The sequence below is a fragment of the Macrotis lagotis genome, chromosome 4 (assembly GCF_037893015.1).
Source record: "Macrotis lagotis isolate mMagLag1 chromosome 4, bilby.v1.9.chrom.fasta, whole genome shotgun sequence".
Taxonomy (NCBI): domain Eukaryota; kingdom Metazoa; phylum Chordata; class Mammalia; order Peramelemorphia; family Peramelidae; genus Macrotis; species Macrotis lagotis.
Window position 1 is genome coordinate 55,909,019 of NC_133661.1, and position 72,089 is coordinate 55,981,107.

Sequence of the window (72,089 nt, forward strand, 5' to 3'; positions counted from 1 at the left end):
ACACCAATACTGTTCTTGGAATTTTTGGCAAAGATATAGATGCCAGTTCTTTCTCCAGTGGATTAAGGCAAACATGCTGTAGGGCAGCTAGGTGGCATAATGGATAGAGCACTGGTCTTGGATTCAGGAGGATGGCAGTTCAAATTTGACCTCAGACACTTGACTCTTACTAGCTGTGTGACCTTGGGCAAGTGGCTTAACCCTGACTACTTCGCATCCAGGACTGTCTCTAGTCGTCCTGTTTCATATCTGGCCACTGGATCCAGATGGCTCTGGAGGAGAAAGTGGGACTGGTGACTTAGTACAGCTCCCCCTCACTCAAATCCAATTCACTTGCTTGTCATGGCATTATTTCCCTGTTATTGTGGTCTTTTTCTAAAATGAAGGACAAACATTATTATTAAGGCAAACGTGTTAATTGACTTGCCCACTGTCCCATAGCTAATAAGTGTCTGGGCAAGATTTGAATCCAGTCTTCCCAACTCCAAGCCCAGTGCTGAATCCACTGAGACACCAAAGTTATATATTGTGCTCTAAAAGTTTTAGATCAATTTCAAGCTTTTAAAACAAAAACCTACATTGAAATCTTTAGGACACATGGGATTTTTCATGTATAAATTTCTAGGCAATGAATAATAGAACTGGTAAATCAATGTTGAGTTGGTATTCATGAAATATTAAAAGACGGGAGGAAAGCCTGTACATTGGAGATGACTTTTATGAAGGATTCATTAATTAAGAATCCATGAGATAAACAGAAGATTCAATCTCTATGGATCCACTATAGTACCAAATTGTATCCATTATACATTGATACAAAGTTTGAAGGTTTTCCAATCCGATCTCCCTTGACTCCAGTTCTGTATTTTATCTTCTGTCTGTATTTTATCTATCTGTCCCTCTGGAGAATACCTTTGGTGAACAAATCTCTGTTTTACACCTTGATCTTTTATTTTGATAATGGGAGAATTATTGAACAAAGTTATATTTGTGTTGTATCTGTGAAGGAATCCTATTATTTTAACATTTTGCATGGAAGCTACCTTGTCAGAGGGAATCTTTTGTAAAATTTTGTTTTTGCTTTTTGGGGGAATATATTTTAAAGTTGTTTGGTTTACTGATTCAAGTGTATTTTTAAAATCAACAAATAAATGTAAAGGAGTCTGCATTCAGTAAAATTCTCAATCATTTGTTGTGGTTGAAAAATGTTTAGAAGGTCATTTCCCTCTTACTCTTTTTCAAAATCAAGAATATCCTTAATGTGTGTATAGATCATTCTCAAAGGTTTTATTGAATAGGTAGTAAATGGGCTGTTAAATTACTAATTTTTTTAGTCACCTTTTCCTAGAGAGGGAGGTAATTGTTGTTCTTTTCTGTTTTGGGGAACCTTCCCCTTTTTAAGGGAACTTGAAAATCATTATGTGTGTGACTTTGAAACTATTTCCTTTCCTTTATATGTCTTTGGTCTGGTCTCTTTTTAACTTAATTTTCCTAAGTGCTTTTTCCACTTTTTAAAAATATGTGACCATGAGTTTAAATGTGATGATTCCACTTTTCAGTGATCAGAATGCTATTGAAACATTGATCAGTCTGTTCCATTTCACACCTATTTGTGTTCTTCTCTAAGTTTCACCTATAACTTCTCCTGAGATGGATTTAGTTGTTTTACTTCAAACTATGTGCAGATTCATTTACTACTGTTACTTTGACCACTTTTACACTAGACAATACTGCTATTAGTCAAATAAAATATATAATCTACAACAATAAAGTCAAAATGTACAAGATTACATATGCTAAAACTCACTAGACTTAGATAATGGTACTAAGATGGAAATGGTAAATGAGCTTGGGGAAACTGCAAAACTGACCTGTGAGATTTCATTTGGTTTAATAATGGAGATTTTATTTTTCTAGATATTTTGTAGATACTCTATATCAGGATGAGAGGTAGGAAGGGAGAGAATAAACATTTATACAGGATCTACTATGTCCCAGGAACTGTGCTACAAATCTGACCCCATTTGATCGTTAAACCTTGTGAGGCAGATATTGTCGTCTATTTTATAGATGAGGAAACTGAGGTGTAAAAAGGTTAAATATATGAGGCCAATATAGGTTCCCCTAGTGAAGAAAACTACTTTCTAAAAAGAGATATCCATGTTCCTTCTTCTTTCCTATTGGTACCTTTTCCAGTCTATGTCTTCTTTAGCTTTCACACTGTTCTTGTAATTTTAAATCTGACCTCCGTTCTTTTTTAGGGAGCAGTCCTGACTCTTCTTCTGAACTTTCTCTATAATGTTCCAGAAATCTTTCCATTCTGGTAGCTCATTTTAGCTCTGGATTTCACATATTGAAAGTTGTGGTTATTTATCCTTTTTTTAGGATTTTTCAAGACAAATGGGGTTAAGTGGCTTGCCCAAGGCCACACAGCTAGGTAATTATTAAATGTCCGAGGCTGTATTTGAACTCAGGTACTCCTGACTCCAGGGCCGGTGCTCTATCCACTTCATCATCTAGCTACCCCTTTATCCTTTATTTTTAAAGAGAACCAACGATCTCATAAGGTGATGTCTTGACTCAAGGGTGAATTGGATTTAAGTGAGGCAGAGTTATACAAAGTTGTCTCACTCTCTCTTCCAAAGGCAATGAATTCCAGAGATGAGACAAAAGTCAAGACAACTTGTAGTGGCTCGGGATGTTGTGAGTGGCCTTGGCACCTAAGTGCTCCTCCAAAATTTCTGTTAGAATAAATCGTTCTCATCTGCCCATTCTGCTAGGGAAGTCTTCACATGCTTGGGATAGATACTCCCTTGCTCCCATAACTCATAGATAGATTTGAGGCCTGTGGTTTGGTCCTTCTGCCAAGATGGTTTACTGGTGTGTGACCATTGTACATTCTACAACTACTTGAAGCCATAGGGAGAGTTGGGTGGTAAGTGGTCACCAAAGGTGGATGAGTAACTCTGAAAAGGACTCAGCAAGCTCTTACATCAGAGTTACCAGTCCTCCTTGAATACCCCTTAAAATCCAAATATTGGAAATACTTTTGTCCTCAGTGGGTTTCTTTCTTTTACTGATGGGTTCTTCCCAGAATCTTCATTTTAAAAAGAATTCCCAGGATTCATTCTTTTCCAAGCTGTACTCTTGATTCTCCTTCCAGACATTATAATACTACTTCTCCCCTCCTCCCACTTCATCTCTTTCTTTTCTGTGTTTAGCTTTCATCATTAGAATGTAAGCTCCTTGAGGACAGGGACTGTTTTTCTTTCTGCTTGTATCTGTACCATATCTAGAATATAGTAGGTGCTTAATTAATGATTATTATCTTGATTCCTCCTCTGGATTTGGAGCCAGCAAGACCTGTGTTCCTATCTTCTTTCAGACTCTCACTGGATGGAAGACCCTAGGCAAGTCACTTTATGTCTCTGGGTCCTAGTTTATTCATCCAATGATTCACTAATGAAGTAATTGGACTCAATGGTTTACAAGTTCCCTTCCAGTTCTAAATTGATGATCCTATGTCTTTTTTGGTCATCTTGATCCCTTATTTTAAAAACTTACAGTGACTCAATATTGCCTATTAGATTAGACCCAAACTCCTTGATTTAATATTCAAAGTCTTCCACTATAGAATAACAGCTTATATAGTATCAATCTAAGTCAATAAATATTTATTGATTTCCCTACTATGAACAGGGCTCTAAGGTAAAGCTGAGTGCAACACAAAGATGTAAATGACTCTGGAATAGCTCTGCCATCTGATACTATATTTTATTCTGTTCCTGGGTACTCTCTAGGCAAACTTTCTGTTTCATTTAGGCCAATCCTATCCCCACCCTATATCCCTTGCTCATGCACAACTCTTGCCTTCCTTCCTATAGAAATTTTTTCTCCTATCTTCTTCACAAATTCAAATTCTATTTATCCTTTATGTCTCACATCTTCCAGGAATTGTCTTCTAACTACTCCAGCCTATACTACCTTATTTAAATTCCTCTTCCTCTTAGAGTTTGTAAAAGATAAAATAAGTAGCATCATTCATGATGTTGGCCCAGCCATAGAATCATGTAACTCAGTCCCACTCTAACATCATTCAGTTGACTGGCCATTGTATGCATTCATTATGATATGATGAAAAAACTTCAATTAAAAAACCCCACCACTGATGCCAGAGGAAGGAGGTCTGAGTTCAAGTCCCTTCTCAGTTGTATGATAATGGATATGTCCCTTAATCTCTTTACACTGTTTTTTTTTTCTGTAAAATAGCAATAATAACACTTACATTGTCTATTTCCCAAAGCCATTGTTAGGTAAGCACTTTAAATACCTTCCAGGGCTATGTAGGTATGGTCCATTGTTACTATTTCTATGGAACTAAGAGCCCCCTATAACACTGTCTCACCTAACAGCAAGGATTTTTAAATTTAATTCATTTATTCATTTACACATTACTAAAATAATCTTGTTGTAAGAGTAGACATTATGCCCCCTCCCCCCACAAAATAGAAAAACCTCACAAAAAATAAAATGAGAGAAAAAGAAAATTAAAATTGTACTTTAACCTGTGTTCAGATACCATCAGCTCTGACCTGGGATGGATCATATTCTTTATCATACATCTATCAGAAAAGTTGCTTCAATATTTTTTCCCACAGTTGCTATTGCTAATTGTATTTTCTTCCATTCATTCCTTCCCACTACCATTTATTCTATTTTCTCTTTCTTTTAGCTTCATCCTACCTTAAAAGTGTGTTGTGGGTCAACCAAGTGGTGCAGCAGGTAGAGTACTGGCTCTGGAGACAGGAGGACCCAAACCCAGATCCTGCCCCAGACACCCAACAATCACCCAGACATGTGGATGTGGGCAGGCCACCCAACCCCACCACCTTGTAAAAAAACAAAAAAAGTGGTGGGCAGCTAGGTGGCATAAGCCCTGGAGTCAGGAGTACCTAAGTTCAAATCCAAACCCAGACACTTAATAATTGCCTAGCTGTGTGGCCTTGGACAAGTCACTTAACCCCATTTCTTTGTAAAAAACAAAAACAAAAAAGTACGTTGTATCTGACTACCCTCTCCCATGATCCCTCTTCTCTATCACTTATATTCCCCCTCCCTTCCCCCGTCCCCCTTATCCCATCCCCTTCTTCTCCCTTTTCCTCTGGGGTAAGATAGATTTATATACACTATTAAATGTGCATGTTGTTTCTTTTCTGAGACAATTCTAATGAGAATGAAGGTTCACTCATTTCCCCTCACCTTCCCCCTTCCACTCCATTGCAAAAGCTTTTTTCTTGTCTCTTTTATGGAAACATCTTAGCCTATTCTACCTCTTATTTCCCTTTCTCCCAGTATATTCCTTTTTCATTCATTGAATCCATTTTTATAATATATTATAACTTCGTATTCAGCTCTCTCCTGTGTTTTTTTATATATGCTCTTTCTAACTATTCTATTAATTGAGATGGTTCATTTGAGTTATCAGTATCTTCCATGCAGGAATACAAACAGTTCAACAACAATAAAGCCCTTATAATTTGTCTTTCCCATCCACCCTCTCTATGCTTCACCTGAGTCCTGTACTTGGAAATCAAACTTTCTGTTCAGCTCTGGTTGTTTCAACAGGAATGTTTGAAATTATTCTATTTCACTGAATATCCATTTTTCCCCTGAAAGAGGATGCTCAGCTTTGCTGGGTAGTTGATTCTCAGTTGTAGTCCAAACTCTTTGCTTTACAGAATATCATATTCCAAGACCTATGAGCACTTATTGTAGATGCTGCTAATTCCTGTGTATTCCTAACTGTAGCACAACGATATTTGAATTGCTTCTTTCTTGTTGCTTGTAATATTTTCTCTTTGCCTTGGGAGTTCTGGAATTTGGCTATAATGGGAGTTATTTTGGGGCAATATCTTTCATGAGGTGATGGATTCCCTCAATTTCTGTATTACCCTCTGCTTCTAGGATATAAGGGCAAGTTTTCTATAGAAATTCTTTAAAAATGAAATCAAGACTCTTTTCCTGGTCATGACTTTCTGGTTTGCCCAATAATTTTTAAATTGTCTCTTCTGGATGTGTTTTCCAGGTCAGTTGTTTTCCAGTGAGATATTACATATTCTTCTAATTTTTCATTCTTTTGGTTTTGTTTTACTGTTTCTTGATTTCTTGAAAAGTCATCAACTTACTTTAACTCCATTCTACATTTGAAGGAGTTGTTTTCTTCAGAAAGCTTTCTTATTTCCTTTTCCATCTAGCCAATTTTGCTTTTTAAGGCATTCTTCACATCATTAACCCTTTGGACTGCTTTTTCCATTTGACCTAGCATGTTATTTTTTTTTAACATGTTATTTTCTTCAGTATTTTTTGTTGAACAAACTGCTGATGTGCTTTTTAAGATTTTTCCCACATCACTCTTATTTCTCTTCCCAATTTTTCTCCTACTTCTCTTGCTTGATTTTCAAAATCTTTTTTTTAGCTCATCAATAGCCCAAGACTAATTCATATTTTTCTTGGAGGCTTTGGATACAGAAACTTGAACTTTTGTCATATTCTGAGTGTGTGGTTTGATCCTTCATGGGACCAAAGTAATTATCTTTGGTCAGGTTCTTTTTTTTTGTTTGTTTACTCATTTACCCAGTCTATGCCCTTGTTTAGGGCTTCCCTAAACCAAGGTGTTTCCCAAGCTTTTGAGTGTTATTGGGACACCCTTCAAGGACCACAGTTCCTTCAAGGTCTTATGAGAGGCTTTGACTGCTCTTCTGGTCTGTGCTCTGGTCTGTGGATGACCACAAGTACTTCCCTCTGCCCTGGAATTGTGAGGAGGGTCTCTGTGGCAATAGGGGACCCAAGACTGCAATCAGGGTCTGAACAGAGCATCAGAGTCCTGCCCCAGGGATAGCAGAGAGACCCCCTTGCCTTCCGTGAACTGAGTTCTCTGGAAGCTGCTGCTGGGCAGCTCTCTGCTAGGTGGCTCCGCAGACCTGCTTCCATTTCCTGGACATGATCACTCTGGCAGAGATTTATTGCTGATCTTCTAAGTTGTGCTTGGTGATCTCTAGGTTTGGAGGTCTGGAAACTACTTCTGCTGTTCCAAGCCTAGGTGCCCCGTGAGCTGTTCCTGGAAGGGTGGAACTCATTTGCTCTTGGTGCAGATGACTTTAGTTGTGTTGCTGTCCCTTCTGACCTCAATGAAATGGAACCTTCTTATGAATTTTCCAAGTTACCCTGGTCTAGAGAATTGATGCACTGAGTCTTTCTGTGGGTTCTGCTTCTCTAAAATTTGGTTTGAGTCATAATAGTAAGATTTTTGGAATATTTTGGAAGAGCTCTGCCATAACCCTAACATTGAGTTTTTGCAAAACTAATATTTCTTATTTGACATGTTTCCTAGTTGCTTCACATGTCTAAGTTTTATCTCACAATGAGATAATTAGTTACTTAAAGTCAAGGACAATGTCTTCCTCTTTGGGATGCCCCACTAGATACTCAGGTGCTAGTTAACAGCACTTATTGACTTGAAATATATTAGATATGGCAGCAAACAGGAACAGGTCCAGAAGTTATCTGCAGATGAACCATTAAACACAATTAGGTTCAACTCCTGGGTGGGAGAAGGAAAACCAGAAGAACTAATCTCACAGTTATTTAACTTTGAAAAGGGGGAGTATGACAAAACATGGATGACACAAAAGGTTTAAATAGATTTTTAAGCACTTTAGTCAAAACAAGCACAATGGTGGGGGGAGGAATAGTTCTTTTTTTTTAATGAATAGTCTATGTAAAGCTTAGACACCATTTAAAAACCCCAAAGAGAACTGTGAGCTGAGAATAGAGCATCAAGTAAAGCTGTATGTTTCTAATAACCTACAATAGCATGAAAGGCATCTTCAAAATGAAAAGATCCCCCAAGTCAGTAGAATAAGATTTAGATAGTTAATAGACTTATATAATGTATTACTAGGGAAAACCTGAGACATTTTGAGATATAGCTCTAGTCTTTAGAAGGAGAGCATTGTGCATTAGCAAAAATCCCTGACTCTGAATCCAGAAGATCTGTATCCAAATCCCTGCTACATAAAATATTTATTATCCAGGTGACTTTTGGCAATTCTTTTTAATAATATCAGTCTCATTTCCTTTACATTTAAATTAAAGGATGAAGATGGTGATAATAATAATAATAATTAGCATTCATAATTTCACATTTATATGGTGCTTTATAATGTTATTTCATTTGATCCTTGCCCTGTGAGGTAGATGTTATTATCTCTATTTTATAGATGAAGAAACTGAGGCTAAGAGAAGTTAAGGGATTTGATTAGGGTCACAAAGCTAGCAAATAAATACCACTACTAGTCTGTAGCCCAAAGTAATCAAGGAAAAAGGTGAAAGGACTTATTTACTTTTTTAAAGTAGTATTTTACTTTTCTTCAATTACATGTAAAGTCAATTTTTAACATTCATTTAAAATTTTTTTGAGTTTCAAATTTTCTCTCTCCCTTTCTAACCTTTCTCCTCCCTGAGACAGCAGGCAATCTGATTTAGGTTATACATGTTCAATCATGCAAAACTTATCACCATAATGATCATGTAAAAGAAGACAGATTCAAAAGAAAAAAATAACAAAAAATACAAAAAAGTAAAAAAAATAGTATGTTTCAATCCACATTCAGACTCCATCAGTTCTTTGACCATAGATAACAATTTTTATCAGGAATCAAAAAGACCTATTTATATAAAAATATATATAGCAGTTTTTTGGTGGTGACAAAAAATGGAAATCAAGGAGATATATATCAATTGGGGAATGGTTAAAGAAATTGTGGCATATGATTGTGATGGAGTACTATTGTGCTAAATTGAATGATGAACAGGATGGTTTCAGAAAAACCTTAGAAGACTTCTATGAACTGATACAAAGTGGAAGTAAGCAGGATCAGGAGAACTTTGTATATAATAGCCATATTGTAGGCATGATCAGCTCTGAAAGATTTATCTACTCTGATCAAGATAGTGATCAAAAACAATTCCAAAGGACTCATGATGGAAAATGCTGTCTATCTCCAGAGGACAAACTGAAGATCTAAGAATGAAGATTGAATCATTCTTTATATATTTTATTTTTCTCTTTTTTTTTGGTCTGTGTTTTATTTTGCCACATGGTTAATATGGAAATATGTTTTGCATAACTTCATGTATAAAATCATTGTCAAATTGCTTACCTTCCTATGGAGAGGGAGGGATGAAAGGGAGAAAGATAATTCAGAACTCAAAAATGTCAAAAATAAGAAACTTTTAAAAAGAATATTAATTTTTTTACATGTGATTGGGAAATATTTAACAAAATAAAAATATATTGAGGTAAAAAAATAAAGCTAGCTAGTATCTGAGGCATTATGTCACCTAGTTACCTTTAGATGATCTCTAAGATCCTATGAAATCTTATGATTCTATGGGCCCTAAAAATCCATTACAGTTATAAACTTTTGGTTCTATGACAATACTAGCACATAGCACATACCTCAGGAGGCTCAGGGAATGAATAATCATCTGGACTATATCTGATCCAAGGTGGTAATTCTAATGACTATAATTTATTTCAAGGACACTGTTCTCTTTAAATGGACGTGGAATGTGCCTGGTTTCCTCTACCCTGGATGTCATGGGAAACAGCCACAAGTAATTTGAATAATGCTATCCCATTGGTCTAAGAAAAATTCTTAGGACTATAGAGAACATTATAGGAGAAAATGAAGTTGATTTTTTTTTTTTGAGATTTAAAGTCTATAGGGGTGGGAAACATGCAGCTCAAGGGTTGGAAAAAAAGGATAAACTGGATTCACTCTGACCCATTGTGATATCAATGGTAATAGTACCATAAGTGACTGATATTATCTAGTTTTTGAGGGTCAGTATTATTGGGAAGGCCTCTAACAATTTTTTTCTCCCCATAAATAAACTTTTTCTTTATTAAGCTTTGTGAACTGTGTGATTGCAAGGGGAGTTGGTGAAACCATGCTGGGTGTTGCCATTTAGTGAAAATTTTCTGGGAGAGAACAATTAGTACAAAATGTGAGAACCTCTGCAACTTATAGTCTTAAAGATTAATGTAGGTCACTGAAAAATTAAATTATTTGCCCTGCTTCAGAAAGCTGTGTAAGAGGAAACTCAAATCCAATCTTTTTTTGACTCTGAGACCAGCTCTCTATCTTCTAACTCACATTCCTTTTCTATTAATTAGAATGTTGTTGCTGTTTTTGAGTCATTTTAGTCATGTCAAACTCTCTGTGACCCCATTAGGGGTTTTCTTTGCAAAAATACTGGAGTGGCTTGCCATTTCCTTCTTCAGCTTATTTTACAGATGAAGAAACTGGAGAAAATAAAGTTAAGTAACTTGCTCAGAGTCACACATCTAGGAAGTGTCTGAGACTGGATATGAACTCTTGAAGATGAGTCTTCCTGATTTCAAGGCCAGTGTTCTATCCACTGTACCACCTAGCTGCCCAACTCCTGAATCTAACTCCTATCACTTTATTGACAGGGAAACTAGAACCTAGGGGTTTTAGTTGACTTGACCAAGGTCACCCAGATAGTATCAGAGGCATGATTTGAACCCAGGTCCTCTGAATACTTTTTCCATTGTACCACACTGAACTCATTTTGAATATTTCTTCTCAGGTGCCATTGGGATATGCAAGTAGTGATATCTTGTAGGCAGAGCTCAGAACAAGAGGATTAAACATGGATTCCAGAGGTATCTGCCACAGAAGTGGCAATGAAGCTGCTATAATGAATGAGATTATCAAAGGAGAGAATATAAAGAGATAAGAAAAGAAAGTCAAGAATACATCCTTAGGGAATACCTACATTGAAAGTTGGGAAGAAGATAAAGGGTTTAAGAAGGAGATAGAGAAGGAAAGAGAGTTTCAACAGGAATACAGTAATTGCGTTGTCTCTTGGACAAAGTAGTTAATAGAAAGTCAAGGTCAACAGTGTCAAAAAGAAGACCACGACATCAGGGAAGTGATGCCATGACAAACACATGAATTGGATTTGAGTGAGAGGGTCTTGTGTTAAGTCACCAGCCTCACTTTCTCCTCCAGAGTCATCTGGGAATAGTGGTCAGATATGAATCAGGATAACTGGAAACAGCCCTGGATGCAAGGCAATCAGATCACACAGCTAGAAAAAGGCAAGTGTCTGAGGCTAGATTTGAATTCTGATCCTCCTGAATTCAAGGCTAGGGCTCTATCCACTGTACCACCTGGGAGGACATTGGGGATCTTAGGGATGCAGTTTTAAGAAAGTGTTGGAAGGAAGCATTGGAAGTCTGTATTGCAAGAAGTGTGGGTTGTATGATATAGAGGTGTCAGATCTAGGCAACCTTTTTTAAAATTAATTTTTATTGATATTTTATATTTTGAACATCATGTTAGTCATTCCAAATATCCATCCTCTTCCCCTCCCAGAGAGCCATCCCATATAAGAAATAGAATTATTTTTAGAGAGGGAGAAAAATCAGACCAATTGATCAACACATTGAAAAACTCCAAAAAAGTTGTGTAGTGTATATTATCTATGGACTCCCCTCTCCCTACTTCCACAAAGGAATACTTGGGAGATGTCTTCTCATATATCTTCATTCAAGTCCTGCTTGATCTTTATCATTTTTTGTTTACTTTTGATTTTTTGTTATGCCATTGTTCTTTCCAATTACATTGGTGAAGTTACTTGTATTCTGGGCTTTGGTTACTTCTCTCTGTATCATGTTCATGTAACTTTTCAGTGCTTCTCTTTATTCATTTCTTATATGCATCATTTTTTACAGCATAATAATATTCCATTGTATTCATTCATCACAATTTATTTAGACATTCCCTAATTGATGGACATCTATTTTGTTTCCAATTCTCAACTTTTTCAAAAAGTACTGCTATAAATATTTTGGAGTATATGAGAACTTTTTTCCTATCAATTGCTTCCTTTGAGTATAAACTTAATAATGGGATCTTTAGTTCAAAGAGTATAGACATTTTAGTTACTTTATTTACATATTTCCAAATTACTTTTGAAAATGGTTAGCTCAGGGGTGGCTAGGTGGTGCAATGGATAGAATACCGGCCTTGGAGTCAGGAGTACCTGGGTTCAAATCCGACCTCAGACACTTAATAATTACCTAGCCGTGTGACCTTGGGCAAGCCACTTAACCCCATTGCTTTGAAAAATCTAAAAAAAAATAGAAAAAAAGAAAGTGGTTAGCTCATTTCATAGTTCTGCCAACAATGTTGCTAATTTTTTGTCATTTTTGTCAATTTGCAGGGAGTAAGGTAAAAACCTCAGGTTTATTTTGATTTGCATTTTTTTTTGTCACAGTGATTTAGAGCATTCTTTCACCTGGTTGTGAATACTTTGCAATCTCTTTTTGAGAATTGTTTGTTTATATTTTTGAACATTTATCTACTGGGAAAATAACTTTAAGTCATATATATATATATATATGAATTGTTTAAATATCTTAATCACTAAATCTTGATAAAAAAGCTTAATATAAAGATCTTTTCCCCATTTGACTACTTCCTTTCTTACCCTAAGTGTATTGTTTGTCAGTGCTGATGATTTTTCATATAATCAGTTATCTATCTTATCTTTTATAACTGCCTCAATCTTTGATTTTGTTATGAATATATCTCTTAGCCATAGCTGTGAGAGTTTTATGATTTATTTCTCTTCTAATTTTTTTTAGGTTTTTGCAAGGCAAACGGGGTTAAGTGGCTTGCCCAAGGCCACACTGATAGGTAATTATTAAGTGTCTGAGACCGGATTTGAACCCAGGTACTCCTGATTCCAGGGCCAGTGCTTTATCTACTATGACACCTAGCTGCCCCCTAATTTTTTAATAACATTATCTTTAATATTAAGACCACACATTCATTTAGAGTAGTGTGGTGTAAGATATTGATCTAAGTCTAACTTCTTTCAGATTTCTTTTCAGTTTTTTGGAGGTTTAGAAGTGTTATTCCTTTTTCATCCCTACTTCTTTTCATTTCCTTTGATATTATAGATTTTTGTTTTTTCCAAATGAATTTTATTATTTTATCAAGTTCCTTAAAATATCATCTTGGTAAATTGAATGATATAACATTTAAAATGTTAATTAATTTTGATAATATTGTAATTTTTATTATATTAGCAAGACCTAACCATGCACACTGAATATTCTTCAAATTATTTAAGTTGTTCTTTTTTTAGGTATACTTTGTAATTGAATCTATTCAAGTCTTCAGTAGTTCAATCTCCAGATTTTATTGAAAATGGGATTTCTCTTTCTATTATTGCTTTTTGTGGGGTTTTTGTTTTATTTTATAGAAACACTATTGGTTTTTGAGGATATATTTTGTAGCCTACAACTTTACTGAAGCTTTGTTTCAATTAGTATCTTTGCTGATTCCCTAGGATATTCCAAGTAAACCATTATATCATTAGTAAACAATGATAGTTTAACTTCTTTGTCTATCTTTGTACTTTTAATTTCTCCCCGCCCTTGGCTTAATGATATTGTAAGCATTTCCATAACTACAACAAATAACAGTGGGGAGAATGGGCATTCTTGCTTTACCCTAGTATTTATTGAAAAAAATTTGAGTGTAACTCCATGGTCTTAGATATATGATTTTTATGATATTTTTAAAAGATTCTTCTATGCATATACTTTGTAGGTTTTAACATTAAAGAGTATTGTATTTTGTCAAAAGCTTTTTCTATATCTATTGGAATAATCATGTGGTTCAGATGTTTCATTTTTTTCATATGATTAATTATGTTGGTTGTTTTCCTAACATTAAACCCTCTTTTCATTTCTAGTATAAATCCCAGTTGATCAGAATGATGGATTTCTCAGATAAATTGATAATAGTCTGTTTAATGGAATTTTATTGAAAATTTTTTGAGTCAATGTTCATAATGATACTTGTCTCATAAAAATTCTGCTAGGTAGGGTGTGTTCTTTCTCAATTTGTGAAATATTGGTACTAATTGTTCTTAAAAATTTGTTAGATTTAGGCAGCTAGGTGGCACAGTGGATAGAGCACTGGTCCTGGTTTCAGGAGGACCTGAGTTCAAATCTGACCTCAGACAATTAGTAATTACCTAGCTGTGTGACCTGGGGCAAGTCACTTAGCCCCATTGCCTTGAAAAAATTTTAAAAAATTGTTAGAGTTAACCTGCAGCTACAAGAGAACCAGGAGTCCCCCTTTCCCCCTTGGTAGTTCCTTTTCATCTAGATCTATTTCCTTTTCTAAAACTGTTATTTTAAAATCTCTATCTAATCTTCTAGCTAGCTAATTTTTCAAGAAATTTAACAGGGGGAAAAGGAGGAGAAAAATGAGATGGCAGTTGGGTGAAATGGAAGAGATAAGAAAAGGTATTTTTTATATGGCAGAGACTTGAGCATGTTTATAGGTAGATGAGATAGTTGATACTGAAGAGTGATAGAAGCTGTACAAGAAGGAGGAGAACAGTTCTGGAGCAAACTCCTAGGAAGGTAAAATAAAATAGGATTAGTAGTGCAAAAGATTAACCTTAGGGATATCCATAGGGACCTGTGATCCCATTGATATACGGTACTCCCAGGTGAGGAAATTTCCTTTACTAAGGCAGGTTATTAGATTCTCTAGACTTTATAGATGTAGAGAATTCCCTACAACACAGAGATAACTTGACTGGTCTTGGGTCACACATAATAAGTGTCAGGGACAAGACATGAACTTGTTTCTTCCTGACTTCCAAACTACCTTTCTAACCATTATTCTAGATCACATTTATGGAGCCTTTGGAAGTAATAGAAATATCTTTTGTGAAAATGGAGAAAGTGATGATATTAAGGTTTAAGAAATAGAAAGATTGAGGCCTCTCATACTGAATGACCTCAATCTTCTTAATAAGGTAATGGGTTAGCTCATTTATTATACACTTGCCACATGAGGTAGGTATTGGTGTGAACAGGAGAAAAGGAAAGATGTGGAACAATTATTTCAGGGAAAGAGTCAAGCAGAGTAGGAAGAATGTTATAGAGAAAATTAAGGACCAGTGGCACTTAGGTAACATGAATTTTAAAGAGCAACATCATAGAAAGCAGAGTGATATGATGGAAAGGGGACTGGATTTGGGACCAGAGGAACTGTATTCAAATCATAGCTCTGCCACTTATTACTCTGTGTGTAATTTGCCTCTTTACTTCTTTGAGTCTTAGTTTCCTCATCTGTAAAATGATCAAGTTAGACTGGAGTGACAAGTAGTGAATTGTTGTACCCTGATTTCCCAGAAACTAACCCAAAGAAACAGTTAAGTAAATTCTCTCCAAGGTTCACAATAAAATTTACAGCCTTGATGTTTTGAAGTATAGATCTACAGATTTCTTCTCTGGATCATAGTCATTGATTTATATCTAGAAGGGACCTAGAGTCCAGCCCTCTCATTTTCCTAGTGAGCAAACCAAGGTCCAGTCACAAAGTAAGTTTTTGAGGCAAGATTTGAACCCTGGTCTTCCCGACTGCAGCCTAGAGCTCTAGCCACTATTACACTGCCTCAGTTTACTCACAGAGAGAGCAGTGCTTCTGGTCTATGCTCTCTAGGTTTCTAGGCTCTATAAATAGAAATTACAAACTTACTGTTGAGTATCATGGGAAAGGACAAGAGATGGAGTATCAAGCAATCAAGTCTGAGCTTGGTCATTGGTTAGCAGTGTGATGTTGACTAAGTTACTTCCCTTCTCTGGGTTTGTTTCCTTCTTTCTAAAATGATGGGGTAGAAGTGAGCCAAGGTGGGAAGTAAGGGAGGGTTGGGAAAGTGACCCAGAAAGGATCTCTCAGATTCCTTCCAGCTTCTTAATTCTATAATTCATCAGAAGATGGAAGAAGCTTCAGGAGAGAGATCCTCCCTATAGGCTAAAAGGTTAAATTGGGGAGAAAGGAGGAAGCAAACAGATATCAAGGATCCAGTTTTTAAAGCCATTTCTGCATTATTCTGCATGGTCTCGGGTAGGAGTTCTGAACCTTTTTGGGGCTGTGGACACCTTGGGCAGTCTCAGAAAAACTAAGGACCCTTTTGAGACAAATGATTTTAAATGAATAAAAAAAACCAAATAAGTTGGAATAAAATTAGGCAAACATTTTTTAAAATCAGGTTTTTGGACCCTAGGTTAAGAACCCCTAATAGAGGGATTTCTAAACTGAATCTCTGATAACCTGGACATGACAGGTCCTGTGACCTTGGGAAAAATTATATCCTTTCTACATTTCAGTTTATTTATCTATAAAATACTCCATTTGCCTGATGAAGGCCTTGAAGATAAATGAGATAAGTTAAGTTATTGAAAAGCAGCACTAGCATATAATAAGAGATGGTGTGATTATCCATCTATTCTACAACAGAGATATGCATGAATCTGTGGGCAAAAAAAAAAATCAAAAGCATGAGTTCAATTAGCAAGAAATTTCCTTCTACTAGCCTGGGAAATTAGCTTGAACCCTCCCTACCCCCTAAAAGCTTGCTGTAGGTAAAGCAGGGTGTGTGTGAGGCCTTTCTCTCACAAGTTGTCTGCTCCTAATAGTCCCATCCTCTTTGTAGGCCTCTCTGGGCCTCCCTCATTTGATATTGCAGGACATTGTCACTTGAAATTAATTGCAACTAATTAAAAATGATCCGGTTAGGACAATTGCACAATGGCACTCTGGAGACTGCTTCATTCCCAAAGGTTTGCCTGAGTTTGCTGCTGCTATGGCCCAAGTCTCAGGGAAGGGGCCATACATCATCATGTCATTTTACATTGTTATTTCTCTGAAAGCAGCAATTTGAAAGAGTCTCCGATGAACCTTGAGCAACTTTGTGCTAAAAAGAAAAATGTTACTGTCCAAGATCTGTAAAATATAACATATAGATTCAAAGAAGTGTCTTGACATGAATAGGAACATTGAGCTGGTGGCATTATTTGCATATAATATATAATGCTGTAGGAAAAGGGCTAACAAAGCAGGGGATGACTTTGGGAGCCCCCATTCCCAGCCCCTTTGTTCAAACTGGGTCACCTACCCTCCTGCCTTATTATTTTATCACAGATATCCCCCTTCCCCACCACCTTGTTTTTCCTTCCAAGCTTCTTACTTTTTAAAGCAATGTATTGTGTTTTAACCCCAGTAACATTGGACTTCCAAACTCCTCCAGCTCCAACTTCCTGAAAAACTAGAGAGCCCTTCTTGCTTCTTAACTCTGATTTCATAAACATTGCTAATCCCCAAACAAGCTTTCGACCTGCCAGCTCCTAGGTCACTCCCAGGAGCCCAAGGCTTTAATGGAACATAGTCCACTTCTTGGACTTGGCTGAGGGCCAGACATTTAGGGAATTATGGAAATGAACCCTGCTAAATAGACCAGTGGCTCCAATGACTCACTGCTCAAGACCAGGAGTTTGGGGTGGGGGAAAGGGAAAAGGCTCAAATGAGTTTTGGTCCCAAGTCTCTAGGCAACAAATCTACAGGCTAAGGCCAAAGTACTCACTCCCTCCCAGCTCTAGCCCTCCACAACCCTCCCCTCCATCTTCCAAGGCCTTCCTCTCAGTAGCTGAGAACCTGCAGGGAGGAGAGGACCAACAGGTAAATAGGGAGAGAAAAGCTCATCTTTTCCAGTCATGTAGTTCTCCTGAAGAAGAATTTTCAGGTCAATCAACAGATCTCTTTAAACTAAAGGCATTTAGTTTAATGCAGCCCCACCTTCCATCACCAATTTTATTTTGTCCCAAGGACCATCTCTTCAATACACTTCACCAATGTAAACTTTGACAATTTATAGGCATCTTCTATTTGAAGATCTGGAGAGGGAGGAATCATAGTGTTAAGAGGCAGGAAAACTTGGATTTATTTTTTTCTCTCCCCTTTACTTTATCGCTCAAAGGAGTCTATATTGTTTGGGGGAAGGGGTATTTTGTTTACTCTTAAACAAGAATATTTTATTAAAGTATAAAAAAATATTATTTGTAAAAAAATGTACATACCCTTTGATCTAGCATACCACTCCTCAGTCTATACCCTGAAGAGATGATAAAAAAGGGTAAAAATATCACTTGTACAAAAATATTCATAGCAGCCCTGTTCCAAAGAATTGGAAATCAAGTAAATGTCCTTCAATTGGGGAATGGCTTAGCAAACTGTGGAACACTATTGCTCTATTAGAAGCCAGGAGGGACAGGAATTCAGGGAAGCCTGGAGGGATTTGCATGAACTGATGCTGAGATGAACAGAACTAGAAAAACACTGTACACCCGAACAGCAACATGGGGGTGATGTTCAACCTTGATGGACTCGCTCATTCCATCAGTGCAGCAATCAGGGACAATTTGGGGGTGTCTACAATGGAGAATACCATCTGTATTCAGAGAAAGAACTGCGGAGTTTGAACAAAGACCAAGGACTATTACCTTAAATTTAGGAAAAAAAAACCCCCTGATATCTTACTTTCTGGTCTTGCTGTCTCTTATACTTTATGTTTCTTCCTTAAGGATATGATTTCTCTCTCATCACACTCAATTTGGATCAATGTTTACCATGGAAACAATGTAAACACTGACAAACTGCCTTCTGTGGGGGTGGGGGTGAGGGAGGGAAGTAAGATTAGGGGAAAAATTGTAAAACTCAAAATAAATAAAATCTTTAATAAAAAAAACAACTAGGTACCATTTGAAATGTTTCTATTGACTGGGTGGAGCAGGAGAAGAGATGGGAGAAGTCTTCATGGAGGAGAGGGCTTTTGAGCTTGACCTTAAAGGATGAATTTTCAAGAGACTAGAGCATGTCAGAAAGGGATTTGCAAGAGTGTAAGAAAAAACTAAAAAGGAAGGATGATGCCAGATTGCAGAGGAATTTGAAGAATAGTCTCTGGAGTCTGAATATCCCTTGGCAGGAAATAGTTTGAAAGAATTTCATCAGAAGCATGACACAATCAGAACTTTGCTTAAGAAATGGTAGCCATGTGAATAGAGAAGGGGCATTCAGTGAATTTCAAAAGTCTTCTTTTCCAGCTTTTTGAGAGGCAAATGGGGAACAGTGGAAAGAGCGTTGGTTTTTGAGTGAGAGGATATGAGTTAATTTTGATCTATGTGACCTTGGGCAAATGACTTCATCCTTGTGGCCTCAGTTCCTTCATTTATCAAATAAGGGAGGACTAGATGACCTCTAAAGTCCTAGTTTAATATCTATTATTTTATGGTACTGGAATAAGCTTTCTACAATATTCCCCGTGAGTGATCATCCAGTCTCTGCTGAATGACTTCTTGTGACAGGGGAACCCTTTACTACCTCAGAAAGCAGGCCCTTTTCACTTTTGGAGAGCTCTATTGTTTCAAAGTGTTCCCTTACATCAAACCTAAGTCTGCCTCCATGTTACTACTACCCCCTTGATTTTCTGGTGACTAGCAGAACAAATTTTCTAAAGACAGCAATTACATAACCAGTAAGTGTTTTGTCTTCACTCAAACACTTCAAGATTATTCAGAAGAGACAAACACTCTCTGTGAGGTAGGATTAGTTAGGGGATACTTGATGGAGGAAAATGTTGCAGGGTATGTTTCCCTTCCCTACTATCTGCACTTCCCATTCCCTAGTCTTCTGTCATTTCCCCTACCAGTTATTTGTTCATTAAAAAATAGTCTACACTTATGATGTATGAAATAAGGATTGATGGTTATTGGCCCCTACTTAATTCTCATTTCTGATGCCCAATGTTGAAGAGTTCATTTCTCATCTTTATAAAAAAATTATGACCATGATGGAGAAATGAATTGTCTTGTTCTGAGGTGACAAGTAAGAAATCTTACACATTAACCAGAAAGCCTCAGAGGGAATATGAGGAAGCTAAATTCTGGTCTTTCCTGACAACTACTCATCTAGAGCTTCCAATGACTAAGATAGAATTATATCTATGTCCTCTGATAACTAAAGCTTGGTGGTCCTCTTTATTTTGCATACCTCTTCTTTTGGTCCTATTCTTACCTTGTCTTTCTTCTATATTAGTCTTTTGGCCTTCCCTTGTAGGAATTAAAATACACTTAATAAAACTCCAAAGTTTTATTGATTATTAGTCTGTATTATTTTTATGAAAATGTTCTAAGCCCTAAGGAAACTAGAATTGTGCCCAGATCTCTTTTTGCAATCATCTGCTGGCAATATTGTCATTCTCCTTCTTACTTGAGGAATTATCAAAATGGTCCCTTTTTCTAGATTAATAATGATAATAATTTATATAATGTTTTAAGATCTATAAAGCACCTGAAATATATTATCTCATTTTGTCCTTACAATCCTATGAGGTAGATGTTACTATTAACCTTATTTTACAGATGCAGAAACTGAGGCTGAAAAGGTAATTTTTTTCCTTCCAGAGTCACACAGCTAGTAAATGACTAATATAAAGATTTGAACTCAAGTCACCCTACCTCCAAGTCCAGCATTCTATTCACATTGCCATTTTAGCTGCCTATCATCATTTATGCTTTGCCAAGCCCTAGGATAAAGATTAACCTCACCATTCTCTTTCTTTTTTTCCTATTTCTATACTTCTGAACTCTTTAAGAGAAAACGATGTTGCTGACTTGTTGCACTAAAAATTTGTTATCTAATATCAATGGACAGTACTCACTACTGCTTGGAAACACTTTTAGTTAGTTCCTGATTTTCTCTTGATTGAACTCCATAAAGTGGCTCCCCCAGACTTTGTGTAAAACTGCCTATATCACCACTTCCTTCTCATTACCCCAAAGAGGACTTGAATCCTACTTTACTGAAAAAAGAGGTCCATTCATCATTGTCTTTCTTTTCCCATAATATATATGCCTCAAAACTAATTTTTATCACTCCCTGTTCTCTCCTCATTTGCTTGAATTTCTGAAAGAAATGGCCTTTCTCCTTGCCAAGCCAACCTTTCTATTTATTCATACTCTCCAAGAGCTTTGATTATCTCTCTGTATGTTTCTGTATGTTGCTCTTTCCTCTCTCTCTCTCTCTCTCTCTCTCTCTCTCTCTCTCTCTCTCTCTCTCTCTCTCTCTCTCTCTCTCTCTCTCTCTGTTTCATTTCTTTCTCCTCTCTGTCTCTGTCTTTCTCTTTCTCTTTCTCTTTCTCTCCCCCTATACCTCATATAACTCCCCTCTTACTCATTCTTCTCCATTCCTACTTCTCAGAAAACCAGAGGAAGTGTGGAACAGAAAGTGACTCAACATGGTAGGGAGAGAGATTCTTTAGATGGAAAGTCTTAATGTCAAAGACATGAAAAGGATATTGAGGTGAAATAGTGGCAGACTGCTCTTGTTGGGGCTTGCTGCATTCATTTTTCCCTGGTTCCTGTTGAGTTGGTCACAATGAGAAGTTAGAGGTCTTTGCCTTCAGACAAAATACTGAATGCAAAAGGAATTCTAATTCTAATTCTAATTTCCAACCAGATCCCAAGTACAAGCCCTATGCTTCAAGATTCCCTGATTCCTGACTCTTCATTTAATGACTAAGCCTCTGGTGTATGAGCTGATGTATGAACTGAATACTTATGCTACAAGGTCTCTACTCCTTTCTACTTGTAGGAGGAGCAGCTTCGGATACTAAGCAATCTGAACTGTGCATTTCCTGGAATTCCTGGAATACAACCTACGTACCATCTCGGGCTTACTGGGCCTGAGAGAGGCTATGGACATGGAGCTGCATAATAGATGGTTGATTATGGATTATTTATTACTTACCAGGAGTGTTTCAGTACATTCCAATGCTGAGGTCTGGATATATATATTTTTTTTAGTAACTGTCTCTCATGCCTAGAACTCTCCCTCCAAATCACTGTCTTCTGGCTTCCCTGACTTCCTTTAAGTCTCAGGTAGCATCTCACTGTCTGCAAGAAATCTTTCCCAGTCCACCTTAATCTTAGTGCCTTGTTTCTGAGATTATTCCCAATTTTTCATACATATATATATATATATATATATATACACATATATCTTGTTTATACATATTTATTTGCATCTTTGAGAGCAGGAAGTATTATTATTATTATTATTATTATTATTATTATTATTATTATTACATTGCCTTTCTTTGTAGTCCCAATGCCTAGCCCAATCCCTGGCTTATAGTAGATGCTTAGAAAATTCTAGTTGACCAACTGACTTAATTGATTTTTTTTATCAAGGGTAAAATGTTGCATACACAGTACGTACGCTTCTTTTTTTTCCATACTTCAGGGTGGTAATTCCATTATGCCAAGATAAAAATGACAATAACTCAGTGAAGTATAGTCAGTTCAAGGAAAAAGGAGAGTTAAATAGGACAGGGTATGATTAGATCAAATGTGTATGGGTATGATAGATCAGAGTATGATTAGTTAAATCTACCATAATCCACACCCCTTAGATAGAACTCCCAATTTGGCCTCTTAGAGAGAGAGAGAGAGACAGAGAAGGGATTTAGAAGATCATTCAGTTTCTGAGACCTATAGAGAGCTTGGCATTTCTCCTATTTCCAATTAGTGGGGGTAGAGCACCATAAATGAGCACTGAACTACTAAATCCTGATTTTTCCTGTCAAATAGACTCAAGTGAGTGGCTAGCAGTTCCACCTAGTGGTTTAAACAAAGGCATCTCAGATCCAACATGTCAGATACAGAATTCATTATCATCTTCCCTAACCCTGTCCTATACCAAACTCTCCCTCTTCATGGGGAGGGTTCCACTCATTCAAGTTTATAACCTTGGGATCATCCTTGACTATTTCCTCTCCTTTTTAATCATCTATATCCAACTAGTTGTCAAGTCTTGACAAATCTACCTCCATGACATCTCTTGCATCTCTCTCCTTTCTGCTCCCAAAGCACCACCCTTATTCAGGATCTCATTGTCTCTCACTCAGACTATTTCAATAGTCTCATTTATTTCTTTGCTTCCACTTCCTCCCTTGTCCCATTCATCTTCCATATAGTTGTCATAAGAATCTTTTATTTTGCACAGGTCTTGACTATCATTCTCCTGCTCAACAGTCCTCAATGGTTCCCTATTGCCTCTAGATGAAAAGAAAGACTCCTCAGTTTGATTTTTAATTTGGCATTCACAAAATGACTTTAGTCTACCTTTCCAGACTTAGTTCTCCTTTGGGCACTCAACATTTCAGTCAAACTGGCTTACTCATGATTCCTAGAACTGCACAGTCCATTTTTCACACTTTTTTTCTCCTTTGCCTAGAATATTCTCACTCTTCACCTCTGTATCTTAGAGTCCTTGACAAGTCTCAGCTCTTCCATTACCTTACCAGAAGGAAACTTGTCTTAACTGCCTAGTTATTAATGTTCTCTCCCTCTTCAAATTAGCTTGGATTTCCATGGATAGAGCACTGTCCTTGGAATAAGAAATGGAGTTACATTCCTACTTTATATACTTACTAAATGTGTGAACATTGGAAAAGTTACCTTGTGCCTTAGTTTCCTTATCTGTAAAATGGGGATGAGAGTAATAGCTAGTTTACAGAGTAGTACCTATTTTACAGAGTTATAAAGTTCAAATGAAATAACATATAAAACACTTTGCAAATGTTAATGTATTAAACTGATATTAGCCATGAAGCTTAAGCTTTGTATTCCAACTGAAATATAAACAATTTGTGGGCAGGCATCACTCTTATCATGTATCATTTTTAGGGCAATGAGGTGTATAGAGGGTGGACCTGGAGTAAGGAAGACTCTTCTCCCTGAGTTCAGCTCCAGTCTCAAACACTTACTAGCTGTGTGACCCTGGGCAAGTCACTTAATCCTATTTGTCTCAGTTTCCTTATTTATAAAAGGAGAAGGAAATGAAAAATCACTACAGCATCTGATGAGAAATCTCACATCCAAAAGGAATCACAAGAGTCTGACAAAACTGAAAATTAACAGCAAAATCATTCCCCCTCCCATTTTTATCTTTGATTCACGAAAGTATAGCATCCTGCCTCATGCAAAGTAGGTGCTTAATAATTATTCTTTGACTATGACCCTCCCCCACTGGCTCTTGGCTCTCTGCTCTCTGTGTTGGGCTCACCCACGATCCCCAAAGACAGACCTTAAGGTAGGTGTTCGTCTCCTAGCTTCACTTTCTGGGTTTTGTCAATTGTATTTTTTTTTAAAGGTTTGTTTCATGTTATAAATGAGGGAAGATCAGGAGACCTTAGCACAGGGCCCGTCTTCTCTCCACCATCTTGGCCAGAAGTCTCAACTTGTTTCTCAAACAGATGAAAACCTAGAGGCAGGTAGGTGGGGAAGTGGTTAGAGAACTGAACCTGGAGTAGATCTGAGTCTAAACACCTATTCAGATACCGCTGTGTGATGTTGGATAAGTCATTTAACCTCTGTTGGCCTCGAGTTCTTCATTTGTAAAATGGAACTAGGAATAGTACATACCTCATGGGACTGTAGTGAAAGTAAAATTTTATATTTGTATACATATAGTGCTTTGTAATATGGGAAATGCTTTGTAGTTTATCATGATTTGATCTCCTTCCCCTTAAGGTGGTTGGTTATTTTGCTGTACACTACAGGACCTTCCTATGAAAAAGTTAGCCCCCACCCTTTTCAATTGAGTAACATCATATTAATTGAGCAGTAAATATGACCCCTTCCTATAGGTACATGAGCACAGTAGGAGACTCACTCCAGATACAACTAGTAGACAAGAAAAGTTTATAGCTCTCTTTCAGCAAAGACTGCAGGCATAAATATATAGACATTATTCTGAGAATTTGTATATTGATTTGCATAAAATATCATGTCATGTTCAAAAAGCTCTAACTTCATAGCAGTAAAAATAAAATAGGCCAAAGTTGTTATTGTGGTTGACAGCAATTGGATGTTTGAGTATTAGTGGAAGAAATGAGTAGCAAGAGGGAAAAACTCCCCCAGGCGGATCCCAACTAATCAGGATTCCTTATTGGAACACAGAGATCTATTTGAGGACAGGCTCTTCTGGCATCTCTACCCTAGATCAACTGGACAGTTGGTGAGAAAAGAAATACTCCAAATATGATACGTCAACTGGAAACCAACCACAGGGATTAACCTCCAAGTCAAGGTCAAGGGAAGGAGGCAACTTTAAATCTAAAATTTAGGACCCATAGATTGAGGTTCTTCTTTGCTGATGTTTGCCCTTCTGACCCTAAGATGTTGCACATCCTCTACTTGTCTTGTGACCTATATGTTTTTGACATTGGTTTGGCAAGCTAACTTTGATGTTGGGTGTTATATCTGTGACTTCACTGCTTGAGTTTCTCCCTGATCTTTCCAACCTCAACCTAGTCACTTGATCCCAAATTCCAACAATTCCATTGACTTTGTTGCGGTGTTCTTGACCTCATCCCATCCTACCCCCAGCTCCTAAACATACTTGCCTACAAAAGGTCTTAGATCCCCCCCCATCCAACCCCCCCCATGGAACCAAAAGCTTGACACCTTAATACCCAATAGAGAGAAACACTAGAAAGTGAAGGGCTTTTAATAAGTATCATGGAAAACCCAAGACACAAAATCTTTAGAGATCCTTAAAGCTCAGCAGGTTCTGAGTATTTGACCTTGGTGCCTCCTAAACCCTGAAGTTAATTTACTCCCTGCAACATTTCATTAGTTTGTCTAATCGATAGACGTAATTTTACAAAAAATGGACCTGGACTGGGTAGTTTTTCAGGTTCCTGTTGCATCTATCAAAAAAATCCACCACTGCAATAAATCACTTTGGGGTGTGGGGAAGGAGGGTGGAGGCAGAATAAATGGAGCATGTTTTCAGTGAGCTGGAGCTGTCCCTAGGATCTTCACTGTGCCCATTCAGGTTAGAGAGAGGCTGCCCAGCTTATCCCAAGGAGAGATAGAGCAAAGGATCCTGCCCTTGCCAGTTTCTATTGAGCATCAATTCATTCTCTCTCTCTCTCCAATCCCCACAACTCTAGTCCTTTTCAAATTTGTGCCTGGGAGCTAGGTGATGGAGAATAGGGACACATTCAGACTTCCAACCTTTTTGCTTGTTGACCACTCCCTCCTGGGATGGGGGAATAACCCTGCCTCACATTGTGCCCCCCCCCAGCCTCAGGAAAGAGGTGAGAAGTCCCATCCACTGGGTCTTTAGGGAGAAAGGGTGGCAGAGATGTTTGCATAGCCTTGATAAATGTAACCCCACTTAATCACAGGAATCTATCTCTGCCCCAGTAGTGGGAGGGGGGCACTGCCTTAGATCTCCAGAGGCTGTAGATAATTTCGGCACCCACTCAGTCAGAGACTGGCAATGCCGTCTGCTGCCTCTGCCATCCATTGCCATCACTCAGCAGCCTTTGAAAATGTGCCTGTCAATATAATTCACTGCCTGTTCAAAGAAAGTGACATTTTGAATAGTGGACACTTTTCCAGAAGCATTCATCCCTGGTCAGCCTTGGATAAATAAATATATTTGCTGTTTGAAGTCAGCAGGGAGGACACAATGGCCCAGTCCTGCCCCCCCCAAATGCACACACACTGTCTGGATTTATAAGGGGGTGGGGTGAGAGTGGGGGGGAGTCAAAAAAATCAGTAATCAGGCTCATGAACAAACACACCTGAGAAGATGGGGAGCAGCAAACTGGAGGTGTTGGTGAGAAACGATAGTTGGTAATAGAAGAGGGTGGCCACCTCACTCTTATCGCCCCCACTCCAAAACCCCCACTCCACCAAGAATTCACCTCTTCTCCTTCCCAAAATTTCACCGTTTTCTAGGGTTTTAACCCTCAGCTACCCCCCCAACAAACCTGAGTCCAGCTGTTTAAACATCATCCCACCCCCTTTTCCCCACCTGTCCTCACCATCAAACCTTGGCTTCTTTGAACTCCACAGACCTTGAACCCTAACTAAGCTTTTCAACCTCAAAGCTTCCTCCTCATCTGCCCCGCCCCCAGCCTTGGCCAGGGCTCTTAATTACCCCCCAGCAGCCCCCTAAACAAAGTATTTATAAGGCTTACTGCGTTTATCTTCCCGCTCCTATTAATAAAGACTGGGAATGTGGTGGAAGAAATATGGGAGGGTGACAGGGTTTTTAATGGCGTCTCACCTTAAATGCATTTTAAAATATGTAAATCAATAAAAAAATTATTTGTAATAGCCGTCTAAGAGTGCTGGTTAGGCCGGCGCCGAGTGAAATGCATGCTCCAAGGCCTATTACCATACATCCTGGGAGCTGTAGTTAGGATTAATCTGTCAAAAGGGATGGTTTAGTGTTGATGAATATGACATGTGACCATTAACGGTGTTGATTTTATCTCCCGAGATTAGCATGATTTACTCCGGATGGATAATAATGTCATTTGCTTGATGCCGTGGATCTGTTTACGAGCTGATTAAATTGTAAGGCCTCGCCTCATTTCATGCTATTTGGTTTACGGCTTCATTACCGCAATCACAAAAGCTGGGGAAATGTCCCACATTCCGTGGGGCGATCAATCACCGGCTTCCCCCCCCTTTCTGCCCCCCACCCCCGCCCCAACCCAGTCCATTGCAGCTAAGGATTTTTTTTTGGGGGGGGGAAGCTGAACTGCGCCCTAGTCTGCCCCTTCCCCACCCCCAATGCCTTCCCGGAGCCTCCCCCTCCCCACTATCTGGGGGATCCCCCTGGCCTACTCGGGGAGAAGGGATCTACCCGGTCCTCTAATTGAGATTAAGGAAGTCCTCGAGTAATTAGCTGTAACAAATTACCTTATTATTGAGACAGAGAAGTAAACGGAGGGGTTTTTTTGGTTTGTTGTTGCAAGGGATGCTTCCTATAAATCTGCAGGGGAATGACAGTCCACCAACCAGAAAGGAAACTTGTCAGCAAACTATATTTTCTGCCTGTTACTTTTCACATTGGAATCAGAATGAATGGTGGCTGTCTCTCTTCAAGGACCACAGATTTAGAACTAAATTTGGAGGTCAAGAGAGAATGGAAGCCTCTTTAAGGGAGGCAATTTCACTTTTGCCCTTTTATTCCCAGCTCCCTAGCACCCAGGAGACATCTAATAAATGCATGTGGATTGAGCTTAGTTCTGTCATTCTTAACTTTCTAAGTGTTCTGAACCCCTCTGACTGACTGGGGAAGCTTAAGGACCCTTTCCCAGAATGCTGTTCTTTAATGCAGAAAATAAAAGACATAATTTTAAAAGAAGCCAAGTATATGGAAATAAAGTGATCAAAGTCTTTTTTTAAAAAAGAACCCCTGATCTAGTCCAATCCTCTCATTTTACAGATGAGGAAACTGAGGTTCAAAGGGGGTAAAAGAACTTGTTCAAGATGTGATAGGACCAAGAGAACACACAAGAGAACAACAATCAAGAGAAGATGACTGTGTGGCCTTGGGCAAGCCACTTAACTCCATTGCCTTGTAAAAATCTAAAAAAATTTAAAAAATGAAAAAAAAATAAGAGAAGATGAGTGGAGCTATTTGAAGATGATGCTAATATCAAACAGTCCTTGGGAGATTTGTTCTAACTAGGATAGGCTTGTTCCAAGAGGAAGAAGACATCAGTCTTCTCCCTCCATATTTCAGAATGGTAGGAGGACAACTCAAAAGATTTATGGTAACCCATGAAGAGAACAGATCCCAAGTCAGCTTCCATTATGATAACTCTTTCCTAAGACCCACCTTGAAGGCCTCTCTGACAGTATCCTGAATGGTGTCCATTATGGAAGGGAGATAGAACAAAAGATAGAACAGAAAACACACTTTGCTTTTAAGCTACACACACACACACACACACACACACACACACACACACAAATACAGAGCATATTTATAAAGCAAGCTTGTGGTATACTGGTAAGAATGTTAGACTTGGAAGTAGAGTCTCTAGATTCAGATAGTACAATACTACTTATTACCTTTGTCATAGGTAATTCAGTTCCCCTTCCTGGTCCTCGGTTTCCTTTTTTTGTGAAATGGGGGCATTGAACTAATTAACCCCTAAGACCTTTTCTAGCTCTAATTCTGTTTTTAGGAATTACTGTTTACTTCATCTTTGAGTCCTTATAATCTGAAGGCGCACAACAGAAGATAGTTTAAGGAAACCAAGTTTAAGGACATTTATGGAGTGGGAAATTTACATGCTGCTTTTGGTGTCATAACTTAAGCCTCAAATCATATGTTAAAAACTAGATCATCAAGTCTAATTGCATTATTTTACCAATGAGGAAACTGAGGCTAGGGAGCTTAAGTGACTTGCTTATATAGTTAGTAAGCACTGGTGCAAGGATTTGAATTCAAGTCTCCTGACTTATATTCCACAATACCTTTTTTCCAGGGGCTTTATGATCTTGAATAATTGAGTCAAAGCTGATGAATGGTTTATGCAATGATTTTGTCAAAGATGAACTGAATCCGAAGTCACTATGACTTTTAATCAGGTTGAAGAATGGAAAAAGCCTTTCTCAGGCCAAGGAGTTTCAATTTTGAGCAGATGGACTGAGTGTTAACAAGATCTGAGTTCAGGTTCTGATTCAGGTATTTGGAAATTGGGAAACATTAAATAAGTGTCTTGTCAACTCATCAAATGAGATGATGTATGTAAAGTCTTTTGCAGTCTTTAAAGCCAATATGTTTACTATTTTCCCTTTCTCCTCCTTAGGAGGTAAGCTACATGAAGACAGGGATTGTTTTGATCTTTCTTTCCCCAGCACACATTAACATTTAATAAATGCTAGTTGATTGCCAGTCACAACTAACAAAAATTGTAACATTAAAGTGGGAGAATGAATCCCCCAGGACCTCAGCCTACTTCTTTTTTTTAAGTTTTTGCAAGGCAGTGGGGTTAAGTGGCTTGCCCAAGGCCACACAGCTAGGTAATTATTAAGTGTCTGAGGTCGAATTTGAACTCAGGTTCTCCTGACTCCAGGACCAGTGCTCTATCCACTGCACCACCTAGCTGCCCCCTCAGCCTACTTTTTAAAGCAGAGATGGAGACATTGCTGCCCACAACACTCCCTGAGACCAAAGCCAGATGAAAACATAAATGGAAAAGATCAAACAAAATAAATTTTAAAACATAATAGAACAGAGATAATGCTAATATGTGTTTTTTTTTTAGTTACTAAGTTACTTAGCCCATTCTTTAAAGCAGAGGTGGAGGCATTGCTGCCCACAATACTCCATAATGAGGCCAGAACCAAATTAAAAACATAAACAAGAAAATATTTAACAAAATAAATTTTAAGATACAATGAAACATGGATAATTCTAATATGTGATTTTCTAAATCACTAAGTTATTCAGACCATTGGTTAAAGCAGAGGTGAAGGCACTGCTGGCCACAACAGTCCCTAATGAGGCCAGAACTAGATTAAAACATGAATAGAAAAGATTTAACAAAATAAATTTTAAAATACAATAGAGCAGAGAGAATGCTAATATGTGGTTTTCTAAGTTAAATCCTTATGTACAGTTTAGTCGCCACCAATTTCTATTTCAGTTGGATACCACTGCTTTAAGATACATATTAAATGCTACCCCTTTCTAGAAGCTTCTCTAAATGCCCTGGAACTGGAATGGCACTGAATTTTGTATACCCTTATCATGTGCATTATAGCTATCTGTGTTGATGGCTTCTCCCTCTACTAAACTGGAGAAACTTTCTTGGAGGTCAAGATTATATATGACTTAAACTTTATCTCTCCCCTACACCTAGCACCAAACTCTGCAGACTGGGCACAGTCATTTACTAGCTGTTGCATTATATTTTTGATATTCATTTATACAAAAGGTTGTCTAAGTGTAAGCCTCAGAATTGTTTGTTGGAGGGCGTCATTGTTTAGAGACTTCAATTAGTTCTTGGATTTCTAGGCCCCTGACATGCTAAAGCATCTTCCACCCTGTATGCTCCACCTCTAAAAGAGAAAATCATAGGCTGGTAGTCAAACTCCTTGAGAAAAGGAATGTTTCACTTTTTAACTTTATATCTCTAGTGTTTAGAATGGCATCTTGTAAATACAGACACTTAATAAATGCATGTTAATTGATTAGCTGGTGGACTTAATGGATAGTGTTCTAGATTTAGATTCTGGAAGACATGGTGGAGTGGGTTTCAGGAATTCATGACTTGTGTATCCCTTTGCACAATCAGAGAACCTCTCTGAACCTCTGTTTTCTCATGTGTAAAATGGAGACCATGATACCTATATTGTCTACATTGAAGGGTTGTTTTCTGAGACTTCAATGACATAATGTGTGGCAAGTACTGCTCTTTTAAAAGTTCTCTATAAATATTGACCATTATTTTTAAAAGAGACAGAAGTTTAAACCAATATCTGCTGCTAACATTTCAGCAAACATTGCATATTTTAAGTCATAGGACTTTTTATTTAGATTTTTTTCCTCTCCTTATTGCAATGCCCCCTCCTCCAAGTTCAGTTTCACACACACACACACACACACACACACACACACACACACACAAATGAAATAGAAATAATTAATTGAGTTGAGGAAAAAAATACTCATTAGTCCAAGTAGTTCTCAGAGGCAGTGAGATATAATGGAAAAAGAACAGGACTTCAAGCCAGAAGACCAAGAATGTTGGTTCTGCAAGAAGAGGACGTGGGTTCAAATTTTACTTTTAACATTTATTACCAGTATGATCTTGAACATGTCACTTTAAAGAAGAGATAGTTACAACATTCCCTAATGAAACCAGAACTAGATTAAAACAAATGGAAAAGGTCAAAATAAATTTTGGAATACAATGAAACATAGATAGTGTCTCTATTTGTAAAATGAGAAGTTTGGACCAGACGATCCTTGAGACTCCTTTCAACTCTAGAGCTCTCACCCCATGGGATTTGATATCTTATTCTGCCGTTTATTTGGTTTTGTGCAAACTTAGGCACACTTCAATCTTTCAGGGTCTTAGTTTCCTCATTTATAAAATAACTGAAAAAAAAAATTGAAGAGAAGAGATGATCCCTAGGGTCTCAGTTCTGTTCTGTGATCCAAAGCAGGTACAGGAGTGCTTTAGGTAAGGGTTGGATTTAATGTCCTCTAGGGTCCCTTTTCTAGAATTTTCTATGTTCCCCTTTCTCTTTGAGACCCTGACCAAAGACTGGACCTGGCATAGATAACCTGAGATTAGGATGATTTGAGATTTGGACTAAGGGGCCAGATTTCTTTCCCTACAACCCTGGTAGCCACCCAAGGACATCCTATGATCTTTTTCTTAAAATGTCCTATTTCTCTTACTTCTCATCCAAGGGAAGGTGGTTTTATTTCTTTTCTTATGTGGCATAAACCAAATTTTCCCTCTCTCTGTAAACTCTGCAATAAAAGCTTCCCTTTATAGAGTGAAGGTTGTATTTACTCAGTCCCACTCTCACCTGCCTCACTCAGTACCCAGGTACACTTCTACACACACACACACACACACACAATGTCCCCAAATAGAAACATGAATACAAATCCTGGCGATATCTCTTCTAGGAAGGGTAAATAAATAGGATGTGAACTATGGCTTTAGTGATTAGTGACTACCTCTCTATCCAGAGTCTTCTCAATCAGCCTGGTTTGAAAGTCCCTCTTAGGAGGATCTGAATTCAAATCCAGCCTCAGACACTTAATAATTACCTAGCTGTGTGACCTTGGGCAAATCACTTAACCCCACCTTGGACTCACCTAGGGTACTCCCCCTGATTTTCTGTTCTCCGTCTGAATCCTTTGGGGAAACCAAGGCCACTGTGACTCTTCCATTCCTTGAACCTGCTTGCCCCTCCATTCCTTTGGGACAGAGAATCTGGGCTCACCTGAACTCACTGCAGCTGCTGCCAAAGTAGCTTGCCCCTTCCTCAGTCTTTTAGCCAGACAGTCACTGGGCAAATCACTGCATCAGCTTGTCATCTGGTGATTTCATTTGCTGGTCATTTAGTAATTCAGTTATGTGGTCACTTAGTCATTCACTCACTTACACGGTCATTTCATCCATCACACCATCAGTCATCAAGACACTGCATATGCATCCATTTGGCATCTGGTCATTCAGTAATTCAGTCCCTTGGTCCCTTTTATCAGTAATGTGGCCATTCAATAAATCACTTGCTCCCTTTGTCACTCAGTCATTTAATTAATTAATTCAACAATTATTTATTGAATACCTACTGGGTAAAAGACAGAATGCTGAGCACTATGGGGGACAAAAAAATCTTACGAGACACAGTCCTCTGCCCTCAGTCACTCAGTTACTAGTTGGGTCAGGAAATTATCAATTCTATACCAAATAATGGGGTGAGGAGATCTTTATTGAGTATTTGGGGTACAGATTAAAGATCTAATAGGTTTCCTGATCTTGGGGTACTTATAGAAAATTGGAGAAGAAGAAGATAGGCTCATCTGAAATTGATAGAAACAATGAAATAAATGGAAACTGAAAAAAACCCCAATTACCACATTATAAAGGTTGGAGAGGGTAAGTAATGTGGGTAAGTTGGAGAAGGGGTCCATTGTCCTCAGAAAATTTCCAGTGGGAGCTGTGTTTTAAATGATGCTGCCTTGGTTGGCTCTAGTGGCCAAAAGCTCATGGCAGGATTGATCTTTGAAGGTTTTACAATGTGCTTCATTAGACTCAGGTAAGAATAGGTGAATACATAGATCATATACAGACAAAGAGTCCTACCTGGTGAATGACATCATTCAATTCAACTCAGGCATTTTAAAGTGCCTACTGTGTTTTATCCATTACAAGGGCCAAGAGGGGACAGCATAGCACAGTGGCAGGGATGATAGGTCCAGAAATGAATAATCTTGTTTCAAATTCTGACTTTGCCACTTAAAATCTCTGCAATCATGGGCAGGTCTTTTGATCAATCTAGGCCTTGGGTTCTAAGCTGATAAACAAAGAGGTTGGCTGGACAGTTGTTCTCCACAGTTATAAATGATTGTTTGTGGTCTTCATGCCCTTGGCCAAGTCTAGTCTACAAGCAATTATTAAAGACCTGGTATGAGCCTATAGTATAGCCTATGTAGTGGATCAAAACCTCCAGTTTTGCACATATCTCCAAGAGACATAGGCAGTCAGTTATAATTGATTCTTCAGCTGAACAGCCAGAGTCATTCCTAGATTAGTTTTGTTGGTGGGTTCCCATCTCATGACATAGTCACAGTGAGTTCTCCCAAGCTTGGCTTAAGGGGATGCTGGGACTTTGGGAAACTCTGCTTTCCCTTTTAAATAGGCATGACCTATATTACTAATTGAGCTACTTTCCATCCTGGTGACTAATTTTTCATATAAGCTAGTGCTTCCTCCTGTCCCTGCCTCCATTACAAACCTCTTTAAAACCATGATATTTCTCATGATATGAGAAATTTTTTAATAGATATGCACAATAAACATGTATTATTTGGCAGATAGTCATAGGCAATAATCTTGAAAACATAGTACATATGCAATTACTTATCACATATTATTCACAACAGAACATAGAGACAGACATAGAGTTCAGAGAAAGTTTCAGTCCAAGATCTATGAACCCAAGAATATACAACATAAAGCAATAGAGAATATAGCAATATTGAATAATAGATCAAACATATAGGTCACATGCAATATATAATGTAGGGGTTACATGCCATAAACACAAGATATCTCATCTGAGGGTTGCATTTGGTAGATCAAATACAGAGGTCATACACTGGATATAAATAATTTCATGGATTATAGTTTCTATATAGTCCATTGGAAGCAGGAATTTTTTTTTGGTCTTTGTAACACCAGGGTTTTGCACACAGCAGGTGATTAATACATGTTTAATGTCTGATTGATATTATATTCTAAATATACATCAATGGAGCTCATTTAATTACATGAATAACCCCCTCTCCCATTACATCCCTGAGCATCATAAATCAGGTTAATCAATGATCAAAGGGTCTTGATACTTCTGGTCAAACCTGTATCAAAAGACTCATCATCCTGCAGTCTAACCCTGAACTCATGGATGGCCCAATCTGATTCTTAGCATCCTTAGCATCTCTGGCCTATAGCCTTGATCCTGAGCTTATGAAGACTAGCTGTTGTTGTCTCTGGCCCTCGATTAGGTACTCTTTTTTTTTCTTTTTTTAGATTTTTGCAAGGCAAATAGGGCTAAGTGGCTTGCCCAAGGCCACACAGCTAGGTAATTATTAAGTGTCCCAGACCGGATTTGAACCCAGGTACTCCTGACTCCAAGGCTGGTGCTTTATCCACTATGCCACCTAGCTGCCCCTAATTAGGTACTCTTAACTATTTCCGTTCCATAGGAATACCTATAGCTAGAACGTATTCAAGAAAGGGGCAACCTCAATTCAGCCTTCACTTCTCCCTGTTCATGTAGATCCCTAACTGCACCTCCTTCCCCCAAGAAAACTGAACAGTCTGTCTTGACTTCCCTGACCTTTGGGAGAGTACCAACCTTCAAGAATTTCTTCATCCAAATGATAACCTGGACCCTTTCTATATGAACCATCATCTAGGTCCCTTAGTCTATATCTACACAGTGGGGCAGAGCAGCCCTTTCAGAGCTTGCTTGGTTGACTCCCCATCACTTATCCTCTGCATCATTATAGAGTCCAGTGAACTCCCCTAGAAGCAGCAAGAGTTTGCCATCTTTGGAGGCCCCTACATAATTTCTGGGGCTACTTTATGGATTGACTGATCACTATATCTTTCCACTACTTGATCTCAATACAACTCTCCACCAGTCCATTAACTATCCTTGTGTTTTTCCTGACCCTGAGGTTTCTAAGTAAGATTCTACCCCCAGCTGGTGATTCTAAAACCAGTATCATTCTATCTATTATAGTTCTCTGAGCGTTTCCAAGCTGAGGTCAGAATTCCAAGCTACTCAACAATCTTCCTTTAACTACTCTCTTAGCCAAGAAACTTTCCTTTTAGGAGTCTCCATACTTCCTCCATTCACCAAGATTCCCCAACTCATATGAACAGGTGAATATAGCTTTCTCCCCAACAACAACATGAATAGGGGTAAATCTAATCATGTCACTATGGTAACATTATATGAGTCATGCCATATGTGGCTATTAGTCAGCAGGGACATTTGTTTTAAATATTTTTTTAAATCTTAGGAATCCCTTGAGACTGGTCTCTCTTTATAGTATTTAATATACTTTGGCACAATGAGTTCTGCCTGGGACTTGGACCCAACCCAAATAATTGAAGATGGCCAAAAGACTGGGTGACCTTTTCTCAGGAGTAAGAAGGAGAAACCTGCTCCTTTTTCCTTTTCTTGAGGACAGAGAAAAACCTGAAGTTCTGTAAACTTTGTTACTCAGATAAAGTGGGATTGAGGAAGAAAACCAGAATTCTTACTTGGAGAGACAGAGATACACAGACACAATGAGAGAGACACAATGAGATAGACACAGTGGGACACAGTGAGAGAGACAGAGACAGAGAGACTTAGAGAGATCGAGAAAATAGAGACAGACACACACAGAGAAATAGAGACAAAGATACAGAGACAGAGACAGAGAAACAGAGGCACACAGAGACATATAAAGAGACACAAATACAGAGAGAGAGAGAGAGAGAGAGAGAGACACAGAGGGACAGAGACAGAGAGAGAGAGACAGAGAGAGAGAGAGAGAGAGAGACAGAGAGAGAGAGAGAGACAGAGAGAGAGAGAGAGAGACAGAGAGACAGAGAGACAGAGAGTGTGAGGGGTGGAAATGAAGCAGGTGAACTGCTCTTTGAGAACAACAGACCTGTGGTCTGGGGAAGCAGTGTTAGTGGATTACCTGAGAAGAAAAAGGGGGTATGTGCTTTCCAGGGAAATATTAGGCTGGTTTCATCCCTGGTGGATTCAGTTTGCCGACTGAGAAGTAGGCTCAGGTAAAGTCCCAGAAATCAGAAAGTTTCCTGCTCTATTTCCCATGGTACACTGAACTGTAAGAAGGCAGCTAAGAGAGCTACATTTTGTCTTCATTTCCCTCTCCTTGAGGGTGGGGGCTCTCAGAGGCTAGGCTGCATTTGGTACCTTTCCTGAGGCTGAGGGGGTCAGTCTTTTTATAAAGACAGAATAATAGGGGTGATGATGAAGCCATTCAGACACAGCCCTGAAAGCCTTCCGATAGAGCAATTATTCAGAGACTCCATCTCATTACCCAGAAGACCTCTTTGAGAGCCTGGCAGGGATGGGGAGAGGTCCTATTTAAGGCAAAGGGGCAAAGACCTCTTTTGCCATTCTTGGTATGACAGAGTTCACAGTCTCTCCTATATTATGTCAAGCTAGATGCACATAGGAGGTTGGACTCCATCTTCACATAAGGAAGGACCTGAATAAGACCAAAATATTTCAGCTTACTCTATCTGATTTTGTCAGTCTCAGCAACATAGGTGTCCTGGTCTTTAACATAGGAAGTCCTGACTTCCTGTGACAAGGTGTCCTAGCCCTCTAACACAGGAAGCACTCCCTTTTTGCTGCTGTGGTTGACTTGTTGTGGTTGATTGTTCATGGAAGAAAGGTATAATGATAGTTAATCAAAAGTAGATAAACCAAAACCAATTTTTATTTCTCTTTGAAATATGTTGTATTTGGGGAAGATGAATGGACAGAGCATCTGATGAATCTTTTAAATGATATGCTTTTTCCCCCAATGCTGAATCCAAAGTATGTACTTCCCATTTATACCAAATATGAACACATAGGCAGGTATAGTCCATGTGTGTCCAAATTCTTTCTTGATCCCTTTACTACATCATGGGTAAAAAATGATCAATGACACTTAGGAGGCCATATTCTCAGGGCAGCTAGGTGGCACAGTGGATAGAGCACCAGCCCTGCAGTCAGGAGTACTTGAGTTCAAATCCGGCCTCAGACACTTAATAATTACCTAGCTGTGTGGCCTTGGGCAAGCCACTTAACTCCATTGCCTTGCAAAAAAAAAAACCCCAAACAAACAACCTAGAAGCCCATATTCTCCTACTCTCACTGGAATTAAAATCACCCAGGTGATCCAGTTTCTTTCCCTGCTGCGGTTCAATGTATATGTAGAATGACTTTGGAGATATTATTGATTTAGAAAAATGATCCTTTTGCTTCACAACTAGAAGGAAGGAAGGGAAAGAAGAAGGTTCAAGGAAGGAAGGAAGGAAAGAAAGGTTAAATGATTTGTCAAGGGTTACATGGCTAGTAAGTGTCTGAGAAAATTTGAACTCAGGTCTTCCTGAGTTTCTTTCCCAATAGTGAGGATGTATTCACCCTAAGCATACCCTATTGTGATCTTTCTTGGTTCCAATAGGCATGGATATAATCTAGTACCATGGACCAGAGTAATCTTAATCCTCCATTGATCAACCCAGTGATTTTAGATTCATTTGCATAATACTATGAGCTGGTTATCAACAACATTGTCAACTTTGTCCCTGCTTTCAAGTTTAAGGTCTGCTTAGAGAGATAAGAATTACTCATGAGAACTGACCACCAGTACATCAGAAAGTGGGAATTCCATGTAAGAGAAAGGTGAACACATAGTGGAGAGGAGAGACTACTTAGTAAGAAAGGAAATATAATCTGACTCTTTCCTACCTGATGTATTTCTCCTACTGCCCTGAGCTGAAGGAAGACAATTGAAGAAGAGATAAATTGGGTTTGGCACTTTCCCTAGGGGTCAGGGGTCAATTTTTTGTAAGGGCAGAATCCCTGTTGACCTGGTCTTCCTTTTCCTCACAAATCTGTCTCCCACCTCCAAACTTCTGTTCAGGTTGTCCCACCTGCCTAGAACTCACTATCTCCTCACATCTGTCTCTTACAATTCTTCCAAAGCTAATGTGCCACATCAGACTTTTTTCTTATCCTCCAGCTGCTAGTGCCTCTCCCAAGCATACTGTCATGGAATCAGCTCAAAGGCAGGAATTATTTCATTTTTGTCTTGTTATGCTACTGCCTAATACCTGATACACAGTAGGTGATTAATAAATGCTTGACAATTGATTGGTGAACAGGATGTTAGATTAAATGATTTCTAAAGTCCCTGACAATTCTAAAACTCTGAACCTACTACCTTATTTTCTTGGGAACCTATTCTGACTGGAGGAGATTTTTGAGAGATTTTATGACTGGAGAATTGCACAGATCATTGAGAGATAAAAATGGGTAAACTAGGGTCAGTTAGAGAGTCTTAAATGCCAGACTAAAGAGTTTGAATCTGACCCACTGAGCAAAAGAAGTTGCTGTCTTTTCTTGATATGGGGACAGAAGGGAAAAGGTGATATGATGAAAGTGGAGAGGCTATGTCTGGTAGGAGGAAGAGAGATGGATTTGAAGTTGGAAGAAATCTGTGTCCAAATCCTATTTCTTATCCTCATGAGTTGTATGATGATAAGCAATACATTTCATCTCTGGGTGTTTACATTTTCTCATCTCTAAGTATAATATTGATAGAACTTTTGTGGCAGCTAGGTGGCGCAGTAGATAGACTATTGGAATAGAAATCAAGAAGACTGAGTTCAAATACTACATCAGATACACACTAGCTGTGTGACCCCAGACAAGTCATTTAACCTCTCTCAGATAAGTTTCTTCATCTGTAAAATGGAAATAAGAATAGTATTTCCTTTTCATAGAGGGATGGTGAGGATCAAAAGAGATAAAGAACTTTACAAGCCTTAAAAGTACCATGAAAATCTCAGTTATTGGTATTCTTGAAATGATGCTTCAAGTGGACTATTATCTTCCTGAGTGATTCTTGGTGTCACCCATGTAACACAATGAAACAATGGTTATTGGACTCCAAGGCCTTTTCAGGGCTTAAAACAGTGAGGTCCCCTATACTAATGAATTAGACAAAAAGAGTCCCTAAATCTCCTACAGATTACCTTATATTATGTCTGCACATGAAGTAGCCCTATAGCAGCTGTTCTGCACCTCTATTCAGAAAAGAATAAAGAAGAGGGCTTTTTATAGCTCTCACAGTGCTGAACACATTTAGGACCTCTGAGCATTTTTGTTGACTATACCTGAATTGAATTACCACAGAAGTTATTTAGGTTAGGCAAACAGGAGAACTTCCAGGCCATGTGAGGTGTAAGACACTGGAGCAGATGGGCAAAGGAGACTGTGGGGCCTCTTTCTCTGGGAAGTGCAAACAGAAAGACCCCGTCCCTTCTGTCGGGGACCTGGAGAAAATCTATCTTGTAAGGAGGTGGATCAATTGTTCTCTATGGGGCCCCATCGGCCCTGGGATTCTTTCTGTTTTGAGAATGCCACCATCCCGTTAACTGGTCTTGCATTACTCTGTGACGTGAAGTGGACAAAGGCCTTGGATCCCACATATGCATTAATAATGTTATTCACTCTTTGTATAGTTTTTTTGCAGATTTCACAGTGCCCTCCAATGAGAGAATTTTCCACATCTGTCTTTTTTCACTACTTAAAGTACAGTATGATAGATTTAGAGCTAGAAGGAACCTTAGAGAATGTCTAATCTGACCCTTTTATTTTATGGATGAGAAACCGGAGGAAGTGAGTATTTGCCACTCACTTTCTGCCACTCACTTATTCATTGACATATATGTACAGGAGGTGGAGCCAAGATGACAGCTTGAAGCTAGGACATCCATGTACAAGACTGGATGTTTAATGTAACATGCATATGCTTAGATGATGTGATTACATTCATATCTATACTTCAATGCAGCATTTTATTCACTTTCATCCTTGTGTGGGTCCACAAGAATGGTTATTCTTTGCTCCCTTATTTTGAAAGGTTTTGGAGACATTGGTACCTCCCTCTGCCACAGGGACTTTGGCCTAGATTTTTCTTTCCCAAAGATTCAGAAAAAAGATCTCAGATGTGAAGGATACTAGGAGATACCACCTATTTATTGCTAGGACAGTGAAGCTCCAGAGAAAGAAGAGGTAGGGAAAGATGAAGGCTTTTTATTTTAATGGCTGAAGCTCATTTTCCTTCCTACCTCCACTTCATTTCTGCCCCTTCACCCTACTTCAGTTCCCCACCTCAGCTTACTTTTCTTACCTGGGTGGTGGTGGTGGTGGGGAGGACAAAGCAATTATAAGTCCTGAGCAAGGTTTGGAAATTGAGGTGGGAAAGAGGAGCTTTCCTCCTGATCCTTCATTGTAAAACCTACGACTTAGAAAAATAAATACCTACATACCACAGAGACCATCATTTTCAGGTATTAAAAATAAATGTGTTTTATAAAAAGTATTAGTAGGGTTCTCTTCTCCCATGTCTTTCCTGCTTACGTTATTGGCTCAGAGGACAAAACTGGAAGGCCAGACCCTAATTAAATGGGGAGGCCCTACATAGAGCCCCGGAGATTGACACAGAGAAAGGAGAGCCTGACAGAGGCCCAGGCAGTGAGACATGGGACTTCAGCAGCCGAATCTAGAGACTTCTGTATCAAGGGACCCCCAAGACTAAACTAGGTTCCCCCTCACTAGTCCAATTTCCCTAATTCCATTATTATAATCTCCTTTCGTTTCCCTTAGGTGGTTCTGGGGTGGGGCGGACTCGGACAGAGGAGCTGCCTCATAAAAGGGGGAAGGGTCAAAAGGAAGAGGGAAGGCCTGGGACAGGAGTGGAAAGCGGGAGACTGGGGGTAAATAGGGGACAGTTGAGGCAAGGGGAGAGTATGACCGGCCAGAAGGGAGAAGAGAGCCTCCGGTGTGGTCACGGTCTTCTAAAGACGTTCACACTTGGAGGAGTCTCTATTGGGCTGGGGGGGGGGGGGGGGCGCTGGGCTCCAGGCTTCCAGCTCCAGCCCCGCTTACTGATTTTCGTTTTCTCTGTCGGGTTCCGCAGCGCCGCCTGGCGGCCAGAAGCAGTTTTCGAAGCCTAGACCTAAAAGCTCCAAAGGCCGACGACGCATCCCAGGAGCCAAACTGCAGTGACTGGAGGAGGAAGGGGGGCGGGACGGGAACAGAGACTCTTCGTTCTCTCCGGCCGCCGCCTCCAAACCCCTTAGCCCACCTCTGCTCGGGGAGCAAGCCTCCATTCCGGTCTGCCCCCCGCCTACACACACACACACACACACACACACACACACAGACAGACACACAGATACACGCACACAGACAACACACAGACACACAGATACACACAGACACACACACAGACACAGACACACACAGATACACGCACACAGACACACAGACACACAGACACACACACACACAGCCCAACACAGACTCACTCCATTTCTTTCTGTCTGGATCTTTTCACACCAGACGTTTCTCCTACACGTCGGGGCCCTCCTTGTAACTCCCCTGTCCTGTCCCCTAGCTTTCAGCCGCACAGCCCCAGCACCCCAGGTGAATGTGTGAGGAACGTGCCGGGAGGTCCCCCTACCACCAAAGACAGTAAGAGTATTAGAGAGGAGAAGCCATTGGAAGGGCTCTCTGCGTGTGAGAGACACACGGGCCTCCTGAATCCTGGCCAGACATGGTCCTGCCTTGGCCATTATGGCAGTCAAATCTGATGGGGGGGGGGCAGAGGGGTGCGAAGGAATCTTCCCTGGCCCCCCTTCCTGAGACATCGAGGAAAAAGAATAGAGGAAATTTCGAAGTGTATGGCGTTGAGTGCGAGCAGGAGGGGGGCGGATGAAAGCAGTGAAAGGTCATCTTTGTTCCTAGTGAAGGACACGGCCCCTCTTCTTTCCGCCCCGAAGTGCCTTGAGCCGAGGTCCTGGCCCAGAACTGAACATGGAACTGAATTTGCTCTCCCTTACTCCTGCCCTGAATGGGATCTGTCTGGGGTGGGGAATACAAGGGGTGACAAGGTGACCTCCTTTCTTCCAAAGAGCCAAGGTTCAGCGCGACCTGACGTTAGCCAAGACCTGCTTTCGTCCCTCACACTAAAAAATAAAAAATGTCCAAGAAAATTGCCCTGGCTGGGCGGTGGCCTGCTGCTCCAGGCAGCGCTCTTTCCAGAAGCCTTGGGTGACTCGAGCCCCAGTCCCCGGTTTCTCCGGGTGCTCTCTGTCTGCTCGCCGCTTTCCCCCGGAAGGTAGCCCTCCGAATCCCGGGGCTCCGCATCGGAGAGCCAGAGGGCGCTCCGGGCCCCTGGGGTGGGGGCGTGGGGGGGCAGCGGCCTCGGCGAGAAGCACGCGGGGCCATTTACGTCCAAGCCGGGATAGAGGCAAAGGGAGCGCCGCGAGGGGTGGGTGGGAAGGAAGTCACAAAGAAATAAGAAGCGATCCGAGGAGGAGGCAGAACGAAATCCTCGGTGGGGTCCTTCCGCTCCCGTCCCCTTCACCGTCTGAGCCCTGATGAGGGGCTGCGGCTCCCCGGGCCGGCTGGCGGGGCAGGAGCCGGGCCGAGCGGAGGCCGCTGCGGGCCGGGCGCGGCTCCCGGGGCCGGCTGGCGGGGCAGGAGCCACTCGGAGCCGGCCCGGCCAAGTCTGCAGACCAGAAGGGCTGGGAGCCCGGCGAGCTCTCTCTGCCCCCCCCCCCCAGTCCCTACCCCCCCCCCCCCCCACCATTCACAGAGACAGCCTCCAGGTGCACCCAGGTGGCAGCGTGAGCCAAACCGCCAGCCCAGGGACCCGGGCAACTCCCGACTCAAACCTGAAAAGTCGCTTTGCTGTTTGATTTTCCCCAGGTTGTGTTCTTCTGGACTCAGTTTCCCTAAGCGCTCTTGTTGGGATCAGAGCCCAGACAGACGGAGAACCCACCATCCCTGGACTCTTCGGGGGTCTTCCAATTCCTGTGTTAATTTGGTTAAGTCTTGGAAAACTGGTGTCCAGCAGTAGATCTCTGTGCTGCCCGCCCCCCCCCCCCCCCGACAAAATCAAGTCGGGAAACCTCGTTTCTTTTCTCGGTTTAGAAACAGTCTTTGGGCCCCAGCCCCGGCCGCTGATTCCCGCAGCCAGGATGGCTGTTTTCTCCCAGGGCAGAGATTGAGAAGTCCAGTTCGCTCAGCAGAAGAGACCAGCTGGCGCCCCGATATTATATTAGGGAGCTAGCTGGGGCCAGGGAAAATGGTGAGTTGTAAAAGTTGGTGAGAAGGAAAGGGGAAAGAAAAGTCTTGGTGGAATGCACCCAAGTCCCTCTCCTGGCCTGGGGTCAACCTCCAGGAGAAAGAAGAAGTGGGGGGACTCATTTCCCCAGGGGAGTTGGGGGGGGAGGGTTTGTCTAGAATGCCTTCTACAGTTCTCACACCTTCGCCCAGATCTGTCCGAGGGACTGGGAGAAGGGACCGGGAAAGGAAGCGATTTCCCTTCATCTCCAAGAAGAGGCATCGAATGGAGACAGCCTCAGCTCCCTTCCGAAGAATGGAGCCACGAAATTAGAGGAAATTGAAAAAATCAGAACACCACGAGGAAAACTAAGCTGGGATATTTTCTCCCCACTCGGGCTGCAGGAGGAAAAAAAATCAAAACGAAATAAACTGATAAGAGTACTCCCCTCCCCAATGCAAGTTTCCTCACCCCCCCCCTCCCTCAAGAACCACAGCTGCCCCCTCCCGGCACCACCCATTCACAAAAACAAAACAAAATAATAAAGAATTTCACCCAGGGCCCAGGAGAGGGGGAGCTGTTGGAGACTGCAAACAGATTAGAGTCAAGCCTCCCCCCCTTCGCTATTCTCTTACTAATTAAAAAAAAGATAAGAAGTAGAATCTTTGAATACATTAAATATACGGAATTTTAATCTTTAAAGCGATACATTGTCTATTATTTTAGTACATGACGTAAACCTTACTTGTCCCCTTCTCAGCGGGTGGACTTAAAAATTAAAAATAGTTAAGTGTTCCTTTCAAAGAACAAAATAAGGCAAATGAGGTTTTGGAATAGAATTGTTTTTTCTTTTTTTTTTCTTCCAGAATACATACAAAAAAATACCCATTCTCTTTCAATGGTATACACCTTAAAAATAATTGCAATTTGAAACCAGAGCTGACAAATTGCGGTGGTTGTTTTTTTTTCTTTTAGTAACAAACATGCATGTAAATTTGTCGTTTCCATCAGACATTAAATAAGAACGTACAATACAATCATAGCAATTTTAAAGTAACATTAAAGAGAAGACCTCTAGTTCTGTGGTGGTTTTTTTTTATTTATAATCTACAAGGGGGAGGGGGGTTTCCATTTTTTTTTCCCTTTCCTTCGAGTTTTAAAATTTTTTCTTCTCCTCTTTTAAACCTACGGGAGCTTGAGCTAAAATAATGCACTTCTGAACCACGGGTCCGCTTGGAGCTAACATAAATAAATACCTGTGCCCTCCGATGCAGTCCTCAGATGAACACTTTTCTCAATTTTTTTTCTATAAAAAGTCAAAGGATATTTTCAACTTTTATAAAGTTTAGGAGAGGAGAGGAGAAGTGGGGAAAGAGGGGTGCTTATGGATCTCTGTCGCTGCTGCCGGATTAGATATATATATATATATATATATATATGTATATATATATACATATATATATATACATACTGTCTATTTTTTTTTCCTCTCTTGCCCCATCTTCCCCAGCCCCCCCCAGGTTGGGTCAATCTGAATGCCTTCGGGCCCCGTTCCCCCCTCCCCCCAATTTCCCCCCTTTCCCTGCTTTCTCCCCTCCCCCAAAAAACCCACCCCCTTGTCCGTCCACCCCAGCCCAACTTCCTCCCCTCCCCGCCCTTCCCCACCCCCCCCTCACTGATAGCCCAGCGCGGAAGCTGTGGTGAGTCTCTGTCCGTAGAGGGCGTAAGGGGAGTAGTAGGGTCCGGTGGCCGCCGGGACCGGCACTGGGGCGCCGGGAGTGGGGAGGGGGCTCTTGGAGTAGGGGTGGTAGCGGCTGCTCAGTCCCAGCGCGTGATGAGGGCTGCGCAGGGCCAGGGTCCCGGGGCTTCCCGGGGCTCCGGAGGTGGGAATGTGCATATGGCAAGCCATTGCCGCGGCGGCCGCGCTGGCCAGGGAGGAGGAGCTGGGGTAGCCGGACAGCAGTTTGTCCGTCCCGGGGAAGGCCGTATGCGTCCGCAAGTGACTCAGCAGCTCCTCCGACGTGGCGAACCGCTTGTCGCAGGGCCCGTTGGCTGACACCCAGTTGCAGATGTGGGGCAGCGGGTCGTTAGGGAGCATGAAGCCGTAAGGGTAAAGAGGGTGGCCGGCCAGCGAGGGCGGGGTGGCCCCCGCCGCGGCCGCGGCGGTCAGCGACGAGTGGACGCCGTGGAGCGGGTGCGTGGGGTACACCAACGGGTATCCGGATTTGAGAGCTGCAGCGGCGGCCGCGGGGTCGTGGGCGCAGGAGGCGCTGGCGGCAGCTGCCCCGGCGAGGTGGCTGGCGCAGTGGTAGCTGAGGCAGTAGGGGTCCCGGCACAAACTCGCAGTCATCACCGAAGGGGGGGACGCCCCGGCCAGGGGGCTGGAGCCGGCCGGTTTGCTGCAGCCCAGGGAGCCGGCGGCGGCGGCGGCTAGCTGCGCTCCAACCAGGCTCCCTGGCTTGGTGGGATCCAGGGCCACTCCGTGGGGGAGGAACTGGGGAGGGTAGCCGGCGTAGGCCCCGGCTAAGCTGCCAGGGTAAGTCATGCCCGCGGGGGGCAGAGGGAAGACCGTCTGGCCCGGCTTGTAGGGGGACACCGGGGCCACCAGCCCGGAACCCAGAACCGAGGACGAGGTCGGGGCGCTGCCGGAACCCGAGCTGGAGCCAGAGCTGCCGCAGTCCGAGCCCAGGGACTTGCTCCCGGGGCCCCCGTCGGGGTGTTGGTTGACGTCCACGTTAATCCCCCCGCAGCTAATCCGGCCGTGAGCCAGGCCGCCTGGGCCTCCGTCGCCTGTGGAGCCCCCGGCCCCTTTGCCGCTGCCACCGGCACCTTCAGGGTCCTTCTTGTCGTCCTTGCCCTCGGGGCCCCCTCCCGAAGAGGGGAGCATCCCTCCGGGAGAGCAGGCAGAGGCGCTGGAGCTCGGGCTGCCTGTCCTGGGCGTGAATGGCTGGCAGGTGGCGCTCGGTACCCGGAATCCCGACTTTTCCGCCGAGACCCCGCCGCCGCCGCCGCCCCCGCCCCCTCCTCCTCCTCCTCCTCCTCCTCCGCCGCCGCCGCCGCCGCCGCCGCCCCCCGGCTCCTTCTTATCCGCGCCAGGTTTGGAGTAGGGCTTGAAGCTCGACTTGTCCTCGACCCCGATGTCGCTCAGTTTTAGGGGGCCCGACTTGGTGTCCTTGTCGCCGCCGCCGCCGCCGCCGCCGCCCCCGGCGCCGCCCCCGTTGGAGGCCACCGAGGACAATTTGGAGGAGGGCGAAGGGTCGGGCTTTCCGATCTGGGAGCAGGTCTGCGCCAACAGCGCCAGTGGGCTCTTCTTGGCATCGAGCTGCGGGGGTCAGACGGGAAGGGGGACAGGGAAAGAGAGAGAGGAGACCTTTAGGATCCTTACTTCTTGCGTAGCCGTTCCCAGGCCCCTAGTCCTCCGAGGTGCTCTGCCCTCCAGGGCCCCGGCAGAGCCCCCTCGGGGTTATCCAGAAGGGGCGAGCAAAGACACCTCCCCCCCATCCTGAAAAACTACCAGCCTAAGGAAGAGGTGCGGCCATCATCTTCCACTTCCCATGATCACCCCCTTCGGTCTTTTTTTTTTTTAATGCTGGGGATGATGCTAATTAGATTTGCCCAAACTCAAAATGTGGATTTCTGCTTATGGCTGTACCGATCGGACTCAAGACTCTTCTATTGGGGGGGGGGGGGCGCATTGGAGGAGACGTCTCGGGCAGTCCGCGCCTCGGAGGCTGTTTACAATGTGCAGCCTCTTTGGGGGTGCTTAGTGGTTTCGGAACCTATCGGACGCCCTCGTCTCTCTCTCTCTCTCCAGTCCGAGCCCCGGAAAATCAAAGGTGGGAACCGGGGGGCTAAGTTGGCCTCCAAGTCCCTATGCATCCAAACGCTCCAAATCTGGACTTGGGCGCCCCTCTCCCCTTCTCCGACCCAGTTTCCAACTGCCCCCCCCCAGGGGAGCTGAATCACTCCGGACACCCCCCCCCCCGTCCTCATTCCAAAGAGAATGAAAGCCCCCGAACCCGGGCCGATCCGGCGGATAAATCGGGGAGCAGCGGAGTGTGTGTGTGTGTGTGTGTGTGTGTGTGTGTGTGTGTGTGTGTGTGTGTCTCGGGGCGCTTACCTCGATGGGGCTCACGGGGGTGGAGGGCAGAGGCTGCAGGTACTCGGGGTGTAAGATGTGGCCCGTCCGCGCCGTCAACATCTTGAGCACCTTGATGGGCAGGCGGTTGGCCTGGCGTAGAGGGTCCGAGGGGGGCACGGCGTGAAGGAAAGGCTTGGTGCTGCCGGCCGAGGACGGGCCGGGGCCGGGGCCGGGGCCGGGGAGACTCCCGGAGAGCGCGCTGGTCCAGGCGGGGTCCGCGCCGCCGCCGCCGCCGCCACCGCCGCCGCCGCCGCCGCTGTGCTGACTATTTCTCAGGGCAGAAAGCGAGGGCGCTGTGCTCATGACCCACCCGCGCGCATGGGAGCAGCGGGGGGAGGGCTCCGGGAGGCGCGGGGCGGGCTCGGGGCTGCGCGCTGGCCCGGGGAGCGGGCGGAGGCGGAGGCGGAGCGGGGCGGCCGCCCCGGGCGTCCGGCGCGCCTCCTCGGCGCCTCCGGGGGGCCTCGCGCCGAGCCGCGGCCGGGCGGCTGCTTCGGCGGGGCCGCGGAGCTGTCCCGGGTAGCGGCCGGCTGCGCCCCGGCGCCGCGCTGCTGTCCGCCCGCCGCCCGGGGCCGCGCCGCGCTGGCTGCGATGTGAGCCGCTGCCCGTCCAGACGGGGCTCTGGCGAGGAAACTCACTTCCAAAGCAGCTGCATCTGGGGGGAGATTAAAGCCTTTGCCGCCTTCCAATCAAATGGGAGCCCGAGGTGATTGGAGGGTCAAAGGGATGTGACGCGCCTCGCGCCGCCGCCGCCGGGACTCTCCCCACTGGTTTTAATGGGCAGCTCCCTCCTTCCAGGCCCCCCTCCCCATCCCCTCCTTGTTTTCGCGGGGAGGACAGGATGGCATTGATTTTCCGTTTGCAGTCGGCGCCTCACTCCTTTTCTCTCCTCTCCCCCTCCTTTTTTTTTTTTCCCTCGCTCAGACACCCACTGGAATCGAGAGTAGGGACCCTGGGCGGGTGGGGGTGGGGGGTCCGCAGGTAGGCACACTCTTGTGAACCCTGAAGCTCCGGGGGGAGACCGGGGGCGAAGAGCCTCTTCTCCTGACCCGGCCGGGTCCCGGATCAAAGGGAAGCCGCCGGACTGTGCGAGGAGGGGGTGCTGGAGGAAGACCACCCGCCCGCGTGGGATTCGGCCAGCCTGGGCGCCGGAGAAACCAGGAGCTCCGGCTGCGGCGGCTCCTCCCGGCCTGGCCCACTCCGACTCCCCTCCCTCCTCCTCCCCATGTGACAGACTGGGGAGCCCAGATTGGGGGAAGCGCGGGGATCACATGTTTCCTATGTTACACATCCCCCCCTCTTCTGCCTGTCCCCCTCCCTCCCCCCCCCGGGCATCTCCACCCCTCCATCAATTGTCAATGTTCCCCGACCGCAATCAATCAGTTATTTGTCAGCTCTTGTCAATCCGCCCGTGATTTATGTCAGCTTTTGTTGCTGATTACAAGGCGGCTGCGACTTGAAGAGAGAAAGAGGGAGAGGGAGAGAGACAGAGACAGAGGAAGAGACCGAGAGGGAGCCGGAGGAGGGGAGAAGGAGAGCAGTCGCGGCCGCTTAATGGAAACAGGGAGGATGGGGGGGGGGGGGGAGGCTCACGGGCGGAGAAAAGAGACTGAGAGAAGGGAAAAAAGATGTCGTTCTGTTTCAGGAAAATAAATCGTAAGAGTAAACTGCGCCTTCGATCTCCGAGCGCTGGGAAGGGCGAGGAGGGGCCTTCGCACCTTCTCGTCGCACCCTTGGGTTTCTGGAGAGTTAGGGGACTGGGCAAAGGGGGACGGGGGTGTCCAATCGGATCCGCCGGCTGAGTGGGGAGAGGGTGGTGGGCTGACCCTGACCTCCCCCCACCCCACTTTCTTTCCTACCCCTCCCACCCCCGCCCCCCGCTAGGTTCTGGTCCCCAACAGAAACTGGAAGGAAGCACTGGCTCCTTTGGAGGCTTCTGGGCCGCGCCCAGACACTATTCCCAGAGGGCCATAGACATGGATGTAGATACGAAGGCATTTGGCGGGGTGTCCGGCAGGGCTTTAGGAGTGCATCCCTGGCAATATCGCCCAAGTCATGAGAAGTCCATTTGGGGGGCACCAGGGAGGAAACGGATCGTCGGGGAGAGAGCTAGCGTCCCGGGGTCCCTCCCAGCTCTGTGGAAGTTTTCGGGCCTCAGTCTCCCCTCCCGGCTTCCCTCCGGCCCCAGAATGGCTCTCTCTCACGGAGCGTTGGCAGCCAGGTTTCCCAAGCCCTGGAGACGCGGTGGGGTGGCCGGTGGGGGCGACGTGTTCACAGTCAACTCGGGGAACCCTGGCGTGAACCCACCGCGTTTGCTCCCCGTCGGGAGTCGCTAGTGTTTGTGCTCGGAGTCGGGGGGAAGGAACTGCATGTGCGGGCGGCCCCGGCTTCCTCTCTCTCTTCCCCATCCCGGGGGGCTTTGGTGGCCTCTGGAGGGAGGTTTGAGGTCACCTCGGGAAACTTCGCGAAATCGGAGGTGGGAAAGTAGAGGAGCTTTCCCTTCCTCTGGCCTTCACCCCCCGCCCCCCACCCAGCCACTGGAAAGACTTGGATTCTCCCCTCCCCCATCTGTTCCTCCCCAGGCTCTTCTTTTGTTGTCAAGTTCCTTTGATAAATGGTTGTGCTGTAGAGCTCGGAGAGGAGAGGGGAGAGGGTCGGGGAGCAAAGCCGAGGGGGGAGCGTGTGAGAGTGACGCAGGGCTGGGGGGCACTGGCTGAACTCTCACTTTGGGCTGGTTGCTGTACGGAAGGCAGCCAGGCCCTAGCCTGCCCTCCTAGCAGCTCTCGCTCTCTCTCTCTCTCTCTCTCTCTCTCTCTCTCTCTCTCTCTCTCTCTCTCCACATACACATAACAACATAACACACACAGAAACAGCAAAGCTATCAAGAACTTTCTGTGGTGAGTTTTAATCTTTCACTTTCTTTTTCTGGTTAGAATTCCCTCTCTCTCACCCTCGCCCAGCTCAGCTCGTTGGTAAACTTCCTAGGCAAAGGCGATTCCTAGGCAATGCAGAGGGCGTGGAGCGTGAACTTGTGTGGCTGTCACGTGTGTTGTGAGTGGCCGCCTGGGCTGCGGGGTGTCCTGGTCGGTACGCCTGTACACCTCCTTGTGTGTCTTCGTGTGTGAGAGAGAGACAGAGTAAGAGGAGATGTGTATGAGACAGAGTAAAGTGAGTGTGTGTGTGTGTGTGCCCGTGTTTGAGAGAACAGATGTGTGTGAGACAGAAAAGAGTGTGAGAGAGGAAGAGTAGATGTGTATAGGAGAGTAAAAGTGTTTGTGTGTGTGTGTGTGTGTGTGTGTGAGAGAGAGAGAGAGAGAGAGAGAGAGAGAGAGAGAGAGGTGCAGATCACGGAGAGCCGGCTTGCAGCAGTGCTTCTGGGAGTGGGGCCGCCTGCGCCTGTGTCTCTGGGCCCGGAACAGCTGTTGGGCTCCCAGGACCGAGGGCCGGCTCTCGGGTCCCGCAGTCTCTGTCCGGCCTCCCCTAGCGGAGCCGGGAGATTAATGGGCGTGAGGAGGAGTCAGCTGTGGGAAGGGGGAAGAAGGAGGGGGGCTAGCCTCTCCGGGAACTCAAAGTGGGAGGGGGCAAAGAGCCGACGAGCCTTGGGTACAGTGCTGGGGAGCTGAAGAGTGGGGAGCGCCAGTTCCGCGACTTAGGGAGACCTCCTGGGAGCCGTTCCCATCCCCAAACCCTTCCTTCCTCCATCTGAGGGAGACTGTCTTTTCCCCCTCGCTCCAGGCGTGTCCTCGGTCAAACACAGACTGATCTCATACTGCATAGAGATTCGAGGACCCTCTCCGCACATTCCTTGACCTTTCGGCCCCTTTAGGAACTGGAGTGGAGAAAGAGACTCCCCAAATGTAGAGTCTAGGAGTTCAGTGTTTGTGTGTAAGAGAGGGAGAGAGAGAGGAAATAGAAGAGAGGGGAGAGAGAGACAGAGACAGAGAAAGACAGAGAGAGGAGAGAGAGAGAGACAGAGAGAGACAGAGAGAGAGGAGAGACAGAGAGAGACAGAGAGAGACAGAGAGAGACAGGAGAGAGAGAGAGAGAGAGAGAGAGAGAGAGAGAGAGAGAGAGAGAGAGAGAGAACGAGAAGTAGCTTTAGAGGAGTCCGTTTGTCCCTGCAGTGGGGTTCTTTGTACTGTGAACCTTTCTGCATTTCTTTATGGATCTGAATTATATTGCCTGGCTATGTTTTGTGTTTTTTTTTAAGACAAAAAAAGAATGACATACAAGAATGGAATGATTCACCCATTCATTTGGAAAGAATTCGGAAGAGGTCCTCAAGTCCAGTGCACCTAACCAAAAAAGAGACCCAAGTGCGAGGGAGAGCGAAGAAGGGGACGGTGGGGCGTAGTGGGGGGGAGAAATTAATTACCTTGCTTCAGGCCACACTGCTCTTCCCCTTCGGTACCAGCTCTCGGCCGGGGTGTCAGGCAGATTTTATTTGCACACAATGGAAATGATTTGTTTTCTCCGAAAAAGAAGTGGGCTGGCAGATATTTGAGGAGAGGGGGGAGGAGGAGGAAGAAGAAGGGGAGAGAGAGAGGCAGAAGGGAAAAAAAGTTTGAAAACGCCTTGAACTATTCACTGTCGAGATGGCTAATCAGTATTGAGGCTGGAGGGCAGGCGGGCAGCCTTTCAATGCCGCTTCCCTTTCATCTCGGGCTCGATGGAGGCGCTCAATTAAAAGCCTATCAGTTTGTAAGTAAATCAACGCCTATCAGAGTTGTCACATCAAACAAAACGATTATTATTGCAGCCCGCCTCCCCTATTAATCTCCCTCTAAGATAATCCGCTTGACAGGTCAGGCCCGGCGAGTTGGAAACCCTGGCCCAGAGCGCCCAAAAAATCCCGGACCGGCGCCTCTCCCCACCCCCACCCCCCCACCCCCCACCTCACCCCAAGCGTCCTCTTGGGAGGAGGAGGAAGAGGAGGATAGAGGAAGCCACCCATTCCCCGGCCAGTCCGGCCGGCCCTTGGCGATGTTTTCGGATCAGAAAATTGTTGTTGTTTTATTGTTCAATCAGCAGCCCGGGGGGCTCTCAGCAGCTTTCTTCAGTAGGGGTTGAGTGTTTGGAAAGAAGAGGAAAACCCCAAGACTTTGAGACCTGACTGTCCCTACCTTACCTGGGCGCGCCCCTCGGTTGCAAGACTTTCCCCCTAGCCTGGTCTCTTTTTTGCGCCTTTCTGTATTTTTTTTTCCTTCTTCCTTCTCCCCTCTTCCTTTCTTCCTTTCCTCTCCCTTTCTCCTCTCGTTCTTCTTCCTTTTTTTCTTCCTTTTTTCTATTCATTTTTTGCCTTTTTTTCTCGCCTTCCCTCCCTTCTCTCATCTCCCTGACTTGACAGCGAAAGAATTATTTATCTTTCTCTCTCGCTCTCTCCTATATGTCTCTGTAGAGTCTGTATTATATATCATGGCTAATGCATTATTTTCAGAGCCCGGGTAGCTTGCCTTCCTCTAGCAGAAAAGCCGAATTCGGAAACTCAGTTGATTTTTTTAATGACGCACTAAGTCATATCCCCTGGAATTTATTTCAAAGGTTGTACTTTGGGGGGATGGGGGTACCCTCCCATAGAAAGGTCATGGTTGTGGTGTGCTGGGGAGAAAATCGGAACCGAAAGGTTAGGAAGTCGTGTTGCAATATTTATTGAATTATTATTTAATAATATTCTGGGACCATAGCTGACGTGTTTCTTTTTGAAAGGAGTTTCTTTTTTGGTCCCCGGGGTTAGTCCTTTTTTTTTTTTCCCCAATCTAACTGGTCACTCTTCAGCCCTAAGGGATGCTTATGTGGAAGAGTGTGGAGCACTTCACATTTACAAAATAAATACAAGATTTCAACCTGAGACTTACGGGCTGGGCCTTAGCTCCCCCAAGCTGTGCTAAATGGGCTCCTTATGTCGCCTTAGGGGTTCTATCGTTTCCTTCAAACACCAGCACAAACCCGACCTGCTCGTTTGTCAACTTTCCCAGCCCCTAATCCAAATATGCTTGAAAGCCCCTGGCCCCAAGACTTTGGTCCCGGCTCAGGCTCTTGGAAGCTTGAGTCGAAACTCTCTTTTTCCCTGAGTTTGTTGTGTGAAATCGGATGAGCTTTTTGCGGGAGAGGGAGGCAGAAATGGGCTCTGAAGGTTGAAGGCTTCTCGCTTCTGTACTCTGCTCTACAAACCCCACTTTTCAGACTAGACAATTCCTAGGCGCTCCCTCTCCCAGCTGGCCCAAAGCCCTCTAACTCTCTCCTATTTCTCAAGTAGAGACAGACTGCCTTTATGCTGCGTATTCGATATCTAGAATAGAATATACCCAAGCTATTATATATTAGAGTTGTACTATATAGAGTATATATGGATCTATATTATAGATGGCTCCAGATTATTAAACGCATGAAGGCGTAGAGAAAAATCACTAGCCTAGGTGCGTTACACTTTGACAATCATTTAAATACTTGATTTTGAACTAGATATATATTCCATTCATGCGGTCCCTTCATTCTCTGTGGAGCTGCATTCATTATATATAGATATCTATATAGCTGAATTTATTCCACTGGCGCTACATAGCGACTCCTGGAGCTAGCCATATTTGTAGCCTTGCCTTTTCTGAGAATTTCTGTTACAACTGGGTAGGTTAAACCTTTGCAGTTCCTTGGGTGACTATTTAGAGATTGTCTCCAGTCCAGATTTATTCTAGCTACAAAATGACAGATTTTTTAAAATTAAGATTCTGATCTTTTTACATCTAGTTATCATCTGGATTTTGAAAAGAGATGATAGTCCCGCTCCTATACGTGCGTTCAGAGCGAGTGTGTCCTGGGAGAATTTAAATCCCTGGAAACTATCTAATTAATAAATAGGGACATTGAAATGCACGTTCATCTCTCCGGACTTTTCTCTGGGAATCCTGCTTTTCATCGGTTCAATCGTGTCAGTTTCTAAATTAGTCTCTGTATTTCTCCGACTAGCTCGAGGTGTCCCAGGGGAATCCCTGGCGCTCTCTCCAGACCCGGGTCCAGAGAGCCCCGTGCCCGGCCGGGAGTGGTCCTCCGGCCGCGGGGCTCGGAATCTCTCGGTCGGCCGAGCCGAGCCGAGCGCACCCGCTGCGCTTTAGGCTTTCGAGGGAGGCGGGACGAGGAGTCCTCGGCAGTTTTTCGTCGCTGCGGGTGAAAAGGAAATGCAACCCTGACCCCCGCGGGGGACAAAACCAAACCCGACCCGACAAGAGCAAAGCCCTCCTCGGATCTGCAGCCCCTGAGCCTGCCTCCTCATCTTCCTAAGTTTCCAGCCGACTTAGGGGAAGGACTTGCCCAAGAAACAACGTTGGCACGACCTAGGGGGTCCGGGCAGGAAGAGAGATGTCCGCGGGGAGTGTGTGATCGGAATGGGGGGGAGCAGCGGCGGGAGGAAGGGAGGGACAGGATGGCTACACTGGGAAGGGCTTGGTCACCCGGGGTCGCCGGGGGAGAGTCTGCCGGGAATCAGTTCCCAAGCATCCCTCTCTTCCGCCTCGCCTCCTCTCTCCATTCTCCGTCCTTAAGAGGCAAAAACAAGGGTTACAAGTAGACATTTATTCCCAAGATTCATTTGTACTTGAAGGCCTCTGGAGCCGGGGGGAGGGGGAACACTATTTTTTAAAAGTTAGAAATGACCTCAGCGCCATTGAAGCTTCTGTGTGTGTATGGGGGGGGGGGTATGCAGCTCCTGGGCCCCTCGGAATAAGGCGCTCCGCTCTCCTTCCAGACGGCTTTGTGTGTCCTCCTTACGAGACGCCCGGAAAGAAAGAAACTTCAGCAGGGCCCGCGAAAGAACTTCTGGGCCCTCTCGGCCGGAGAGCCGTCCTCCACCCTGAGTCCCGAGGCGCAGACTTGGGCCCTCCCTTCCTGCTTCTGCCCCCTCCCAGGCTGATGGGAGCCCCTTCCCCAAGCGCCTAGACGCCGGGGCTGCAGCCTCTCCGGCCTCAGCGATGTCTTAGCAAGCCAGTAAGGTCGGCCGCCGGACCCCCTTGCCTTGATCTCCCCAGGGTGCCCCCCACCCCTGCCCCTGCTCCGGCCGCCCAGGAGAAGCTCCCGAGAACTCTCTTTCCTGCTCCGCACGTCTCGGCAGGCCCCTGCCCTCCTGCCAGCCTGGCCCTGCCAGCGCTCTCCCTCCCGGGATAGGGGCATTCCTCGCTCCCTCCCCGCAATAGCCCCCCGACACCCCCCGGAAAGGCGGCGGGGAGCGGCCAAGGAAGTGCGGGGACGCTTTTCGCTTTTATTCCCATTTTCTCTGCGTTTTGAAGGAGCCGGGCCGGCCCGGGGCCCGCGGGCCGCGGCGGCTCCTCGCGGGGCGGGGCGGGGCGGGGGCGCCGAGCTGCGCAGGCCTGGGGGGCGGCGGGATGTCGGCGGGGCCTGTCAGGGGGGCGGCCGCGGCGGCTGAGTGATGAGGGCAGAGAAGGGCGCCCATAAATCGTGGGTGTCAGGGCGAAAAACTCTCTTTATTGTCTGCGTGATGGATGGGCCCGGGGACGAGACACCAAATACTTCGTATCGCCCTTAAATGGGAACACATTTTCCGCGGCCATAATTCATGTTTTTTAAATAGAAAGTTTGAAATGTTGCCTATATTTCACCCGCCCTGACATATTTATGAATCGCTCCCTGCATGCAAATATCATTATTTAAAGCGCCGGGGAGACCGCGGGGGGGAGGGGGGAGGGGGAGGAGCGGACTCCAGGGGGGATGTGGGGGGAGGGGGCTGTGTGCGTGGGGCACCTCGCTCCCCTAAACTGAAAGATGAGGCATGATCTTAGGGCAAATTCGGGCTGATCCCCCAGTTCTCCATGGCCACAAGCACCCTCTCTTGCGAGGGGGACACTGACACGGCTCCCCAGATTCTCAATAGCCACAAATACCCTCACTTGAGGCTGAGGACCAGGGAGGAAGTTTGTGCAGGCTCGGTCCCCGACCCCCCCCCCCCCCATCTCGGAGCTGCAGACTCCAGGACCCCCTCCCCAGCACCCAGGTCTGGATTGGAGGCTGGGCCGGGTTAAACCTCCCCAACAGAACACAAGTAAAATCACCCCGCCCCCCCCATCAAGAACAACCCAACATTTGTCATTCAGGCAATTCTTTATTGATTTTGATTCCTCCATCAAGAGGCTGCAGGCTGGCTGGGCGCCGTCATTCTTCTACCCCTACCTCGGGCCTGGGCAGTAGAGAAGCTAGGAGAGTGGGGGCCGCCTCCTCCGGCGCCGGCGCCTTAGGGCCCTTCCTGAATTCTTCCCAATGACCCAGCGAGGTCGATTCCCTTTACACACACGCACACGCGCGCACATACACACACACACACGCACACGAGACAGAGAGACAGAGACAGAGGAGAGAGGGGGGGGGAGAGAGAGAGAGAGAGAGAGAGCCGTCAGCGGACACAGCAGCTGCAGTTCCCACCAGGACGAGGATGTTATAAATAACTAAATAAAGAAACCCCAAACTGCTTGGCCCCTCTCCCAATCTGATGCCCCCCCTAAAAAAGAAAAGAGAACCCCACGATGCGGACCAGCCACCCTCCCCCAGCCCAGCTCCTTCTTGTCTGCATTTCCGTTACAGGGGGAACAACCTGCAAAATGAATGAAAGTGATGCCCTGAGCTCAGCCCATCCCCTTGCCCTTAGACCCCCCGCCGTGAACCCCCACACTTGGGCCGCTGAGTTGCTCGGACTTTACCTGCGGGTCTCCCCGGAGGCTGCTCCTGCCCAAGCCGCACACAGAGAAGTAGGGAGAGTGACGGAGGGAGAGTCAGACCCACAGACCGGCGCGCGCACGCCGGGGGGCTCTCCTCGCTCCCCTCCCCACAGGGCGCTGGGACCCCGGCCAAATGGGTATCGAGAAGCCGGCAAGCTGGGAGGGGAAACCCGGGAAAGGCAAGGGAGGGAAGAAGGGAAGCCGGCAGGCTGGGAGGAGGGAAGGGGGACCAGCGACACTTCCGCCAGGGGAGGGTGCTGCCCTGTGACGCCAGCCGGGCCCTCCCCTTCGCCGCCTCTAGGCAGCCCTCTGAGCCCGCCTTCTTCGGCCCCCGGCACCTCCTCCTGGGCTCAACTAGGGGCCGCCCCGCACCTCCAGTCCCGCCTGGCCCGTTGGGAGCTGTAGAAATTCGCTGTCTCCCTCTGCCCCCACCCGGGAAGGAAGTTTCCGGGAGTCTCTTAAATGACAGCAGCGTCTCAACACGCCTCCTATAGCTGCCCACTCTCTGAATTCCTCTGCCATCTGTAATGGCCCACCCTGGTCCAGCCCCGGCTCGGCATCCCACCGCCTTCGGACAAAAGGTCCCAATGAAGAACGAGGGGAAAGATGAACCTCTAGATGGGAGCGCCTCCACCTTCTAGCCTGAGGAGACTGACTTTTGTCTTCTGTAATCCCCCCGCCCTGATACCCACACCCAAATCCAGAGGGTCCCCCCAGGCTTCAAATTTTCCAAGATCATCTTGTCCAGATTTCTCCTTTGTCCCCGTTATTCAGCTTTGTCTTCACTTTGTAGACACAGCTTGTGTCCCTCCAGGCCCTTTAGGATGACTTCAGAGACAATGTCGGGTTGTTTTTTTAATCTATGTATCTCAGGAATAGATCTCATGCATTCATTCATTCAATATGCATTTATTAATGGTGGCAGAGTGGATGGAGGGGCAACTTCTACATGGTTTAAGCCTCTGACACAGACTAGCTCTGTAACCCTGCATGAGTTAACTAGCCCCTCAGAGCAATGCTCTAAGACTAAATTTCAGATAATTGGACTGAGAGAGTGAGTTTCCTCATTGGAAGGTTATCTATACCCATAAATTATAGGCTGGACCCCCAAAAGTTCCAGGTTTGAAAATGAAAAGATAAAAAACAGAAAGATTCCTTCCCTAAGGGAGGGAGGAATAAGTATATACAAATGGTGATGATGTTTGTCCTTTGTTTTCAAAGACCATGACATCAGGGAAGTGATGCCATAACAGGAATGTGAACTGAATTTGAGTGAGCAAGTACTTCCCAGACTCACTTTCTCCACCAGAGTCATCTGAGTCCAGTAGCCAGATATGAATCAGTATGACTGGAGATGGTCCATGATGAGAAACAATCAGGGATAAGTGACTTACCCAAGGTCACTCAGCTAATCCATGTCAAGTGTCTGAGGCTAGATTCAAACTCCTGTCCTCCTGATTCCAGGTCCCATGCTCTATATACTGTACAGTACCCCCTCATTCAAATCCAATTCAAGCACATGTGTGGCATCACAAACAAATGTATATACATACACGTGTGTAACATATATACACACATATATACCCATATACATACATACACACAGTAATTTCTGGGAAGAGAGAGTCTGCTAGCTCCTGGATGGAGGGGTCGGAATAACAATAAGCCTTTTATAAGAGATTGCAAAGCACCTAGGACAAGATCTTTCAGTTAGAAGACCTTTGACAAATGTTTGTTGAATTAAATTGAATAACCTTTCCAAAGCCCTACAGGTCAAGTCACTGGGCAGATTATCCTTCCTGCCCCCTCACCCTCAACCCCCCCCCACACACACATTTAAACACATCAAACGTTTAACACTCCGATGGGTAAAAGGCAAAATGTACCACTAGAGAGGGACATCCTACCTGCTCCCTCCTTCCCCCTTCCTCCCTCTCCCATTAGTTCTGGCTTAGGCTGGCCTGACCCCCTTATTTCCTTCCTTTACCAAGGTATAGGATAGACATTAAAATCTCCACCATCTACCATGTAGATTCTGAGAGGCTTGGGGGGGGGGTGGGGAGGGATGGAGTGAGAAAGAGAAATGGAGAGAAGGAAAGGGGAGAGAGAGAGAGAGAGAGAGAGAGAGAGAGAGAGAGAGAGAGAGAGAGAGAGGAAGAAGAAGAAGAAGAAGAAGAAGAAGAAGAAGAAGAAGAAGAAGGGGAGGAGGAGGAGGAGGAGGAGGAGGAGGAGGAGGAGGAGGAGGAGGAGGAGGAGGAGAAGAAGAAGAAGAGAGGATGGTGGGGAGATTAGAGCCTAAACTTTGGGTTTAACTACTCCCATGGGCAAAACCAGACAGGACCTGGGTGGATAAATCAAGATAGAAAATATTATTCCTATCCTCAAGCAAGTTATATTCTAATTAGGGAAATGAAACTTAGACATGAGGAACTAGGTAACAACAGAACCATGCAGAACTCTGCTTTTAGAATCAAGACAGTCTAAGTTTGAATCTAGTTCTGCCACTTCCTGGCTGAATGACCTTGGTCAACTCACTTTATGTTGATAGACATCAGTTCTCAGGTGCAGAATGAGAGGGGTTGGCTAATATAACTGAAAGTGCTACAATGTTAAACTTATTTAGTAGCTGAGGAAATTGAGACTGAGATTTGCCCAGGATCATAAAGCTAGTAAATACCTGAGATGGGATTAAAATTCAGGTTTCTGTAATGTTAAATGTAGCTCTCTATCCACTGTGCCAGGCTGCCTCTCATGAGGGTGAACTGAGGCACTTAGCCTTATGTCCCTTTAAGTTTTTAAGTCTAAGGATGCTACTAGTTGAGAAGGACTGTTACTAACAAAGTACAGATTCCCCATCAGAGGAGAGGACAATCTCCTCTGTGAGGTGGGGATGGTTAGGGAAGAAGTCAGCATCTGAGCTGCACTGTTGAAGGGTATACAGATTGAGAAGAGACTTATTAGTGAGTAATGGCAAGCATTTGAGGGGATAGAGGGAAGGGGAATCAGTTTTCTCAGCCATACCCTCTTGCCTTCTTATTCCAGCCTCATTGAGCTTTTTTTTTTTTTTTTTTTTTTTTTTTGTCTCTGGATTTGACCCAATTCTTTCATTATCTATTTCACCTGACTACCAGGAGAGCACAGATTCCCTCACCTCTGCAGGCAGAAGTATGGAAAAAACCCTTCAGTCCATCTCATCTAAGGTGGAAAGTTTTCAGAAGGACCTTACAAGAAACCCAAGGAAAACAAAAGAAAACTAACAAAGTGTAGCCTGACCACAGATTTACTCAGCTTGCATAATTTATGGAATGCTACCACCCCTTAATTTCTTTCATTTTAACTCTTTTTTTTGGGGGGGGGGTTAAAACTAAACAAAAGTACATAAATTTTCTGGCCTGAGGAAGGTTTGAGTTGGCACTGCTTCTAGATAAGGAGGGGAGGACCCTCTCTAACTTGCAGAACCTGTTCTTAGTCTTATTTTTGTGTTTGGGTCCTCTCTGTTACAGCCCCTTTGCTTTGGCCTAGATTGTGTTATATAGCCACTAAATATCTGCCCTGGCCCTGTCATAATCCCCAGTGGAGGAAATAACTCCCTCACTTGGCTCCCAGAGATTATGCCCCCTGGGCTGACCATTCTGACTTGATTTTGCCTTGGTCTGGAAAACTCAATAGGTCCATGTCTTTAGATCATGCTACCTGCTCGTCCCCTGCTCTATTCTCTTTATCCTTTTTGGTTTCCCTGGAGTATTCATTTAAGTGAGAAAGCTGATTTTTACCTATTTTGGTTCAAAATGAACTCCTGGGGAGCAGTTATAACTAGTAGCCACCCTGATTGCAGATTGCATCTTCTTAACCTGTTGATTACACTATCTCCTTCCAATGGTTGGAAATAGACTCCCAATCTTTTTTTTTTTTTCTATTTCAAAACCCTCAGATTAGCTTTTCTGTCAGAAAGATTCCTCCAGGAGTGTACACTAGCTCTTGAGCTCAATGAGGGATCAAACTGTTGCCATCTCAGGTTTATAATTCTATAACTTCTTCATATTCTTTCCAATGAATTATTCCCACTTGTCCAGTTACTAATTTAAGAGTGAGAGAACTTTAAGATTCATTGTAGTTTTTCTGTACAATATGCAACATAACACATATTGTTCTTGTTTTTGTCCTTCATTCTTGAAGAAGACCATAAGATCAAGGGGGAGATGCTATGACCAGCACAGTGGTTGGATTTGAGTGTGTGTATGTGTGTGTGGGGAGGTTTACCAGCTTCACTTTCTCCTCCAGGGTCATCAGGATCCAATGGCCACATATGTATCAGGATGACGGGAGCCCTGGATAAGAGGCAATCAGGGCTAAGTGACTTGCCCAAGGTCACTCAGCTAGCCAGTATTAAGTGTCTAAGGCTAGATTTGAATTCAGGTCCTTCTGACTCCAAGGTTGGTGCTCTATCCACTGCACCATCTAGTTGACTATAATTATATAAAATTCATATAGCACTTAAACTACATAATTTATAAAGGAGAATTAGGATTCTAATTCCAATTTTTTGGGAGGCAATCTGGGTGAAAGAACTTTGGATTTTTAAAATTTAATAATAATAACTCCTATAAAGGATGTCCCCAGAATTTTACTGTAGTTTTAAGCTTTAGTAGGTTTAAGCTGTTCTATAGCTCTAATATTTTTAAAACACTTCACATATATTATCTCATTAATCTTTACAACAATTCTCTGAAGTTGTAATACTTATATTATTATCCTCACTTTACAGATGAAGAAACTGAGGCTCGGTGTTAAGTGGTCTCCTTGGTCATATAGATAATTGTCAGAGGTGGCATTTAAGCCCCAAACTTCTGAATTCTCATCAAACCCTCTATTCACTATGGAACAGTCTCCATATTAAACAGTGACTGATTTTCTTGTTTGGCTTGTAAGCTATCTCGGATGGTAATTATTTCAGAGTCACAAATCATAAGTACAATGCTCGGCAATGGATATCGAGTTAGAAGTCTATCACCAAACCAAATTGGCTGTCTAAATGACAACAAATCAGCACCTTAACAATGCTAGCTCTATAAGACATCTGGTCAATTGCTTTGGTCGTTTTAGTAGATTTTAAGACTTTATGAATCAAGAATGTAATATGGCATCTCCCAAAACTAATATAATCTTGAACTTCATTCAAGAAAAGGGGGGAAAAAAACCTCAAATAAAGGAGATGATGGTACTGTTATATACTCTGACCCTAATCAAACTACATCTAGAATATTCTGTCTAGTTATGGGTACCATATTTTAGGAAGGAGACTGAAAGATGAAGCATATCCAGAGAATGGTGACTTAGATGATAAAATGAATAGAAACCTTACCAGTGAGGATCAATTCAAAGGACTGTCTATGTTTATCTTAGACTTAAAGAGAAGATGTAGACCTATGAAATCTTTTTCAAATATATGACAAGATATTTTGTGGAAGAAAGATTAGATTTGTTCCCCTTTGCCCCAGAGGGCAGAAATAGAAACAATGAGGGGAGGTTGCTATCCAAAGCTTCTGGATGCCATCTTCTTGGGGAAATAGTAGGATCTTTCTCACTAGAGAACTTTAAGTAGGTGCCAAGATGACCACTTGTTGGGAATGTTTTAGAGGGAATTTCTATTCAAGAATGTGTTGGTAGTTTGATGAACTCTGAACTTCCATCTGAGTGTTGTGATTCTGTAAATAAGTGAAAATATCAGCTAGTCACTGATCAGTCAATTCAATTAAAATTTGGTTGTGCCTAGAGACAGGGTAACTCCTCCTCACCCCCCCCCCCTTTGACCCTCCCCCAATCATTGAGTCAGAACTGGAAGGTATAGCTCATTAAGGAGACAAGAACATGGTCAAAATAGACCAACTAGGTTAAGGTAAGGGGAAACACATCTAGATGTTTCCTGAAAAAAAAGATATGAACAGAAAGCATTTCCCCCCTATAGACTCTGGGATGGAAACTAGGAATATGGGATTTCAGAGCCTCTCTTTTGATCTTCTACTACCCCTCTGAACCTGGAGGATATGGTTCTTTCTCTTCCTCCCAAAGACTTGACATCTCAATTCAACTCCCTCATTCCTCCTGGTTGTTCTTTTTTTCTTCACTTAATAGTATTTTATTTTCCCATTGACATGAAAAGATACTTTTCAACATTAATTTTTGTAAGATTTTGATTTTCAAAGTTTTCTTCCTCCCTCTCCTAGATAGCAGGCAATATGATATAGATTATATATGCAAAATCATATGAAACATATTTCCATATTAGTCATGTTGTGAAGAATCAGAATAAAAAGGAAAAATCATGAGAAAAATTTTAAAAAGTGAAAATAATGTTTCCATTTGCATTCAGACTCCATAGTTCTTTCTCTGCATGCAGATGGTATTTTCCATCTCAACTCTTTTAGAATTGTCTTTAATCATGATATTGCTGAGAAGAACTAAGTCTATCATGACATTTCTATTAAGGTGTACAATGTTCTCTTGGTTCTGCTCACTTCACTCTTTTGCAGGCTTTTCTTAGCTATTTCCCCCTTCACTTCTACTTCATATTGCAAGGTTTTTGTTTTCTGTAGAAAAAAAGGTGAAGCCATTTCCAAGTCCCTGGAAGCTGTCCTTTCATTGTCTTGGCCTCCTGGGGTTTGGTTTGTGGGACTCTAAAGTGGCTATTTGACCTTGGATAGAGCCTCACCCAGGCTCCAAACCTCAGTCATATATGATCTCTCCCTCTTCTTCCACCTCTTGATCTAATCAATCATTTTCCAAATTTTGTTGTTCTTTCTTTGAAACACCTCTTTCTAAAATAAGCAGAGGAGAGGGCTCAGAGAAAAGAAAAGACAGAGTGAAAAAGACTATAAAATTAAGACAGGTAGTAATAATAGGTTCCATTATATTGGACATAGGATACTTTATTCCAGATGAAAGGTGGTGGTAACATAAACCACCTTTAAGTTTTCCCCTCCATCTAACTGCTTCCAACCTAGGGCAGACCCACCTCCTTTCTCAGCAGAGTCTTTTATCTGGATGGTCACTTTGCTTTTTGAACCTACTCATTGATCTTGAATATCTCTGACAGACTTATCTTCCTTAAACATCACTTAGGCTTTAGTTTTATTTAAAAAACAAACATCCTTCAAAGGTTTCCCTTTTGCCTAAAGCATTTTACAGGACTTGTGATTTCAGTGGGATAAGGAACTCTCTTTGACAATGCAAATCAACAAATACTCTGTTAAGTTGCTTTTATTCAGCTTGTGAGTTTCCTCCTACCGGTCTCAGAATTGTGCAGCCACTTATAGTATTAGAGAGTGCCTGGGGGTCACTGTGGTTAAGTGATTTGTCCAAGTTCACACCACAAGCATAGGATAGAGATTGGTCTTGAACTCAAGTCTTTTAGACTCTAGGGCTTCATCCTCTATGCTCTCCTTCCTTCTCTGCCTAAAGGAGAATCCAATATTTTTATCTTCCACTCTCTGTCCACAATTTGCTTTTTTTTTTTTAATGAATCATTCTTGTTGATCATTCCTAGCACAAGACTTCTTCAATTAGACAAACATGGCATCTGGATCCCTACCTCTATGACTTTGCTCATGACTTTTTCTTTTTCTTATCTCCTCTCTCTTTTCTTCCTAGCAAAACCATCTCTCCCCGAAAAGATGCAGATCAAATCCTTCTTCCCAGGATCATCGAATTTTGGAGCTGGAAGAAACTTTAAATATTAACTACTTACTTTACAGATGAATAAACTGAGGCCCATAAAGGTATAAGGACTTGCCCAAGGTCAAAGAGTGACACAGAACCAATACAAGAACTCATTCTCCCTGTGCCCTTTCTTCTTCTTTGACATGGTATCAACCACCATTGCTAAGAATTTGTTCTAGGGATTTCCTTCCATGGACCTTCCATACTTCTTAATGTCTCTATAGCTCATATTAATTCTCCACCTTATCTTGCTTTGTTTTCTGCCTTTCCCATTTATTTTTTTTTTACATACATCTGTTCTGTTTTCCTGATTGAACTATACTTTTTTTTGGAGGTAGAGCTCTTTTATGCCTTTATATTTCCCTGCATGTCTGCAATAGTCTAGAATTGTTGGTTCAGTCAGTTGATATCTTTCAGTCAGGAAGGTGATATGGTTGAGTATTGAATTTGGAGCAAAGGAAAACCTAGGTTCAAATCTTCTCTGACACTAGATGACCATCTCTAAGTCACATAAATTTCATGAAACTTTGTTCATCTGCTACAATGGGGACAATAATACCTATTTCCATCATGAAGGGAGATAACATCTATAATATAAAATAATAAAGTGCTCTGGAAATAAAATTTATTATTAAACTCAGGGACTGTTGCTGAGCAGAGACTAATTGGGCACTTAAATTTGAATGGGTCAGAGAATTAAAAAAAAAAAAAGAGCCTTGTACCTTCCAGAAAACCCATTCAATGAATTCTCTTTCCCATGGCTCTTCTAATACCAGAACCTCAATTGCCCTTCTAAGCTAGGGAGCAGCTTTGGGAAGTGATTCTGGCATCAAAGGACCTGTGTTGAAATTCTCTCTCTGATGCCCATTTGCTCTATGGCTTTGGGCAAGTCACATAATCTCCCTGGGCTTCAATTTCCTCATCCATAAATGAGGGGATTAGATTAGATGGCCTTTCAAAGCCCTCCCAGCTCTGGGTGTAGGAATCTATGATGATTCAACAAAGAGCCCTTCAGACTGGGGGGAGAACAGGATACCTAAATACCATTTTTTTTCTAGTGCCCCCCTCACACCATCACTAAAGAAGACTTCAAAAAGAGACACTTTCATTGCTGAACTAGAAATCCTTCAGTACTCAAAGGAGAACAGGACTTCTATGGAGTGACTCAGTCTCTGACAAACATTAGTCATCTGTTTGAAATGCAAAATGAAGGGGGTGTGAGGAAATGGAGGGAAGGGGGAGCAGAACTGGGGAATTCTTTTATATCCTGCATCTCAAAGGCTGACAAGAGCTTGAGAAGTGGAAATGACTGATAATTAGTAAACCTGCTCCCCCTCAAATGCTAAAAGACATGCACCCCACCTTGTCTCTGTGACCCCTGAAGGTAGGTCATCCTTTCTTGTGTAGAACCTGTCACCTTGGTGACTCATTTTTCCTCAGTGGCTTTGAGTGAGAGTTCCATACAGCAAAGTTCTCTTCATGAATTGTGGGATGACCCTGGACAAAAGTTTTCTGCCCCTCCCCCTCCTCTATTGTTCCCCAACCTCAGAACCCAACCCCATCCTCCCTAAGATTTGACAGAACTGATAGTGGCTTTGAGAGTATTTGGAGGATGGTTTGGAAAGGGGAGAGAGTGGGATCAGGGAACCAGGCAGTGAAGTCCTGAACTGGTTACATCATAGGACCATGGGATTTAGAGCTCCCAGGGATCTTCAAGGCTATTTAATCTAATCCTTCCATTTTACAGATAAAGAAACTGAAGACCAATGTCACACAGTTAGAAAGAAGCAAACTTAGCAGTCATTTTTCATTACATGGAATGGATTTGAGAGATATTATAGAAACAGGATCAATATAACTGCGTGTGTGTGTATATGTATGTATGTATGTATATGAGAGAAAGGAAGAGAAAAGAGAAGAGAAAGAATGTGCAAGTTATAAAAAAGGAAGGAGGAGGAGAAGAAGAAAAAGAGCAAGAGGAAAGGAAAGAAAAAGGAGGAAGAGGGAAGCATTTATTATGTTGAATGAGTGGTACAGAAAATAAACAGGGAGTAATTAGAAATGATAGCAACTAACTGGGTTCTAATCTTTACTTACTGGCTGTGCTGCCCTGTGTAATCTCCTTGGGCTTGTCTCCTCATCTGTAGGATGAGAGCATTGACTCTGATGACTTCCAAATCCCTTCTAGCTTTAAAGCTATTATCTATGACCCATATATGGTTGGGCATGGTTTCATGATGGAGGTATGTCATGAACTGGGCCTTAAAGTATGCATAGAACAGAGACAAATGGAGGAGAAGAGGGAGGACATCCCGGGCAGAAGAAATTCCTTGAGAATTGACTTGTATCAATGGATCATTGCCATATGTTTGACCTCTGCTATCTACTCATCATTTTCAAAATTGAATTATAGTTATTTATATAAATGATTCATTTCCTTCTTGAATTGTAAGCTCCTCTAGGGCAAGAATTTCTATTATCTTTCTTTTTTCATATTTATATGATCAGGATCTAGCAAAGTGCCCAGCATATGTATAAATGCAGTACATAATAGATGTTCCTTGAATTGAATTAAAAATGAAACAGTGCTCTGCCAGGCTTCCACACATTCTTATTGATATTCAAGTTTTTTTTTTTCCTTTCTCTTAATGTAGAGTTGCTGTGGTTCTTCTCTATTTCCCCCCCTAGCATTTCTTAGTTTCCAGGAGAAGGGCCACATTGACGAATCATAGAATCTTATAAATGGAAGATTCTAGTTCTAGTAGCATTATTATTGTTATAGGACTTTTTAACGTGTGTGTGTGTGTGTGTGTGTGTGTGTGTGTCCTAGATCCCTTTAGCAATATCTAAGTGAAAACTATAGACTCCTTCTTTGAATCATGCTTTTAAATTAATCATTTAAAATACATAGGATTACAAAGGAAATCCATTACATTGAAATATAGGCATCAAAAGGTATAAAAATACAATTCTATGGACTGCAATTTCAAAATTACTGATATAATACAATTCATTGCAAGAGTTTTTTCTACAGGATAGATGTCAGAATCAAAAGGTTCATATAAAACCCAAACCCAGAAGCTACCTCTTCTTGAGAAGAAAATTGTCCAGAGTTCTCTGATACTTCAAGGGATCCCCAGTCCATTGGTATGGCTGCTTCCTCTACCAGTGCAGGAATTCTGTGTGATTCTATCCATTGTGGTCATTAAAAGCTCATCCAGGAAGTTAACCCCTAGATGATTAACATGAACCCAGAGACCAGTGAAACAGATACAAATATAAAATGGCCCTTTGGCCTCTACAGGTGACCTCTCTTTCCTCAGTGATAGTGAAAGAGTGGTAGGAAATGGGTTAGAAAGGGCTGAAAGTTATCTAGAAACATAGGTATGGAATTGGCAGGTACCTCTGATGGCTTCTAATCTACTCCCTATCCCAACATTTCACAAAAGTCAGGAAGCTAAAGTCCAGGGAAGTTAAGTCACTTACCCAAGGTCACTCAAGTAATGAACTTCATTGGTCAGTTCTGAAACCCCATTCTCTGACCCCAGATCAAGTGCTCTTACCAGTGTACCACATTGTCTTCCAAGTTCTTAGACTGTGAAGAATGATTTTCCCAGACTTAAAAATCATTGCTGCACTTGTGTAGTTAGTAGTACATTTGTAAGACAGATGGCCAGGTTAAGAGTGACCAGTAGCCATGAAGCAGAGCAAAACTTACCCCCTTTCAGATTCAAAATGTAACAATAGCATGTAGGCATGTCTTTGCATAGTACATGAAACATGTATGAGCCTGCTTATAACTGTGTCCTAGTGCCAAAATCTGAGGAGTGTTCTGTGCTTTTTTCTCTCCCTGTCCTCCTCTCTCCTTTACAAAAATTGAATGAAGGAAGATAAACTCTAGGAGATTGAAATGATTTCTAGGAAAAGAATTTGTGAAACCCACTGCCCACCTGGTTCCAGTAACAAAGGACCTGGTTATCACCTGCCTTAACAGGTGATGAGAAAATTCAAAGCTTGGCATCACTAGGCCTAGGAAACAGGCACATCAGGTCATAAGATTTCAAGCAGAAAGAGACCTTAAGGATAATCATCAAATGAGGAAACTGAGGCAAACAGGATTAAATGACTTACCCAGGATCTTGCAGGTAATTAGTGTCTGAGACTGGATTTGAACTCAGGAAGATGGGCTACTTAGGTGCCCTGAAGGTAATGCCACTTCAAAATTAAGATAAAGGAGAGTATGATTCAAGAACCCTAGAAGCTTTTTAGGGGAAATTAATGTTTGAATTTTACTTACTTTTAGAGTTGGAAAAAACCTTAGAGACCATCCTGTCCAGTCCCCTCATTTTGTAGATGAGGAAACTAGGAGTCAGACAATTTGGTGATTTGCTCGTGATCCCATAGCTGGTTAATAGCAGAGCCCAGATTAGTACTCTGCTCTCTTGCCTCCCAGGCCAGTATTCTTTCCATTACATCATTAAATTGCTCCTCATCTCTTGCCCTCAGCCTTCTCTTCCTCTAGCTGCTGACCTGTAGAGTCAGCATGTGACATTTATTTTGTTCCTAGCCTAGAGCTGCAGAGAGAACCCTGGCCCATCTCTCAGGAGTCAGAAGAGGCTCCTGAAATTAATATTGGTAAATCAAGCCCAAACTCTTGCATGAGTGTTATTATTATGGTTCCCCATATATCCTAAAATAATTCCTGTAAATAATTATAAAAATAAATCTCAGTGACAAATAGTTTTATTTTATTATATTTCCAGGAGCACATTTATTCATCATAATCTCTTTGGTGGTAGACAAATTATAGCTCTGGGTAGTGAATACAATTTGCAAATAGGCAATATAAGTAGAGAGAAAATTAATATGTATTCCTCAGCGCACTAAAAGGAGAGGAAGAACATTAATAGCCATTTTCTTGCAGATATAACTTTGAAAATGTTATTTCTGATCCATCAGTATGAGGCTCCATATGAGGAAAATGGCTCTGATGTGACAGGAAGTGATTGGATATGAAATGGCATCTCTTAGACACTCCTCTCAGGTGTCTGTCTGCCCTTACCCTCTGCTTTCTGGGGTCACTTTTCTTCCTTACAGGATAACAAGTTCCCCAGTTTCTCTCCCCAGTCCCCACTCCCAGGATGGGAAGCAGTCCTGGGTTCTAGTCTCTTCTTTGCCACTTAAAAGCTCTATGACTTTGGGACTGATACTGAACCCAAGGGGATGTTTGTCTCTTCTGCTATAAAATTAAGGGAACTGACCTAGATGATCTACAGGGTCCCTTTCAGCTATTTCATTTTAGGATGCTCTGACCAAGTTTGCTGTTTTTTCTGATTTTAATTGAGGTTGAATACCCCCCCCCCCTTTCCTCCCCCCTCCTAAGTAATGTAGTAGATAGAGCATCAGGCAGAGAATCAGGAAGACTCATCTTCCTGAGTTCAAATTTGGACTCGGACATTTATTAGCCACATGATCCTGGGCAAAGTCACTTAATTCTGTTTGTTCATTTGTAAAATGATCTAGAGAAGAACATGGTAAATCACTTTAGTGCTTTGCCAAGAAAACCCCAAGTGGGGTCCTGAAGAGTCAGACATAACTGAAACAACTGACCAACAATGACTCTTTTTTTTTTTAAAGTTTTTGCAAGGCAATGGGGTTGAGTGGCTTGCCCAAGGTCACACAGCTAGGTAATTATTAAATGTCTGAGGCCAGATTTGAACTCAGGTACTCCTGACTGCAGGGCCGGTGTTCTATCTACTGCACCACCTAGCTGCCCCTGTAACTCTTCTCTTGAGTCGACTGGGCCATCTTCCATTCGATCAATTCATCAGTCCACCAGTATTTACAGGAACAATTTGCAGAAATACCTAATATGTTCCAGACTCAATCGTTCCCTATACCAGAAGAAATCTCAGGTCGAATCCCTAAGCTTTAGGGACTATGCCAGGAGCTAAGGATATAAAAAATAAAAGTAAAAACAATCCCTGCTCTCAATAAGCTAATATTCTCCTACGAAAACAAGAAGCAGAATCGTCACCATCACAATAATGGTTAACATTTACATAATCAAGTAGCTACAAAATAAGAAAATAGACTAGTATTGGGTGGGTGGGGTGAGCATCAAAGGATTCTTCCTGTACAAAGTAATACTTGGCCTGAGCCTTGAAGGAAACTAAAGATTCTGAAACAAAGGTGAGGGGGAACCACTGTCAAGGTTACTTGGGAGGGAGGTCAGAAATGTGAGCCATTGCTATTTATAAGGTCATAGGACTGTATCTGGAAGGGACCTCAGAGGTTGGGAATGGTCCAAGGGAAGGAGTGGCCCATTGGGTACTTGTAGGTATATGGGAACAGCAGTGAGGAAGACAGAATCCTGTCCTGTTATTCACTTCCTGTATGACTGGGGCACATCATTGCCCTAGAGTCTCAAAGACAGTTTCCCATTCTGTAAAATGAGCTTAATAATCATGGGACTTACTAGGAGGCTCCGAAGAAATAAATTATTTAAAGCATGTTATAAAACTATAAAGCCTATAT

The 72,089-nt window shown here is 43.3% G+C and overlaps 1 protein-coding gene across 1 annotated transcript; it reads right to left on the reverse strand.

The window, feature by feature from the left end:
* Positions 1–45,654: 45,654 nt before the first annotated feature.
* ZNF503 (zinc finger protein 503) lies at positions 45,655–48,426 on the reverse strand. The gene is made up of 2 exons (XM_074236377.1): positions 48,103–48,426; positions 45,655–47,304 (listed from the first exon to the last, which is right to left on the reverse strand). Exons 1-2 carry the CDS (start codon positions 48,424–48,426, stop codon positions 45,655–45,657), a joined length of 1,974 nt encoding a protein of 657 aa, XP_074092478.1.
* Positions 48,427–72,089: the final 23,663 nt, after the last annotated feature.

What these genes read in the sequence shown, in the direction of transcription:
- ZNF503 (XM_074236377.1), bottom strand. Translation starts at nt 48,426, where the DNA reads ATGAGCACAGCGCCCTCGCTTTCTGCCCTGAGAAATAGTCAGCACAGC. An exon ending in CCCCCGTGAGCCCCATCGAG is followed by an intron (nt 47,305 to 48,102) that starts GTAAGCGCCCCG and finishes TGACCCCCGCAG; the next exon opens with CTCGATGCCAAGAAGAGCCC.